Here is a 72,089-nt window from a genome sequence, read left to right on the forward strand (position 1 = left end):
AACTCTGTGAAACATGGTATCCTTCCCATTATGCCTAGGGGCCTCAAAATCAGCTTTCTATTTCTATTATTCTACATACAGGCACTGTGAGGGTTGCCATATATTCTATCCAACATACAGGGTTGATTTAAAGAACACATATACAGCTTGACATAGTCTCTTCATCAAATCTTCTCAGAGCATTTCTCATGTTCAAGCAATACTAATTCTTTCTAGCTTGGACTCCAAGACTTTTTGCTTCAAGACAAGTCAAGTTCTTCATAATCAATTCAAAGTTCGGGAATTGCCTTCTAGTCTTGGTGATTTTCTCTTTTTTTGAGGAAGGCATATGGATGTGAATATATGTAATGGGGATGCAGAAAACCTACCTACATTACTCAAGATGGATTTGCCCAAACAGCTGATTTGGGTTCCCTTTGAAATTTTCCTATAGTGTGTTGTTCTTAACAGCCATTTCACTCTTTCAGAGCATGAATAAGCCAGCACATGAACAGTCTTCTCTTACTTCATCATATACTCTGGTTTATGGAACCCTACTTTATTTGTCAGTAAAACAGTGTAAAATCCACAAACAGCGGCAAAGTTTATAATCAGCCCATCCCTACATATCATGTAGCATACATAATCTCCATAAACTTAAATGAACTACCACAAATAGTTGTAGCCCAATTACAATGCCAATATCTAAAAGATAGCAATCCTTACTTTTCTACAACACAGAATGCTCTCTACCTTTAACAGTTACAGTAATCAATGATGCCCAGATCAATAATGATAAAATAATACATTTTAATTGTCAGTAGAAGAGACCTGTATCTAATGATAAGTAACTATAATGTGACACCACTCTTTATCTGTTCAACATTCTACCAGAACAAGGTCACCTTTGAAACTATCTTTGTCTCTCAGACATTAAGATTGAATTGTGTTTGGGAGTCCAGATAACATTAATGTGTTTGGACATTAAAGAGATAAAATACAGTTCAAACATTCAACCATCATAGGCTTTGTCATCCTACTAAGGCTATCACAATTCCAGAAGATAACTTGCATAGGCAGCCAGAGCCTTTTAAATCTCAACATTTGTGCAGGCTGGAGACACCAATGAAATTAATGATAATTCTGTTACAGAATCTAATCTCTCCCACTTATTCTACCAAAGTTATTCTGTAGTTATAAAGCAACTAATCCAACTGTCTGGACATGCTATTCCTACTTTGGATGCATGTACTGAACCTCGTTAGAGGAAGTTAAATCTTATAACTTCATAAATAAATCATTAGTATTCACTGCATGGTACATATAGGATGTGCCTTATTTTATATATACATATACATATACATGATTTCGTAGATTTTCACGGGTACAGGTATGCAGGTCTTGGCGTGTTCGGGTCTTTTCCCATGTAGGATTGAGAGCATCTTGGCACCCAGGTCGTTACAACATAGGAGGCTGATAGACACACAGCCAATACCTCAGCCACACATGTTCTTAAGAAAAAGCCAGCCAATCTGCAAACATCAACTCCATCAACCAATCAAAAAATGTCAACACAGCCAACCTCCCCACCAGTATATCTAGGGAGACGGCAGCTCTGATCACACTTTGCTCGCACAAGCACGAAGCCAAAAGCACCAGCCTGAAGAAGCCTGATGATGGCAGATGAGATATAATCACGTGGGAAAATACCCGAACAAAGCTGAATAATACACACACACACACACACACACAAACAAACACACACACACACACACACACAGAGAGAGAGAGAAAGAGTAAATACCCGCGATTTCAGTTTTAATCTGACTAGATATAACCAGATTAGAACTGGCATGTCCACACATATCCACCCAGAGAGATATAATATAAAAGTATATTGCTTCATTTAATTTTTTTTTCATTATTAATCATAAAAATGGGAAAAGATTGTGGCAATAAAAGACACAACCACTTCTAATTGCCAAAATACTGTCTTTCTATCCTATTCTAAATTATGACAAAGTGTCTTAGATGACATTGTTATTTTTACATATTGTTTAGTAAGATAAATTAAAAACGAGCAAGGCTGAAATCCAAACAGGCAAAGGGGTATCAAATTTGACATGAACATATATCCTATACCTCTTGGCAACTCCTGCAAGGAACTGTCCCTTGTCTCTGGTAGTTACATGTGGGTATATTTTGCTGTCACCTATGCAGGGCCTACTGAAATCAAATGAGTGCTTACTTTTCCTTGAGACCATGTGACCAAAATGCAGGTCTGAGGAAGGGAATGGCTGCTTAAGTTGCTGCTGATAAATCAGAAACCATGCCTGTGGTACACCTGAAGTGTATTTATCCCTTTAAATCTAAATATGTCATTCTTCTAGAAAAGCAAAACCACGACATCCAGTTTTTAGAGAGAGAAGTTGAAGTCATTATAAGCTTTATAAGATTTATAAAAGTTAGTGGAGAAAGACTGCATGAGCATTCCTTCTTTTTATAACTTTAAATCAGACATTATTTTATAATCTGCTTTCTCTTTTTCAGCCTCCATTGGATCTTTAAACAGCCTTTTCCAAGCATAACCAGTTCTATCTTTAACAAAAGTAAGTACATAAATAAATACATTTATTTTATGTATGCAGGAAACAGATAGTCTATATATTGCTTTCTGACAATAGAAAATCCATTACAGCTACTTATTGCATATTTTAAAAACATAAGAGCAAAGGAATTCGAGGACTTGAAGAGACTGGCTGCTCCACTGATATCTTTGGCCCAAAAGTGAAAGTCCTTTTTGCCTTAAAAAAGGAAAAGAACAATAGTCCAGTAATGCTTCCATCTTTACAACAATTTAAAAAATTCACACTCTGAGAAAATGAACAATGGAACGCGATTTGTAATTAATTGCTTCTTGTTCCATAAATTTAACTTTCTCCTTCAAAAAATAAAAAGAGCTTTAACACCACAGGAGCACAATAAAAACTTTTTCAAGCAGTCAAGACATTAAAGGAAACAAGGGGGTGTGTAAAAAAAAGAGCATCCAATAACTCTTTAAGGAATTTCTTAGGGAAGCTCACCAAAGTGTGTTCCCATACTCACTTAAGAGCAGCATCTGTCCTTTATCAACTATTTGAAACATTTTGGTCTTCTTGGGGAAAAAAAAGTCTTAGAAACCAAGCTAAATAAAGTCACAGTTTTCACAACAAATATTTGCCCTCACATATGGTTTTAACTAAACCACTTGCATGTCTCCATCAGCTTCAGAAGAAATAGCTGCAGCATACCAAGTAGAAGCTAGCTCTTCAAAATATCAGGACAAGCACATACCTTCCATAATCTGCTTTCTATAATTAGATAACAACTATACCTAAAGCCCAGAAGGTCAACATTGAAACAGTCAAGCATGTTTCAGCTGCCTTCTCTTCCAGCTTCTGCTGCCCATGTCACTACTCTCCTGGATTGGAAATGCATGCTATACTTTATACCACAGAATGAGGATAGAGCTATGCCAGCTGAAAATAGATTAGACCAAGTGTTCTTACTTCAATAATCTGGTCATGAATCTGGAGTCCTCCTTCCTTGGCAGCAGGCCCACTGTCAGCTATTTTAGAGACAAAGATCCCTTCGCTGGTTGGACCATCTTGATTGTCCTTTAAGCAAAGCAAAGAAAAAGAATGCAAACAGCACTTAAGAAGAGCGAAGGAAACCAAATTCATAGCAATGTTCACTATTTAAACATGGAATGCCATGTGGATGCTATAGGACATTGTTGGACTGCACCATAAGAATGCTCTAGGTAAATGCTAAAAGCAGCAACAACAATTGGTGTCTAATTTGGAGAAGCTACATTGGATGTTCCTAGTAAGCACCAGAGGAAGAAATACAATAGGTTAGTTCCCAAGATGACTCTGACCCTGCCCACACCTACACATATAACAGATGAATTTGCAAAGCAGAACCTATGCAGCCTAGCTGAAATACCCATTCCTAAAGTGGAAACCTTTTTACATGAGTAACAGTTAAAAGTAAATTAACTTTTATATTTTTAAAAGTTCTACTTCCAGGATTCATCTGTAAACATTTTGCTGATTGTTAAGAGGTTTTCCAATATGTATCATTGTAATATGAGGGGAGGAAATGATAATACTATGCTCATTTAACTCACTGTACTAATTAATGGAAACATTGCCTTTTATTTCAACAAAGCTCATTTGCTTCAATGATGTTGGCAAATGAATATTACTTCATAAACAGAAACATTCTATTCCAGGAATGTCAAACTCACAGCGTCATGGCGGCATCACGTGACGTATTGGAACTTTTTCCCCCCTTCGCTAAACTGGGCAGGGGTGGGGCCAGCACATGATGCATCTGGCCTGCAGGCTGCAAGTTTGACACCCCTGTTCTAGTCGTTACTGAACGGAATTTGCTGGAATTTGCTTAGCCTCATTACTTTTACAGTAGCAAGTTTATTTTAAGCTTTTATGCATCCCATTTTTAATGCAAGCGGAGTAGCTTTCCATGTTTTTAAAACCTAAAATTGTTAACAGAACTTTATATAAATGTTGTTTGTAATATCCAATTTAATTTTTTTAAAGATAGAAGATTTGTAGCTCAGGGTTGAACAGTACAGTCCTTGATGCTCTCTGAGCTTGGTTGTTTTCTTGCAGAGGTTTTATTAACAAACTAGGTAAGCACTGATGATGTTCCCAGTTTGGTAATGAAATGTTTGCAAGAAAACAACCAAGCTCAAACAGCAACAAGAATCCAACAATATTGTAAAGTGTTGGTACAAGCTATATCAATATTTTTCATTTATTTATTTATTAAATGTATATTCCACCCATCTCACTGTCAAGCTATACTTTCACTTAGTTGAAAAATAGAAATTTAAACAGGTAACAAATCTCCTAATAACATTGTTTTGTAAGATGTCCAGGAACACTTTGAATAGGGAAATGGATGGCACATAAATTTAATAACAACCAAATAAAAATATTTACAGTTCAGGATGTAATGCTGTATTTGAACCCTTGACAGGAAGTGAGGAAATATTTGCATCAAATTTGTTAACAAAGTTGGTGTTTTTACAAGCAAAATCATCTCTGTACTTAAACATATTATCAGATAATATGGAATCTGAAAAGTTTGTTACAATATAGCAGTTCATAAATATAAAATATTTTGCTGATATTCAAAAATTATAATTATTAATTACAAGCAAAAATAGTGAAAAGCAAGTATCATTTGATCAATAGTCTTCTTAAGAATATATATATATATATATATATATATATATATATATATATATATATATATATATATATATATATATATATATATTCAGCATATATAAAGGCCGACGGAATTTACTAGTTACTTGGCTTGGGCAAAAAGCAATGCTACTTTAGGGCATTGAGTAAGAATGAAAGAACAATACAATAAAAGGCAATGCCTCCGTTCAAAAAAAAGTGAGACATCTCAGTGCTTCACATTAGGTCATTTTGTTCTGTCTGGCTGCTTTAAGTTGCTAGAAATATATACCCAAAATATCAATGAAGAGCACTGGAGAAGTTTTCAATCAATCCAGGTGAAGTGCCTTTTAAGCCTCACACAGCTATATCTATTATTTTTACTTCTACAATATTTGAAAGTCCACTTTTTAAGCCTACTTTTGAAGAAACTGTTCAAGTCATACAGCAGTCTTTGCCAACCTGCTGTTTTCCAGATGTAAAAGACTTCAACTCCCAGAATTCTCAATGGGCATGGGAAGTTCAGCATATGGATAAAATCAGGTTAGGAGACATTGTTCCAAAGAATTCATTTATTTATTAGATGTACTGTCTGTCTTTTCTCTAGGAGCAAAAACGCAATATATATATACAGCAGTCATTTCTCTAATTTTTCTCTCAACAAGTAAGTTGAATTGAGAGATAGTCATTCAGAGAATATCCAAGGCAAAAGGTAGACATGCATTTGGCTCTTCCCATTTTAAACATACTATGCTAGTAGGAAATTAAAGGAATTTATATCTTATTTTTTTAACTAAGAAAGGTATTCAAATTGGATATCAAAAGTGACTTTTAGATAGAAATAAATTAAAACATAATAAAAAACCCATTAGGAACGTATCAATAAAAAGTACACTATTTGCATAAACAAAGCACATTTCTGAGGTAACGAAAATAATAGGATAGGTTGATATGACAGGTTGAATCTGTATCAGTGCTGTCTCATATTAATTCCTCTATGATCAAGCATTCCTAAGGTATCACCAAACATCATAACAAAAAAAACATACCACAACCATAAGAAAACAGCATTTTTTTTCAATGAAATATAGGTAGTCCTCAGCTTACAACCATAATTCAGCCCAAAATTTCTGTTGCTAAGCAAGACAGTTGTTAAGTGGCATTTGCCCCATTTTACAAAGTTTCTTGACGTAGCTGTTATCACTGCAATAAAGTTAGTAACACAGTTATTAAATGAATCTGGCTTCCCCATTGATTTTGCTTGCCAGAAGGTCGCAAAAAGTGGATTATATGACCTCAGGACACTGCAACCACCACAAATATGAGACATTTGCCAAGCATCCAAATTTTGATCACGTGGCTATGGGGATGCTACAATAGTCATGTGAAAAATGGTAATGTTACTTTTTGCAGGCTGTTGTAACTTTGAACTGCTTTTAAACAAATGGTTCTAAGTTGAGGTCTACCTGTATATGTATGGGGATACTATTTTTCAGGGCAAAATATACATGTTCCATTACACATCATATGTTTCTTTAGAGTAAATCCTACAGGCCGCCATTTTTTGTGACTGCCTCTTACAGTGATGTTTGTAGTTACAGAATTTATGAAAAAGTAACTTTATGACTTTTTCAGGTCTGGAAAGCAAAGGAAAGCTGAAGTAAGATCATAAACACATTCAAAGTTTCACCTAGCAACAGCTTTGAGAATGACCAAGGAGTCCCATTGTAGTCACTAAGTGAGAACTAAATACACTTTGTTATGTTGAATCAGGCTTGATCTTCAATTGGCATTTTTTCCTATGTTTAGAATTATAGTTTTATATATTTCATTCTTTTTTCTAAACATATATTTCACATCAAATATTCATGAAAAATATCAGTTCACTATCAACATACCATACATGGACGACCTCCAATTATATTAAATCCAAGAGATCCTGAATCACGATGAAGAATAAGATTCAATGTTTTTGTCTCTTCACCCTGGAAAGAAGCAAGGAAAATTAACACTGGTAAGTGTGAGACAAATTTTGTTTCATAAAAATGATTTGAAAAACTACTAGGACTTGGTTGACGATTAGGTTTCTACAAGTATAAAAAAATGAACTTTTATTACCTTGTATTTTTTGTTTTTGTTCTAAGACAAAATTTTAGTGTTTGTATAGGGACCTCTGATGTTTCATGTGTCATTTACAGAAGGCATCTTCATATGCATGACTATGTATTTAGCATAAAAAACCCACAAAGACAAATACTGGAATATTAATTAGCTAGAAGCCTTTGATGGTAGTAGTTAATGCAGTTGCAAAAACAGCTTACCTTCTGAGATAAAAAGGAACATAGTTCTAGGAATGTAGTATATACAGTCCATAGCTTACATAAATATTCATGATGCTATGTTTTTAATCTTTCTCCTTTTCCTCAAGCATTTTACTGAGATTTATTACAATCTAATTATTAATAAATTTGTAGGGAGTTATCAAACGAATGTGGCTCTTCACAATTGTGTTATAAACATGACATCAGAGTAAAGGAAAAGGATCAAAATTAGAGTATTTATTCTGAAGAAAGAATTCCCTTTTCCATATGATGCTACCTCTTACCAAAACATAGCAATCTTTTGAAATCAAACCTGGAGATAATGATTCCACTTTCTTATGCCCTATCAACATACAATATTCACAACATTAATCATTTTGACAGAAGTAAACCTAAATGGTTTGACCACACAATTCTCATCTTTGTAAATTGTCTATTGTGCTATTTTCTGACCAGGAAACAATGCCTCAGGGGAAAATGTCTGTCATATATACATATATACTTATTTAATTTGACTGAAGTGCTACTTGACACTAATCAATTTCAGTGGCAGTTTCCCCACTCCACCCCCATTTTACAAAATATTTTGTAATTGTTTGTATGCAGACTTTTCTAAATGTAATGCATACAATTTTTTTGTCTGACAGGAAACAATGGTTAGAGAAAATTGCCATATCTAAAATATGTACCATTGGTTTAGTTATGAAAAAAGCAAGTACATATACAATAACAAATTGACCATGAAAATGATCACATCCAGTCCGCTGCTGATCCTATTCCTAAATATAGGAAGGACATTTGCCGGCCTTATATCCTTTATCACTGCTGAAATGGGGAGACCCAGCACTTGAAGGAGAAAGCACCCTTTCATGTATGTGGATTCAGCTCTAAGCACTTGCAATTCCATTTGATAAAATATCAAGTATCAGGGATGGAAATAATTTCTACTTGAGACCTAGACCTTGGAGAGCAGAGTTCAAGATGCACTCTACTCAGAGGTAGTATTACTATGCTATAAAAGATTCTATGAAGGGTCAGTATTGTATTTCTTGGGAAAATAGGAGAATTTTAAGTTTCTTTTAATCTCCCATCAGTAATACTGGAGAATGTGGAATAATAAAAATGAAATCAAGCTATATATGTGAAGGTGATACAAATTTCCATAAAATAAAAACAGATACAATATAACTAACATTAACACCTTTCATTTTTCAATACCTTTTAAAATTGAATTGTTGGTTCCATTGAAGCAAGGCACTTCTTAATAGAATGAATCTAAAGGTGCCTCCAAGTTGATAAAGCATACTGGTTAGTTCATATGTTTTTCAGCTGTATATATTACTAAATCTAATTTAAAAACACATCAAATTAAAGGAACAATCTCTCAAAATATTTAAAACCACCATTAAAAATCAACTGATTTAAAGTATTTCTATAGCCACGTATCTTCCCACTAATTTCAGATTTGAATTGTACCAAAACATCAACTTCTATGATTGAGGATCAAATTACAACCTACTGATAATAATTTAATACCCCTAGCAGCTTTCAAAATAAGAAACAAAGATTGCAATTTAATATACCTGGTTGCTTACATCTGCTATGATTTCAAAGGTGTATACATTTGCTTTCCAAATGGTCCAGAGAATTGACAAATTATAAAAATATAGATGTATAGACTGAACTGTGGAAGCGCAGTGGTTAAAGTGAAGTACTGCAGGCTACTTCTGCAGACTGCTGGCTGCCTGCAATTTGGCAGTTCAAATCCCACCAGGCTCAAGGTTGACTCAGCTTTCCATCCTTCTGAGGTTGGTAAAATAAAAAGACCCAGATTGTTGGGGGCAATATGCTGACTTTGTAAACCGCTTAGAGAGGGATGTAAAGAACTGTAAAGCAGTATATAAGTCTAAGTGCTATTGCTATTGCCATGTCAACATAAAATTTTTGCTCCACCATTAACATCCTGTAAAAATATTAGCTGATATGTAAGTGGCTTGAAATTAATGTATTTTACAGAGTCACAAGTAACAATTCCTTTTCTCTTCCCAAAGCCATCTGAATCAAGGTTTTCATCTCTATGCCACAATTCCTCCTGAAAAACTAAGCTGTGCCACAGAAGAGCCAAGAGATTAAATGATAGTAATTTTAAAAATCTATTGTTCATTATACAAATTTTAAAAATCTATTGTTCATTATACAAATAACGGAGCAAGTCTTGTCAAAAAGTTTATTGAAATTGGGAAGAATGCTTACATCCATTTTGATAGGGTTACTTTTCAGTTTCAGTTGCTTGAATATTTGGAAATATATATCCTAGTTACAGTATTACAAAATCAATCTTCCTGTTTATGATTTAGCCACAACAGAAATAACAGAACTGTCTGGAATTTAAGGCTTGATTCAAGTCCTTTAGGCCAGGGGTGTCAAACTCAAGGCCCCTGGGCTGAATCCGGCCTGCGGGATGCTGAAATCCAGCCTGCTGGGCCGGCTTGGAAATATCAAAAGACCAGCCCGCAGTGCATCTGGCGGCTAAAATGGGTCAAAAATGGGGCCAAAAATGGCCAGCACAATGCTGCAGGAGGCTATTTAGAGTGAAAATGAGGTGCATAGACCCCTGATGCCCCGTTTTGTCTGTCCTGTCCCTCTGTCCCCCCAGGCCACGAAGGAGAACTACAATGCTGATCCGGCCCTTGAAGAAATCCAGTTTAATAACCCTGCTTTAGGCAGTTAGTCTAATGAAAGCAGACTGGAGATATCCATACTAGTTCCCAATCCTCAGTCATCAAAATGATAAGCACTTCAGTACACTCTAAAAATATATGAGTATGCAAAATGTGTGCATGATAATTCATGGATCTTTATTACTAGCTTCAGACCATCACATTCTCACATGCCTTCTTTGTGAATATGGTTCCCACAAAACATTTCAATCTAGACATTCTAATTTTAGCCTCAATCAAATTATTAGCTGAAATGGTTAAACCCATTTAAAACCCATTAATTAAATTTCAAAGCCACATTTATCAAACCCATAGTGTCTACAATATGCATGTAATAGAAAATAATCACACAGGGAAATAGTAAAAAAGTTATGATTCTTCATAGAATTTAATCAAACATTTTCCATGCTTTCATAATCAATTAATGCCATAAATTACAATTTTCTGTGATAATGTGACAAAGATGTTTTAGACTTTAAGAGACCCAATTTCAACAAAGTAAGAGAGAATAAGAAGAATTCCATGGGTGAAAATCTTAAAAGGGAAAAATTGTATAGGATGCTTGGGATTCTCTGAAAATGAGATAATAAAGGTCCAAACAAAAACAATACCACTGAAAAGTGGCAAGAGACTCCAGATGAGACCAGCTCTGTGACCAACTGGGGGATAAAGTAAAAAAAAATGGAAACAGGGACATAAAACTAGAGCAGAATATCAGCAAATAGCCTGAGTCTGCAAAGACAGTCAGGAAGGCTCAGAATGAACTAAGAGTTGCAACAAATGCCAAAAATAACAACAATAAAAGTTTTCTTTCAATAAAAATGAGCAAAAAGAAAATCAAGGGTTGGTCCACCAATGGGAGAAAATGGCAAGAAGATGACAGGCAGCAGAGAGAAAACAGAACTGCTGAATAATTTCTTCTTTGAATCTGTCTTTACACAAAAGAAAAAAATATAGCCCAATCTATCAAAAGCAGCACCGTGGGAGACAGAACAAGAATGCAGGTGGTCAAAGTAGGCAAGGGATTGACAAGAGAATATCTATTTCAGGGGTGTCAACTCAAGACCCACAGGCTGGAAATATCAAGGGACCGGTCCACGGTGCCTCTGGCAGCTAAAAGGGGCTGTATTGGGACCCCGCACCTCATTTTCACCTTCCATCGCCTCCTGCAGCACTCTGCTAGGCAAAAATGGCCCCAAAACAGGATGAAAACAACCAAAATTAGGCCCAAAATAGGCCAAAACTGGGCCACAAACCAGACTGAAAAACAGCAAGCTGAGTGCTGCAGGAGGCCACGGAGGGCAAAAATGAGGTGCAAGGAGGCCACCCGTGGACCACCCACACCTTATTTTGGACTGCTCCCCCACTTCCCCCCCATCGGCCCACAGGGGAGAAGTAAAATGCTGATCCGTCCATTTTGTTTTCAGAAACAAACACACTCATAAACTGAGGCAAGGTGGCTTGCTTGGCTGCTCAGGCTTTATTTAAGCTTCGCACGCTATCAACGCTGGTTCAGCTCAGCCGTGAGGTAACAGCTGTTGGTCCAGTTGACAGCTCTTTTTATACTGAGCTGTCAAACTGGTGACCAATCAGGTTGCGGCTGGGTGCCCCCTGCTGGATCAGACCAGAGGGAGAACTGAAGACATAGCACTCCTTCCCATCTCGATGGCACATGCGTATTCCATGAGGTATGCTGGGCAGCAGAGGATCCTTGCTGATCTGCGCAGTGCTGGCTCTCTGGAAATGGCCGGATCTGCTGGCACCGGAGTCGTTGATGCAGGAGCTTCAGGAGTCAGCACCAGGACCTCTGCTGGGACCTGCTCAACTGGTGGTATTGCTGGAGCCTCTGGTAGGTTTGCCTGGCATGTTACTGGTGCGGTAGGCCCTGCTTTGGTTTGCAAGGGATTCTCATCTTCCCTTGGGGCAGGGACCTCAGACCTATAATTCCCCTGCCCCCTTAACTGATTAAGGTGGTATCTCCATGCCTGGCCATCCTCCAGCTCGATGATATATGATCAAGGCCCTGTTACCTTTGTAACGGTGACTGATAGCCATAGGGGGTTGCCTGAACAATTCCTGGAATAAACTGGGTCCCCTTCCTCAAACCCCCTAGGGTTGCTGGATGAGTCCAGAGGCTTCTCAGGCATGTAAGTGGGGTGAAGCCTGTCTAGGACTGATCTCAGTCTTCAGCCCATTAATAGTACAGCCAGGCTGCAATTGGTGGCAGGGCATGGGATTGTATGCTGGCAGAACAGGTATTGGGCTATTTTTGCTGGCCATGGGCCTGGGCCCATTCTTGCCAGGGCCTCCTTTTCTGACCTTACCCCTCGTTCTGCCAAGCCATTACTAGAAGGATTGAAGGGAGCAATTAGGGCAAGCCTTATCCCCAATCCTATAAGGAATACCTCAAAGCTTCTGGACGTAAATTGAAGGCCATTATCTGAGACAATTAGGTCTGGCAGTCCATGGGTAGCAAATATCTTCTGTAATGCAATGCTAGTGGCCTCAGCTGTGGTGGAGGCCATCAGAACTATTTCCATCCATTTGGAGAAGGCATCTATCAAAATTAAAAAGCTTTGACCCTGGAAGGGGCCAGCAAAATCAATATGCAGGCGGGACCAGGGGCATCTGGGAGTTTCCCATTCCCTGACTGGTGCCCTGGGAGGTGAAGGTCTTGATTCTTGATATTGCTGGCATCCTGACACCCATTCTGCAATGGCCTGGTCCATCCCTGGCCACTATACGTAACTGCGGCCCAATGCCTTCATACGTACTATACCTGAGTGACCCTTATGAAGTGCTTCCAGGATTGGCTTGTGTAAAGTGGAGGGAACTACCACCCTGCTCCCCCATAACAAACACCCTCTGCTGGTAGCCCGTTCGTGCTGTTGTATCTTGAATGGACGTAAATCAGCATTTACAGGCCCTTGCGGCCACCCCCTTTTTACCTAGTCCAGCACTTGCAACAATTGTTTGTCCTTTGCTGAATGTGCAACAATGTCTTCAGCAGTCATTGGGAACTGGTGATGGTGGTCTATCAGGAAGATAGACTACTTGGTGTCAGGTTCCTCTGCAGGTTCCTGATGCCCTGATAGAGGACATCTGCTCAGTGCATCTGGGTGCCTGGGGTGCTTGCCAGGGCAATAGGATAAAGTTAGGAGTATGCAGCTAAGAAAACTGCCCATCTTGTCATGCATGGGGAAAGAATTTGTGGAGTTGGTTTGTCCCCAGCGAAAATACCTAGGAGGGATTTGTGGTCTGTTACCAGTTCAAAGTTATGTCCACACAGGTATTCATGGAAAGGTTTAATACCTGCAATGGCTGCAAGAGCTTCCCTGTCAATTTGATTGTAATTACGTTCTGCTGGCGTGAGAGTCCTTGAGAAAAATGCTATAGGGGCCTTAGAACCATTAGGTATTTAATGGCTCAAAACTGCCCCTACTCCATAGGGAGATGCATCACAAGCCAGGACCAAGGGTAAACATTCATTGAATTGGATCAGCACGCAGTCTGAAGTTAGCAAGTCTTTAACAATTCTAAATGTGTTTGCCTCTTTTTTCTCCCAAATCCAGGGAGACTTTTTTATCTAAGAGTCTGTGTAGAGGCTCAGCTATTGAAGCTTTGTGGGGGATGAATATGGCGTAAAAGTTCAGTAGGCCCAGGAAAGCTTGCAGTTCGGTTTTGTTGGCTGGTGTGGGTGCGTTCTTGATTGCCTGAACCTTAGCTGTCTTAGGATGTAATCCAGCAGTATCAATCAGGAATCCTAGAAACTCTATCTTAGGGACCCCTAAATGGCACTTGCTTTTCTTAAGCTTGAGGCCTGTGACTTGGAATCTTTTAAATACTTCTCTCAGGCTATTTACAAAGGTGGTTTCATTGCTTGCTGACACTATTACATCATCAAAGTATGGAACGACTCCAGGAATACCTTTTAAGAGTCGTTCCATCAAGCTTTGAAAGATAACAGATAACAGATAATCAGAGTTGGAAGGGACCTTATAGGTCATCTAGTCAACCGCCCACCCAAGCGGGAGACCCTGCCCCATTTCTGACAAATGGCAGTCTAATCTCTTCTTGAAAGTCTCAAGTGATGGCGCTCCCACAACTTCTGAGGGAAAGCTGTTCCATTGGTTGATTGTTCTCACTGTCAGAAAGTTTCTCCTTATTTCCAGGTTAAATCTCTCCTTGTTCAGCTTCCATCCATTATTCCTTGTCTGGCCTACAGGCGCTTTAGAAAATAACTTGACCCTTTCCTCTCTGTGGCAGCCCCTCAAATATTGGACGACCGCTATCCTCACTTTCCCCCTCCTCCCAGAAAAAACGTAATTTAAGTTTAAAAAAAAAGAGAAAATATATACATGTATATATATATATATATAAAAGTAACCAAAGGGAGCCACTAGTCTAAAAAAAATTAAGAAATCAAGAAGGAGAATAAGAAAGTAAATATATATATAAAAGAAAATTCAGTCCGGTTAACTGCAAAGTTACGATAAAGTCCAGTAAGAAAAAAAAAAGTAAGGAAAAAAAACACCAAGCCTCACTTTAAAAGTCGCCGCTTATTCAATTTTGTCAAAAATCTCACAGGTTTCTTCTTATATTCAGAGTGTCCTTTCAAGTCTCAGAAAGTTAGTAAAAAAAAAAAAAAAAAGATTCTCACCCAGCCGACACACTTTCTCTTTCAGCTTCTTCCTTTCCGGAGCTGTCCCGACTTCAGCAGCTATCATGTCTCCCCTGGTCCTTCTCTTTAGGAGACTAGCCAAGCCCAGTTTCTGCAACCGTTCATTGTATGTTTTAGCCTCCAGTCCCCTAATCATCCTGGTTGCTCTTCTCTGTACTTTTTCTAGAGTCTCAACATCTTTTTTATAATGTGGTGAACAAAACTGGATGCAGTACTCTAGGTGTGGTCTTACTAAGGCTTTATAAGTAGTATTAGTACTTGTCTTGATCATGATTGTATCCCTCTGTTAATACAATTTAGGACTGCATTAGCTTTTTTGGCTGCTGCAGCACACTGCTGGCTCATATTTAGCTGGTTGTCCACTAAGACTCCAAGATCCCTCTCACAGTTACTGCTATTGAGCCTGGTTTCACCCAGTCTATATGTGTACTTTTGGTTTTTCTTGCCTAGTGTAGGACTTTACTTTTCTTTACATTGAATTTCATTTTGTTAGATATGGCCCAGTGTTCTAGTCTGTCAAGATCCATCTCGATCTTAAGCCTATCTTCTTGGGTGTTAGCTATTCCTGCCAGCTTAGTATCATCTGCAAATTTGGTAAGTTCCCCTTCTATTCCCTCATCTAGGTCGTTAATGAAGATATTGAAGAGTACTGGGCCTAAGACGGAACCTTGTGGCACCCTACTGCTTACTTCCCTCCATGTAGACTTAGACCCATTAAGGACTACTCGTTGAGTGCGGTTTGTCAGCCAGTTGCGAGTCCATCTAGTGGTGGTGCTATCTATTCCACTTTTTTCTAGCTTATTAAGAAGTAGGTTGTGGTCTACTTTGTCGAATGCCTTGCTGAACTCTAAATATATTATGTCCACAGTATTTCGCTGGTCTAATTTAGGCACTATGTTGAAGAATGAAATAAGATTGGTTTGGCATGATCTGTTTTTAACAAACCCGTGCTGACTGCTAGTTACTACTTTATTTGTTCCTAGATGTTGGCAGATCTGGTTTTTTATTATCTTTTCCAGTATCTTCCCAGGTATTGATGTTAGGCTGATTGGTCTATAGTTTCCTGGGTCTGTTTTTTTTCCCCTTTTTGAAGATGGGAACCACATCAACTCTTTTCCAGTCCTCTGGTAGTTTTTGGGCGGAGTGCGAAGGGCGCTCGCCATGCTTTTAGTCATCTTGGGGTGACTTTTGGATCTAAATTTAATGAAATTGGTTTCCCAGTGTATTTGCCCAATTCATTATTGAAGACACTAGCAGTATCACCACCAGATGGATTTGGAGTTGGATGACCAGTGGGCATCAATTTATTTTCCATAGCACCTGAAGGAAGGACAAGAAGAAATGTGTGGAAGCTTGTCAAAGGGAGACTTGGAAATAAGGAGGAATTTCCTAAAGTGAGAAAAATTAATCAGTGGAAAAGCTTTCCTTCCTGATTGTTGGATGTTTTTTTAAAAAAAATGATTGGACATCCATTTGTCTGGGATGCTATAGAGACCCCTGTCCTGAATAGGGGGGTTGGACTAAAAGAGCTCCAGGTCCTATGATATTTCTTTTTTCTTTTTGCAGGTTAATAATGAAACTGTCAATCAAGTTATATTAATCCTCAGAAATATTCTGTAAGCTGAAGGGTCACATATTTTCCTGTCACTGCTTTGAAAGAAAAGGGAATAGAGCTAAAATCAACTAGTAAATATTACAGACTCTTAGAAATTCCTACTAACCTGTAAAATTGGACAACAAAGTAATCTTTGGAAAATATTACTAAGTTAGACTTCAAAGAACAATGTATCACAATGCCTCAAGTTTAATTATATGTAAATACCACTGATTTTACCAAGATTCTTTTTCATATAAGCTAAACATGTTTATTATCTCAATCTCTGAATGTCTGATACTGTGTATCATCAAAATCCAATCTGCAGAGTCAAAATCCAGTCTGCTCACTATAATTTATTGCATACTTACCTCTTCCAGAAGAAACAAAAGTAGGGAAAAAAAACCAAAAATATCCAGTCCTAGGAGACAGTTTCTATGATCTAGTAAGTACAGAAAACATAAGGATGTCATTGTCACAAAATTCTACCCTATTTTCCATTGCTTGATGGAGGAAAAAATAATTATATTAACCAAGAAACCGATTCTAGATTTCATTTAGAATTGAAGCCATGATTAAAGCAGGGGGGAAAGCTTTCCATTGCTACTTCTAATTCCAATGATGCTATAAGAAAAGAACAAAATGGCAGTGTTATATAGTAACCAATTAAGTTTGGGAGTTAAGTTAGCAAAGTTTTGTATACATTGTTCGCATCAACTTTGCTATGCATCCTAGTTTCATAACTGTTTGCATTTTAGCAGAATAATTAGAAAGGGGAGGAGGAAAACCCATATTGATAATTCTACCAGATGTGCTTTCAAAGCTGTGGCAACTTTCTTGCCCCTCCAGAAATGAACATTTTTAAAGAATGCAGAAAGTGCTCCCCTCTCCTAGACTGACTAAATATCTTCTCTGTCAATCACACTGATTGTTAAGAGAAGAAGAGATTTTGCTGCAAAATGTCATGGTCACCCCACCCCCAACTCAAATCATCTGATCCTAAAACAAATACAATGTTTTTGGTACGTGGTCTTCCCACAGCGGAGTCAAGCTCTTACAAAATAACTCTGTATTCCAAGCTGGTAATAATGGTTGTTTGGGAAAATAAAAGTAAAAGAACAAACATCAAAATATGAACAGTTGTTTCCATGGAATCACCATTACCAAATAAACTGGTGGTAGAAGGTAAGTTCTAAAGGCTGCAGCCTCCTAAGTGAGACAAGTAGCAGTGGGGGTTTTTTTTGCCTCCTGGCTTACTTGTTTGCTTCCATTTTTAGAGTTGTGAGATTTTAAGACACCAAATGGGAAATGTTGGCCTTGTACAGGCTGAAGTCACCCATTCTACCCCTTAAAACCCTCAAACCCCTCTTCCCAAAACTTCTGTTATTTGAGGTTTTACCTTAAATAATTTGTGGTGTATACCAGATAAACTCTAAAAAGCCTTCTAGATCGCTAGGTAAGAGAAGTTGTATGCCCTTTAGAGTTTATTATTATTTGACATTTATTTATTAAATGTATAAGACCACCTTATCAAAAGCAAAGAACGGATATCCTTCGTATTGAATAAACGGTGTGTAAAGCAGAGAACAATGAAAAGTAATAAGCAAAAGAAACTTAAAGTTAAAAAAGTTTAAAAACCTACAAAAAGTTTAAAGTTAATAAAATAAAAACTTAAAAAGAAAAAGAAAAAGAAAAAAAGAAAGAATAAAGACAATCCATGTATGTCCAGCCAACACCAACATTATTTATCACACCTCTCATATCTCCTACACTCGTGAACAAACTATAATTCCTTCCATTGTCAATACACCTTTTCAGACACTGACATTTGTTCTTTATATTTGTAATCGGTTTTTTTTTCCAGGAGCAGATCAATGTCTTCCAACAATAACACTCAAGTTTCTCCCTTCCTTTGAGCCCATTCACTCTTCCTTCTGGGGTCCAATTCAAACTTCTGGTTATCACCCTATAAGGATCAGCTAACAAGAACTTTCAAGACAGTCTCACCTCAGTTATTTTGACCTGTCTTACGAGTTCTCTGAGACAAATATGCTGAGAGCACCTTCTCCAAATAAATTGAGGGCTTGATGATGCCTCTTCTCTTGTGCTGCCCACATTCTGGAATACATCATCTCCCAGTAGAGGATACTCTAAACCAGTGGTTCTCAACCTGTGGGTCGCGACTCCTTTGGGAGTCGAACGACCCTTTCACATATTTTCGATGGTCTTAGGAACCGAGCCATAAGTTTATGGTTGGGGGTCACCACAACATGAGGAACTGTATTAAAGGGTCACGGCATTAGGAAGGTTGAGAACCACTGCTCTAAACAGTATTCAAGAAGGCACTTAAATATCTGCATTTTTACAATATGTTTGTGCATTGACTATGCCACCTTAGCCAGGTGCCATATATTGGGAAGTCGCTAATGTAATAGAATGTCTAATAGTCCCCTACTGCAGCTGCATCACTACCTGCTTCAAACCCCTCCGACCCATACATGAAGTGAACAGACGCCCACCATGAAGATGTGGCGCGACCACGAATGCGAAGCCAAACAATAGGATCACAGCTCACCAGCTCATATTCCCCGGCAACTAAGACTAACCTGAGCACAACCAAGCCCCCACCTGAACAGAACACACCCCCCGCCAATCAGAACACAGCCAAACCCCCAACCAATGAGAACACACCCCCACCCAATCAGAACACAGTCACGCCCCCACCCAATCAAGTCACGCCCCCACTAGCAGTTAAAAGGAAGAAGCAGCTGCAAGCTCACATTACTCTGAGAAGCACAAAGCCGAAGACACAAGCCTGAAGGTGATGAATGACACTTCATCGAAAGGTCGCCTAGATACTTCCAATTTTACGTGGGAGAAAACTCGAATAACTAGATGATAGATAGATAGATAGATAGATAGATAGATAGATAGATAGATAGATAGACAGACAGACAGACATACGTATATATATTTATAGTCCAATTGTACATTGAATGTTTTAATACTAATAAACACAGCAAAAAATACAGCTGCTCTTGGGACAATTAGTATTTTATATAAGCTTATTTTGACATGGTGCAACATAGTGGGCATATGAATGAAACCGTTTTACATTAACTGTTGCAGAATATCTTAGTATCACTCTAATCCCTGAGCTAGTATTCCCGCCTGCCATTTGTTTATAACTTTGCCCTTTGCTGCACATAACTATGTTGACATCGCGGTCTGATTAAATAATCCAGGGATCAAAATACTGGAAACCTGCCATCCTTTCACTCCCCACATAGGCGAGAAAGTAGAACAAATCTATAACCATGCAGTGGTTTGACTCTGTATTTCTTCAGTATTTAAAGATGTATATTTTCTAATTGCACTTCTTTTGGCCGAAATTGTTAACCTTGGAAGGTTGCCCAAAAGGCTGTGAAAGACATGTAATTGATTGAAGACTGTGCCACACTTTTATGGTGACTTGACACCTTTGGGCTTTCTGCAGATTACATGCTGCCTTTTTTCTGAAAACTGCATAACAGCCTTTTTATGGGCAGGCTGAAAACAAACAGTCATATTATCCAGCTGTGTCCATAAATCTGATGAAAACATTGCTGCACGCTATCAAAGACTTTAAACAAGAAAATAGCAAGTGTCCAGTTGGGTAATTTAATAATGCCCCAGCCCTGTTACAAGACCAAAAGTCAATTCAGACATTACATGTTCCAGTGATGAGATCATTCCCTGTCTGCACACTTATGAAAACAGACTGAGAAATGCATATAGCATTTTTCTCACAATTGCACATTTCAGAATGAGATCTCAAAGATTTAATTCTATTATTCCAATATGCTAATAAATAACTTATAAGAAACTACAAAAGTTATCTGCATTTTACAACCTTAACAGGTATCCAAATTCTAGATCCAGATATTCAGACACTGATTTCATGGCAAGAGAAACTGCAAGAGAAATTAAAGAAACTGCAAATCACCCAGAGTCATTGATTGAGATGGGTGGCCATAGAAATAAATAAAATAGAAGGCTGACCCCAAAGCAAATCATCAATTAACATTCATACTGAGGGACAGAGCAAAAATATAAATTTAAAAAGGGGAAAGATACTAATATATATTCAGTGTATAGATAGTAATAGCATCATATTTGGTAAGGACGTTTGGTTTTCATTTAGGCATCCAGGACAGGGAGCACAGTACAGCTATGTACCTAGCTTGGATTAAAGAAACATCAGGAAACAAAAAGTTTCATTTCAACATCAAAGTCATCAGATTAGTACCGTACCAGCAGTATACAAATGAAGGTATGGAATTCCACAGAATAGGAAATTTAAAAAAAATGAACATAAAGTTGTACATTGAAAATGAATGCAGATCCTGAATGTTACAGCTCACTGAATTTTCCTCAGGAATTTAGTTTTACAAGGAGACCACAATGATGATTGAGGTTTGCTGGATTACCATCAAGTCACATTGGCATAGTCTTAGCTATCCCGGTCCACAATGTGAATGAGCAATATGGGACAATTACTTCTTGAACTCTTACAATATTGACTCTTTCTAGTAAGAATGATTGGATTGAAAGTTTATTTAAAACAGTCAATTTTAAGAACTGTCAATTTTACCGGGGGGAAGCAAGTTGAAGAAACTTCAAATTTCTGGCCATTGGTTTCCTTTTGCTCTCAGATAAGAACTGAACAGTTACTTTGATCTGAAACCACAGTTCTTTATATAGTCTAAAATTAGTATGAACCAAAATAATGGATAAATGAAAATCTAACCCAGATATGGAGAACCACATCCTACCCTATCTTCTACCGGTATAATAGAGGTAGTTACCTGAAGAAAGCTTATCATATCTCCCCACAGTCTTCTCCATGCACTCAACATTTCCAATCATTCCTTCTGTTTTCTTACAAACCTTTTAGCAAACCTAGTTGTTCTCCTAGGACAAGGGTATCAAACTCACATCTTCACAGCAGCATCATGTGACCTAGCGGGACTTTTTTCCTCTGCACTAAACCGGGTGTGGGTGTGGCCAGCATGTGACGCATCCCTGGGAGTTTGGTAGCCCTGTCCTTGGACATGCTCCAGTTTGTCACCATCTCTCCTAAAATATGGGGCCAAATATACATAATATACTCAGTGTTAGGCAAAGCTGTTTTTCTTTTCCCTGGAATGTCACATTTTGTACCCAGTAGACTAGAATGAGAAGTCAAAGAAACATATTAGAAGGCAATACTGAGCCATGTCTGTCCTGCTGCATTGACTCCTCCATTGCTGTGTTGTATTCCACTGCATCTTCCTTGGTTGTTTTTTTTTTAGTGTGTTTACAAATATTTAATGATATTTTCCATCAAGTCAGAGAATGTTAGGCAACTTTAAAAAGTTAAATAATTAAAAACCAATGTTCAGTTATAAGATGCTCATTAAAAGTTACACTTTCTTTCCCTAGCCATTTTGGAGTAAAAAAATAGATCATTCATTAGGGTAGCACTGAATCAAGAGATTTTTACAAACTACAAAGGACAAACTCCATTTTATCATTCTGCTTTCTCAAGATCCTAAAAGAGATTTCACATGTGCCTTTGGTAATAGATGAACTTAGATATGTTAATGGACAGCCACACTCTGTAACATAATGAGAAACAGCTGTTACCAAAGCTACATGGTGATCTTTCTACATAATTACCAATTCCTGCTATCACCCTGAGTGATATCATCCCAACTGTGGTATCAACATTTCCTTTTGGAGAGAAGCAAGAAAGAAACGCTGATCTGGTTTATCTTTTATTTTCCTTAAGTGAGCCACCATTTATGATTTCGCTTTTATTTATTTACTATTTATATACACTGTAATCTGCATGAACTCCGGTTGTTTTACAGCAATAAATGCTGATGGCTTTAAGGATTATCCAGAGAACTGTAGTATTTTTTTTAAATTTAAGAGAAAATGTATGGCTTGCCATTGTAACTCGTCCAAATGATCATAAATGAATAAAAAAGCAAGCCTCTTGAATATCCATGCCTTTGTTTCAAAAAATGGCATTAAGGTTTTTTTTTCCTTCTATGATCAAAACATTAAATTATTTCAAACTCTCTACTAACTCTCTTCACCAATCCAGGATCTCTGGATGAGTAAACTTTGATTTTTATAATTCCCAGCCACTGCTCAACTTTGCTAGAATTGGGGGAAACTGCAAAACCCCTCAAAATCAGTCATGATTGAAGAAACTATTGTTTGGGGGGAGGGTAAACACATGTTCAATAAGAAGTGTCTATAATAAAACCTAATTGTGTAAAGGAAAGAAGTCCACAAAAGCAACTTTTTGTGGATATGAGATAAGTTGCACTTGCATTCTCCCCTTCCCAGAAAGCACCAGAAAGAGCAAAAGAACTTGGTAGAGGTTCTTAAACTCTGATTACATATCCACCACCCACCAAATCTCTGTTTTGCAGGTCCTGTTTCTCCTAAGTTAGTGGAGAGCAGCTTAGCTGTAAATATTTGCCCTTCACGCTGAGCCCACCAGCTGGCTGAAACTGCAGCTGACAGATATGTCTGTAAAGAAGAGAGAGAGTTAGAGGGAGACTGGAGGGGGCTAAACAGATTTCAAAGAAAAAAGAGGAGAGAGAACTCTTTCCCTCCAACTCTCAGTAATAAGGAAAAGAGAAGAAAATAAACAACAAATATCCTGTCTCCTCACTCTTCCTTCTGCCTTGATTTGTTTGCTGATTCCCAAGGTACAGATACAAGATGCCAAATGTCTGGTACTCATATGACAACCTCAGGGTCTTATTTTGTCCCGCCCCCCAAGAGGGATGTTTCCTCTCACCAAAACATTTGTGCCAAACTATTCTTGACCTCACTCAAATGCAAAGGCCTGGCACATTTGGAGGTTACCACATTCAAAAGAACATTCAAAAGAATTTATCCTGCAGGGATGAATATGGGAGGTGCATAAAAGGGGCCAGAACATTTGGGATGTAATGTTTGGAAAGAAAGAGGGGGGGGAGGGAAGGGGAGAGAGGGAGGGAGAGGGAGGAGAAAGAGCTGGAAAGGAAGGATTTAAAAAAAAAAAACTGGGTTGTGTAACCTAGCTTTCAATAACTAGGGCATCCCACAGATATGAATTGCAAAAGAGATTTTGAGAAAGCTACGCACACATCCGAGAGGCCTTCAGGTAAGTCAAAGCTCACACATCTGCAGAGCAATCCTATCCATGAATGCTCAAAAGTGAATGCAACTTTAGGATTAGGGTTAAGGTTAGGATTCCAAAGGCGAACGGTCCAAAGACATTGGTGGCAGTCTTTAAGACACCATAGGGCTCCCCCCCACCGGGGGCGTCCCGTGAGAGGACAAGTGACTTCAGGAAAAAAAAGGGGTGAAGGGCGAGAGGCAGCGGGGGAGGCGGTCATAGTGCCTCCCGCTCGGGGGGCGGGGGGGCGTCGCACTCACCTTGCTGGGTGAAAAGGCAGCCAGGCTACGTCCGAGCGAGTCGAGGCGGGTGCTGTATTCGGTGAACTTCTTCTGGTAACGCAGCGCTGTCATCTGGAGCTCTAGCTGCACGGCCGATAGCTGCGAGAGGAGCGACTTCTCCCTCTTGCCCGCCCGCAGCGCCTCTTTCTTCAGCTCCTTCTCCAGGCCGGCCAGTTTGGCTTGGAGGGCGCCGTTGTGCGCCTTAAGCGCCTGCAGGCAACAGTGGGAGCCGGTCTTGCGCTCGCGATGGGTGAGCACCAAGCCGCAGCCTTGCTCGCAGATGCCCACCGGCCGGGCCTCGCAGCTCTCGCGCATATGTCGCGTCCACGTCGCGCAAGTTGAGCACTTCGGCGCAGCCCTTATGGCGGCACTTCGCCGGCGAGTAGTCGCACATCTCGGCGTGCTCGGCCAAATGCTGCAGCTTGACCACCTTCTCGCAACCCCGCTCGCGGTTGGCGCACTTGATGTCCAGCTTGAGGATGAGGCTCTTCAAGGGCAGGACGTGGTTCAGCTCCTTGGTGGACATCCGCTGGCACTTCACCGGGCAACTGCCTTGTTGCACGACCCACGGCAGGACGCAGCCGGCGCAGAACACATGACCGCAAGGGGTGGTGAGAGGGTCCTCTAAAACTTTGTTGCACAGATTGCATTTGAAGTCGGGATCCACCTCCCCGTTGAAGCGATCCAACTCAAACCCCATCGCTCCCCGCCTTCAGCGACCGCAAGGCGAACGCCTCCGTCCCGTCCGTCCGTACGTTCCCCCGACCGCACGGACCCACCCAAACTCCCCCACTTCTCTGGGGTGAGAAATAAGATTAAGCCGCGGTTTTAATCAGCTAGTTTTATGTATATATATAGGTGTATATTTAAAAAAAAAGCGTTCCAAATCACACGGTGTCCGATGAGAAAAAGAAAAGGGGGGGAAAAGGAAAAAGAAAATCTTCCTTCGAGAGAAGAAGCCCCAACAGCAGAGGTCACCGGACATTTATTCTCACCGCTCTCCTCTCTCATTCCTTGCGAGGCACGAAGAGCAGCCCAGACTGGCTGACTGCAGGCTGTCTACTGACTGAACTAATTGCCTCAGACTTCCTTGCAAAGGCTGGAGAGGAATCCTCTACCGCATTGATCCGAGTTAAAGCGCAGGCCTTCCTTCGCCCACCTCCCTTCCCTCCTTCCCCTCACGCACGGCCTTTCCCAAACCCCTCCTGCTCTCGCCTTTTTTGGCTCTCTTTAGCTTCTTTAGCTTCTTCTTGTTTTTTTTTTTTTTAGGGAGGAGGCCTGATTCCCTGAAGCTGAGAATGCTGTTTATTCATGAGCATAATCAGCAGTATGGCTCGCCGGATATATGAAGAAAAAGAAAAGGGGGGGGGGGAGTCTCGGTTGAAGCATTCAGGAGTTTGCACAGGGAAGGGTAGACGGCAGTTGCTTGAAACTTTCTTTGTTTGATGGGTTGTGAAGTCTTGTGCTGAGAGGCTCTTGGAGCAATTTGTGGCTTTCGGGGGATCCCTTCGGATTATGTGCAAGAAGGTTGTCTCTATCATCTCAAATAAACCTATTTGGCTTTTTTCCTTCTCCTTGAAGAAATAGCTGGGGCAATGGAGCTGGAGAGTACCCTGTTTACTTGAAATGTGCTATGCAGAAAGAGGACATTTCTTTTGGTGCGGTTAGTTTCCCACAGCATTTTGTCAAACTTGCAGGTGACAGAACTTAACAGGAAATGCTAATCCCTTGGAAATGCAATTCAATACAACTTTCATAGAATAAGGACCCATAATCAAAGGGAAAGAAATTCTTGGCTTGACTCTTGTATATGTGGAAACAGCAGTCTGATGATGCTTTAAAGAAAGAAAAAAGAGACCAATGTTGATATAATTGTAGGCTTTTTTTTTTTTTTTTTTTAGCAGCGGTGGGTTTCAAAATTTTCTACTACTGGTTCTGTGGGCATGGCATGGTGGCTGTGGCAGGGGAAGGATACTGCAAAATCCCCATTCCCTCCCCACCCCACTAACCTGATTTCCAGTTCCGTTCTCCTGTGGTGGGCAACAAAAGAAGATCAGCTGGGACTCGGGAGGCAGAGAATAGATGGGGTGGGGCCAGTCAAAGGTGATATTTGCCAGTTCTCTGAACAACTCAAAATTTCCACTACCGGTTCTCCAGAACTGATTAGAACCTGTTTAAATAACCACCTCTGTTTTTTTAGTCATAAGTAATATTTCTATATTTTGTGTTCATCACTTTTCATCTGGAATACAAGACTATCTCAGTTTCTGGGAACCTTTAAAAATCACATAAATGAAGGCAATGAAGAATGTCAGTGATTCAGAAAACAATTCTCACACACAAAAAAGAAAGAAATCTGAAGGAACTGGATATCTTTAGCCTAGAACTGTGATGGTGAACCTATGCCATGCGTGTTGGAAGTGACACGCAGAGCCATCTCTCCAGGCACACCAGCCGTCACCCGTTGCTATTCCACCTGATCTTCGTGTATGTGGGAGCACTGGACGCTGGAAGAGCAGTTCCCGGCGTGTGCATGCATGCCAGCCACCTGATCTTTTGGTTTCTAATGTGCACGCGCGCAAGAAGACCAGCTGGCCGGCATGCACGTGCACTCCCATTTCGGCACTCGGTGCTAAAAAGGTTAACCACCACTGGCCTAGAAAGAGATGGGGCACAATCACACTCATCAGATAATCTTTTTTTTAAAAAAAAACCTATCACGTGGAAGAGAACAAAAAAACTTGCTCTTTGCTACCCAAAGGAGCATATCTAAATGTAATGGGTTTAAATTACAGGATGCTTTGTCAGTGGAACAAATCCCCAAGACGGGTGGTGTAATTGCTGCAGGACTTCAACTAGAGATTGCCTAACTTTCTGTGGTGACATATTCACTGAGTAGAGGTTTGTGGCTGATGTATAAAATTCCTTCCAACTCTCTGAAATGTAAGAGGTGTGCTTGATAGGGTTTTCCCAAGCATTAAATGAACAAACTACTTTATCAAGACCACGTACCACCTCCTCCCTCCCACTGAGGAACTGTGTCCTAGATGTTCACTAGAAGTTCTCTAGGTACAGAAATGTGTGCTTGAAAGTCTCAGAGGGCAAAAATAATAAATGGGGGAGGGAGTTTTTGCTAATCAAAATAGTTTTCCAAGAGTCAGAGTAAAGAACTTCCAACCCTGTTTGAATATACCAGAGATTGGACCTAGGATTTTCTTTGTAGAAAGACCAGAGTTATTGCTGTCATGACTATCCAATGGTACCCAATTTTATGCAGGATGACAAAAAGGATCTTTGTGCACTTCGTAAGTCTTGAGCAGACTGGAGATGGGGAATCAGCAGATGAGGCTGAAAAGATAATGTCTATAGGCATTTTTAAAATAGTCAGGAGGCAGGTAATGCAGGCTAAGCTCAAAAATTTCATAAAAGTAACTCTAACCATTTCATATCACATCTGCACCTTCGTTTGTTCTAAATTGAAGAAATGTCCATCGGAAAGGAGATTATTGCAGACAAGGTCATGGGGAAAAGAAGAGAGAAACTGCAAAGGTAACAGGATGAAAACTGACCCAGGAAAGTATTTGGATCAAGCTTAAATTTAAACACAATTTAGGACAGGGGCATCAAACTCAAGGCCCATGGGGTGCTTAAATTCAGCCTGCAGGGCCGGCCTGGAACTATCAAAGGACTGGCCCAAGGTGCTTTTGGCGACAAAAACAGGCCACCTGTGGCCCCTCGTGCCTCGTTTTCACTCTCCATAGCACTCTGCCGGCAGAAACGGGGCTGAAAACTGATCTGAAAAATGGGCCAAAAAAGGGCCATACGGCCCATTTTCGGCCGGCATGGTGCTGCAGGAGGCATCCATTCTGTCCCCCGCTGATTGCCGCTCTCCCCCACCGGCCCACAGAGAAGAGTGTGTCAGGGGTGTGAAACCGGTTTTCTTCAAGGCTCTGGTTTAGGATATTCTACTTCCCACTACAGAATTTATCGGTTAAAGAATATTAGTTGCAGAAATAAAATTTTGTAAGCTTGTCTTCCTGGCTTCTAAACTTAGAATTACTGACTCAGACTTAATATAAGTATAAGTCACTAAATGGGTTATATATCCCCTACTCACTCTGTGTCACCAAAATGTATAATACACACAATGTTGAAAATGTAACAAAATGCCATGACATGTTCCTGTAAGATACTGAAAAATAGCATCTTTAAACCTTTGCTTTATTTTTGGAGTCACACACCAAAGTAAGACAGAAAGCAAAAGACAACCATTCTAGGGAAAATCCATACACACATACACACACATGACAGCCATCACCGTCATCTTTCCTCCTTGCAACAAACAGAAAGGAGTTAGGGAGATAAATTATTTGGCAGGGTAAGAAAGGAAGGAAAAAGATTCAGCAATTCAGCGCCCAAGCAATTATATCCAAGTAATGGCTGAGCTTCAGAGCCATCTTCAGAAATACCCTTGCTTTACAGCAGAGAGATATGCAACCATTTGTCCTCTTTTCCTTTGCTGTCTTTTTTATGATGCCTCATAATGGTTGTGTAATTGTGTGTAAGTGTTCCTGGGAGGGATGAATAAAGGATGGCAAGAGGTGCATGCCATGCCAAGATTATTTATTCCCAGCAGGATCATCCAAAATGTGAAGGTTATCCTAGCCAACAGGAGTTACCTGTATCAAGGGAGCAATGATACCGGAAGATGTATCCTAGGAGGCAGATATTACTTTATTGACAATGGCAAAGGCATTTCATGTTGCATGGAGAAAGCAGTGGTAAATCATGCTTGCATTTTAGCAATAGCTATAAGAATAGCACTTAGACTTATAGTGCTTTACAGCCCTCTCTAAGTGGTTTACAGAATCAGCATATTGTTCCCAGCAATCTGAGTCCTCATTTCATTAATCTTGGAAGAATGGAAGGCCAAGTCAACCTTAAGGTGGCAGTGAGCTGAATTAGCCTGCAATATTGCATTCTAACCACTGTGTCACCATGACTCCTCCCAAAAAAACGACATGGATAGACATGAGAAAGTCAAAGAAATAGTGCTGGATGAAGGTCCCCAAATCAGATGGTATGATAAAAAGTTGAGGATCTTCCAGAGTGCTATAGTTGTTTATAATGTTTATGACATGACTAAATTAGAACTTTTGAAACATTTAGTTGCTGATTTTCCATATAAGAAATCTGAAACTGCAAGGACAAAATTTCAGTGGGAACAAGGAATGTACAGGAAGAAGGATGAACATGGCCAAGATCAACAGTGAAAGTATATAAATCAACAATGCATTGACAGTTTCTATAATCTGCTGTTTGGATAAACATTCCCTCCAATTCCTCATGCAGGTAATTAATAAAAAAAAATGAACAGCAAAGATGAGTATTCTTTCTGAGTGCTATTTCGCTAATATTTTTGAATTAAAGTTTTATAAAATCATCTAACCCAGGGCTGTCAAGCTCAATTTCACTGAGGGCCATATCAGGGGAGCAGGGGGGGCATGGCCAGGGTGTGTGTGGCCAGCTCAACATCACTCATGTCAGGGGCACTTGTGGTGGCCTGAGTGCTCACGGTCCTCCTGAGCTCCATTTTCACTGTCAGAGGGTTGCAGGAGGCCATTGCAGCTTAAAACGGAGCTTGGGAGGGCTGTGCGTGCCACTCCCAAGCTCCGTTTTCACTGGCAGTGGCACCACAGGCTTGTCCTTTGCTTGTCCAGGGCAGCCTCACAGGTCAGATATAAACACCCTGCAGGATGGATCTGACCCCCAGGCCTTGAGTTTGATACCCCTGATTTAACTTTTACAGAATATTACTCAAAATGAAGAATATTCTGCTTTATTTAAAAACTGAGCTCTTTTGGCTTCCATGTTCAGTACATGCTCTATTTTTCCTTTATGGTTTTCCCTCTTTCTTCTATATAGTATTAAAATGTAAGATTTATTTATTTGTTAAACATGCTTGAAATATAGGCCTGTAACTTTTCCGCATCGTGGGGTAATTTAAAAGTATTAAATAATAAATTTGCCCCCTACAAAACCTATGAAGAGGCTAAATAAATAAAATAGCACATCTATTATCTTAAAATTCTAGATATTATGAAATGTTTTAAGTATCCAATATGCTACCCATATTGTGTCCATCTATACAATTTGATTTCCTTTGTTTAACATTGAACAGTCTGCATCCAATTCACTGTGCATTCAGCATCTTTCCCCATATTGCCATAGTCACAGTTGGTTTATGCAACCAAGATGTTTCTGTGACATGGCCACTAATGTTGTGGAGTGAACACTTGCTTTGCCATGTCAAAGATCCCATTTGTTGCAGGCATTCTATAAACGTTCCCAGGCATTTAGATTTGAGATCAGGCTGACACCTTTGAGAGCTACAGCTAGTCCAATACCCAGTATTGGATTACATGAGTCTGACACATTTGGTTTACAGTAATAGAAGAATGAAACGCTGTGGAAGTATCCAGGAAAGGGACTTTAATGACAATTGTTTTCTGAGACCAGAACATTTTTAATTTGGGAATTAAAATTTCAAAGTGTTCATTACTTCTACAATAAATAAATATTATTATCCCCTGAAGGCCCTTTGGTTAGAACCAGTGGGACTTATATGTAAAGAGCTTGTGGACAAAGGAAGCAGTTCACTATTTCAACCCATGGAGATGGTTCCATTTACAAAGACTTCATTTTGCCAGCTGGATTATAAATTGTTGCAAAGAAGCAATGGAATTTCCACATGCTGCCTGGGTTTCCTTATGGAAAATATGTTTTGTGCGTTGTGTGGTCTATTACTGTCCCATTACTGTCACTGAGAATTATGTGTGCAAGTCATACGGCCAGGAAAGCTTCATTCTCAGAAAATCTGTTTCCATACCAATATAATCTTCATTCATTCTGAAGGTATAATGAAGTGCAACTAAGCAAGACCACACCAGAAGAATATTGAAGGTCTGGAAAATAATTTTCTTCCTAAGTGAAGAAGTTATAATATATAGGATGGACTCATACTTCACTGATCAAATGCAATATATTTGTTTTGTTTGTTTGTTTAAAGGCTTGTCTGGAATTAGGGTGGTTACTTAACTGTAACCTTGGATCCAGTCCCTTTTGCTGCAGCTTATAGACATCACCAAGAAGATTGTGATGACAATGCAATATTGACCAATAGTTGACTTAACTTGCCAAAGATAACAGTCAGTCAGCTTTCTAAACAACTTTAAATAACCAGAACAAAGCTATTCAAAATGCCTTGTAAATGAGGAAGACTTCAGAATACAATGGATGATTATCAGCCAGGAAACAGAACTGATTTATTAAAGAGATCAAGCATTAAGCTTAATCAGGCCCACATGAGAAATACATATTGTAGGTGTAAAATGCTACAGAAAGACATCCAGTATCACATACATTGAGATTAATTATGCTTATTGGAACAACTATCCTAAAATTCAGAAGCTATACAGGGCTGATTGTCTTTTCACTCAAAGATGCTTGCTGGCCGGTCCTCATGATTTTGCATTCATTTCATCCTTAGCTCACATCATGGGTAGCCTGGGTTAATTTTTTAGCTATTGCAGTTCATTTTTTTTCTTCTTCTCCTAAAATGTCTTATTGCAGTGGACATCTGTGCCTCTCCAGTCACTCAGTGTAGCCCTCCATGGCTATTTTGGCTTGGTTTGCAGAAGAGATTGTATAGTGGAAGCCAAGGAATGCACACCAAACAGATGGTCAATGCACACCAAAGCCAGATAAGCTCTTGGGTTTCAGAAACAAAGAAAGGAACCCCTCCCCTCCATGACATGCCTTGACACATTTCACCTACAGGGAGAAAGGAGAACTGGAATTAAAGAACAAGGAGAGATGGGATTGACTCCAAAGAGGGTGTGTAGTTTCCCAAAGCAACTTTTGGAGGGGGGGTGTCTCTTTATAGGGATATTGTTTCCCTCTTCAGCCAAATTAATTGTTTAGCCTAGAAGAACTAAGCTATTCTAAGAGATCCATCATACCTTGTGGAATCTACCTATACCATCCTTCCCATAAGCAAGTTTAAGAGGAAGGAGTCCCCGGTGGACGATTATGCCTAAAAGGAATGAAGCACCATTTCATAGACTATAGCTTCTATACAAATGGGAAGGGCATATAAAATGTTGACATCAAATCCTTCATACATATACTCTCATATTCTTACCTCTTCTCCCATCCCCATTTCACATTAGGGAGAATATTTAACACTAGGAGAAACAAGCCAGAGGAATTCATTGATCATTTTTATTAGCATGTTTATTGGCATCTGTAAAAACAGCACTGCTCTCATTACTGAAGCAGAATAGCATTTGGCAATGAAGCTAGTATGAAATATACCAGAACTGGAGTGTTTTCCCCCTATCTGAAGGATTAGAGGAAAGCATTCTCATAGCATTTATCAGAGATCTCATGTGAATGAGCCTCCAGTGACAGGACATGAGGACTTTAAGCCAAAGCTTAAGAGATGTCCAAGCCTCCATTATCAAACTATAGTATAGAAGTACAAACTTAGGAAAGAGATTCCTGTTGATATCTTTCTATAGTTAGACAGAAGAAGATCAAGAACAATACATGTACCTTGATCTAACTTCTACCATTATAGAATTATGGAGCTGAAGCAGACTGCTGTGATGCAGCAGTTAAAGTATTATATAGAGACTAGGGTGATTTGAGGTCAATTCAGGGTCAGCCATGGAAATTCTTTGGATCGCTTTGGGCCAGTTGTTCTCTGTAACCCAAACTTTCTCACAAAGATGTTGTGTTAGAAAAGGGGAGGAAGGAGAACTAGGCATGAGACCTGAACTCCTGAATGAAAGATGGGATGCAAATCAAATTAACAAATAGAAATAAATGTTCAATATGCTCATGAAACACTGACATTGATTAATTAAAACCAGAAAATCCAACCCAAAAGTTACTTGGTTCTGCATGAAGAAAATGGAATCTTGAGAGAAAAGGGCATATGTACAGTAAAGTTAGAAAACTGAGCTATGCTGAGGACACCTGGTATGCTTAGTCTAAACTACCTAAAACATATTTGAAGGATGAACTGTGGGGTATGTCAAAGGTAAACAAAGAGATGGGATTTATACATAAATAAACATTGCCAAATACCAATCCAGCTGTCAATGGGATTCTAGCCAAAAGGATTCCTTAAGAAAAAAGGAGATATCAAGATTCCAACATTTGCAAAAGTACTAAATACATTCTAATATTAGGCCTGTCCCGAATCCTTCACAATAAGCCAAACATCTCCAAAAATTGAAGGCAGATGAAATTCTTAGAAAAGTTGCAAAGAAGTTAGCTTTTTTAAAAAAAATAGAAATCTCTCTCTCATTTTTAAAAATGCCCCAGACTGCCAATCATGTTTCCTGAGCCAAATAAAAATGGTAAAGGTTTTAATTTACTTTCTTCACAATATAAATATGCTTAGACAATGTATTATGTTTCTCCACAGGCAGCTATTCAAGACCAAGGATTATAGGATTCCTCAACATTTTGCTTCAAGAAAGAAGATATCAGAGTTTTTTATGCTTTGGGACTAGATTTCCACAACATTGGAAATGAGAAAAGTCTAAAAGAGGGAATGAAATGATCTGGCTGTATGCAGGCCAAGAGGATATGTGACTCTTAAATCTTCCCAGGAACTTCACCAAGCCATTGATTTGGACTACCTTAATTCTGTTACACTAGCTGCAGTAGATGTTCTTCCTGATCCCAATTGATATCTTAAATGGCAAAAATAAAGACAAACAATGCTTTCCTTATATTTCTGCTGGGAGTTCTATTACCAATAAGGTGTTAGATTCATTGGCGAATTTCAGTTGAGCCCATCCATTATTTTTTTCCCCAGGTTAAAAAGCCACATTTATTTTAGAGGTGGGGTGAGGTTCCAAACATTTACTCAACATTGCTACCTCACCTTTTTTTCTGCACCTTTCCTAACTCTGTTGAGTTTTAGAGATGGAACAGCCTGAAGAATCATCACTATGTTATATTTCATGCATCTTGGTATGGAAACATGAAAATTGTTTCAATTCTTTTCTTAATAATCCCAAGCATGAAATTTACATTTTTCACAGCTGTCACACATGGGTCTTGACATACAATCCTTACCTTCATCATGGTTGAAATATGCCTGAGAGTGGAGACTTTGGGCTCCTATTTTCCTGGTTTCCCTCTTTTTAACGTCTTTTCTTCTCAGTCACTGCAAAATAAAGCAGTTGCTCTTTGTTTTTGTTTTTGCTTTTATTTTTTTACCCTGTGCTAAGGAGAAAAATTATCATATTCTGAGCACTGAGAGAGCATTTAATGCCAGGGAAGTAAGGTTCAAGCTAAGTGTATATGCTAGCAAAAACTCCTTGATACCGAATCTCTTTTGCTTGCTTATTTAGCATAGCATCAAGTTTGTCCCAGATAACTAAGGCCTCTCAAAGTTATTCTATCATGATGGAAAAATACAGGTAATCATTGCAAAAAAAAAAGATGTGTTTTCTTTCAGAGATGCTCCCCAGGGAGCTCATGCAGATGTTGCTAAAAAGTATTGTTCTCTTGAATATCGTTAGCTCAGCAAGAGCCCAGCTTTTGTTTATGAATGAGTGAAAAAGGCTAATTTAAAAATCTGATCTCCAATCATGTGCCCTGTATTAGCTGGAGCATTGCTTTGAAAGGTTTTCATAGTTCAGATCCTTTCTTAAAAGCCGTTATAGCAGGGCGGGGTGAACAGGGAGAAAAGCAGAGCCCATGAAAGAAACTCTTCTCAGTTGGAACACTATGCCTTAGTTCTTCCGTGAAGGAGGAGGCCCCATTCGTGGCTTTCTAGAAGGTTTTTCCCCCCCCCCTTCCAGCCTGAGGTTTGAAGTAAGCAGGAGACCTGCTTTCTACCACAACTGCCATCCAAGGTGGACCTTTGCTTGGAAGAAAGAGTGAGGGGAGCTTATTCAATTCCTCTGAAGCCTTTCTTGAGTGCAGGCATTGTAGAGGAGTGAAATCATTCCTTAAACCATTGGGGCATACTCATTTCAAGGCTGATTTCCTATCTCAACCAGGATCTGAGAGTGCCTGGTCTATGCTAGAGGGATTCAGCACGGGCACAAGGCCAACTTGAGTTTTGTTGTTTGCAGCAGGCAATTTTCAACACTAGTTTTTTTGTAGGGATGTGTGTATGTTTGTTTGTGTATGTATGTATGTTTCAGACAGTTTTTGCTCTTCTACCACCAAAAATTCCTCTTGCAGCAAAATCTGTTCAGCAAATCCCATACAGCCAGCTTTTCAGTATTTTATGTTCTGGAGGACAGCCCAATTTACAATCCTGAAACAAATCCTGAAATAATCCTGAAACAAAACTGTTGCATCTTGGGGGAAAGCAGGCTTGCTGATTATTTTCTTTTTGCAATAATTTAAAGGCACCTAAGAAAAAAACTTCTGATAGACCCAAGAAATAAATTATTTTCAGTAAAGTAAAGGTTTTACACACTCTCTTCCTTCTTTCTTCACTTCAGTCTTATCCTTTCTTCAGAGGAGAAAACTGGAGGAAAATTATGAATAAAGCTCTTTATGCTCATGAAAGAATACAGGTCACATTTAAAGTGTTGCCTGCCATAAAGTTATTAGGAGCTCTTATTCCTGCACATTCTCTATTGATACTCAGTTTTACCTCAAATTTTTGCAGAATTTTACATGCATACATGTATTCTAATTTTTTTTACCTCTGGGAGTCAGTGTTCATCCAGGATACAACATGGAAGCTTCATTTATCTTGCTACTGGATGACTTTTGGAGACACCAGGAATGGGGGAAATGCAAACTTCCTGAGCTTCCACAACTTGGTGTTATCTCCAAGGGATTGGAGTCAGGGGCACTGCTGTGGTTCTTCTCCTTTGAAAAGAGCATAAGAGCAGCTGCCAGAAAAACGGCTAGCAAGTTAGGAAGGAGGGCACTGATTGGCACAATTACAGCTTGAGTACCAATTGTGACTTTGCCTGATTTGAGAAACCATGTACACTGTTATGAACTAAGTAAATGCATTTAATAAAGCTTGACAACCTTACTAGAAAAGCAGGCTCGTAATCCTGCACTTCTGATTGGCCCATAAATAGCGAATCATGATTGGTCTCTTCTGGGCAATCTGATTGGCTAATAGCGGGTCGTCTCCCATTGGGCACAGTTTAAACGCTCCAACGCAATTCATTGGTTAATGGGACAGCAGCCATCTCTATAAAAGAACTGCTGCTGCCCAAGGGTTTTGCTCTGTTCCTGATCGTTAATAAAGAGTTGAAGTTCACCGTTCACTGCCTCGTCTCCGTTCCTTGTGCCCATGCCCAGAACATAATATACACAATCACTCATGCCTAGTGACATCCTGTTTTAACTATTGTAATATGCTGTATATTGGGCAGCCATTGAAGAACACTGGGAAGCCAAAAATGGTCTAGAATGCAGGAGCCCTGACAGTTATGGGTTTATGGATTTACTTAATTATTTAGTTAACCAATATATATAAAACTGCCCATTTCAACAAATGACTCTGGACTGCAAACAGTAACATAGTAGTTCCCCCTGTTTTGGATGTTACCAGATGATTGTTGTCATGTTAATTTTAATTTTATTCATTAAATTTATATGCCATCCATCTCACTGTCAAGTGACTTTGGGTGGCTTACAACAATATAATTGTTAAGGCTCTATATAAGCCCTGGAACTGAAGGACTGCCTTCTTTTGTATTTATCTAACTTTCCAACCAGTTCTAGTAGGACAAACTTCAGGTGCCATACATATATACAAGATTGTCACTTGACAGAAGCAGACATTCTTTGTGCCCAACTTCCATTCTTTGGACCCCTTCCCTATAGCAGTTCAATTAGCCTCATCATACCAAGGAAAATTTCAAAGACCAATCAATTCTGTCTTGCACGGAAAGAGGATGTTCTGTGAGACTTGGTGGTGCAGTGGTTAGAATGCAGTACTGCAGGCTACTTTTGCTGACTGCCAGCTGCCAGAGTTTCACCGGCTCAAGGTTGATTCAGCATCCCATCCTTCCAAGGTCGGTAAAATGACCCAGATTGTTGAGGGCAATATGCTGACTTTGTAAATCACTCAGGCTGTAAAGCACTGTGAAGCGGTATATAAATCTTAAGTGCTATTTCTATTTTAAAATGGGGTTGTGGGCACCTGGCTTTTATATCTTAATTTTTATTTGATTTTTACAATGTTTCTATGTATCCAAAGAGTTTAAGAATAAAAGCAAAACATGTCAAGTCGATATAGGTTTGTTAAAAACAATTTTAAAAGGAGACAATTACTCAGCTCCTTGCTATCAATAAAAATTAATGTTTAGTCATGATGATTCTTTTATCATCTTTATTTTAGCCAGTGGAAATTCCCCAAGGGTGTTTCAGCTCAGTCCCTGGTGTCCCCAGCTATGTATTCTGTGAATTATGGGAATTGAAGGAGTTCAAATCTAGAGCACAATTAGTTGGAGAAGGTAAAGAGTACCTTATAATCATGTGGGAAATATTTATTATTTCTGTGTTCTGAATTGAGAAGCACAGAAACCGAGGAACACAGAGTTTACTGTTTCCTTTATGGCTGTAGAAGAATTTGCATTGCTCATCCTTTATCTAGGATAGGAATAGGGTGGGTTGATTTTTGTTTTTATTTTGTTTTTGGGTGACAGAAATAAAAAGAGGAACTACAAATCAATTGTCAACCCATGCTATTGTAGACAATGCTTAAGGCTAAATCACATTAAGGTCAACCCATGCGCTATTGTGAAAAGGCCGATGCTTTTTAAGCCTGGGGGGCCGGGGGGGGGGGGGGGGGGGGGGGCCCCCCGGGGGCCGGGCGGGCCCCCCCCCCCCCCCCCCCGGGGGCGCCCCCCCCTGATGCTTGCTGGGGGGTCGAAAAAAGCTAAGGATCACATAAAACACAGGGGGCCATTTGGATTATGTTGCATAATTTTTATTTTCTTATATTATACAATTATAGCTTCTTTTCCCAGTCTCATTTTCTATACACTTAAATATAATGGCAGTTAAGCAAGGAGAGGTAAAATGGAGAAAACTAGGTTTTCTATACCTTCACTATTAGAACCATTCTAAACTAAATGAAAACACAACAAATCTGTTAAAATGTTGTGAATGTCTTCTTGGACTGATTGCTGCAGGAAGTAAAATTTACAAAACTATAACTGTGGAAAATGGTTTAACTTAGAAGGGTTGTATCTGCTCTGGATTTTGTAGTTGTTTGGTTTAGAAAGCTGAATACAAAACTAAAGGAAAGCTTTGCAAAGGAAGCAGAATTTAGAGGAAAATCCTTAGGCTGTATAATCAACAATACATGGTAGTGACAGACAATCTGTGTGGACATCGAGTTATGGTTCAGAAGTCAGATTTTTTTGCATATTTTAATAAATCCCTGATGGGCAGCCTTTCAGTACCTGATACTGACCTTCACAGTGCTCAGAGACCTGAAACCCAGAGGATTAAAAAAATGGGTAAGTCCATACCAAATTGATAGGGTAAGATTTTTAGTTTTTGAGTTTTTGCTTTGTGGGGAAGCTTGTGGTATTGGGCTCTTAGTTTTTAAAACTATATTGTGCCTGTTTTGGGCTTCAGCTTCATGTTAGTGCATTTCTTTAAAAAAATTAAATAAGTATTTTCAAGATAACACAACACAAATATTAGAAAAGAAACAAAGAAAATAAGGAAAATAGTGAATCAATTAAAAAAATAGAAAATAACTATCTATGGTTACATCATAATTTCCCTTTTTTTAATCAGCTACCTTTTCTAATCTTCACACTGATAATTTAGAGGTACATTTTTCTCTTTTTTTCAGCAAAAGAGGTTTCCAGTCACAAATAAATGTAGTTGCTGTTTTTTCTATAATGAACCAAGTTACTTTTGCCATCTCTGCTAGTTCTGTATTCTTCATCAACTGTCCATTGTGGGTTTTTGAATTTTGGCACATATAATAATCTCACCAACTCACCAACATACCAATAATGTTCCCTGATTCTTTTCTAATTGACTGTCCATCAATCAGCCAGAAAAAGTTCTGGTTTCAGTTGAATGTTGCTTTTAAAAATTCTTTATAACGTTATATGTATTTGAACACTAAAAAAATCTGATCTTTTAAAAAAATCTATCAGGACTGATAAATTGATCCTTGTTGTTTATGTTGTTCATATTTCCAAAATAAATTTTAAGTATTTTTATACATTCTGAACATTTTTTTCCAGAGTCATATACCAATAGTACATCATAAAAATTCTCTTTTAAGTTAAAACATAGTGTAAATTTCAATTCTTTTAACCACATTTTTAACTTTATTGCACAAATATATTGTGTCCAATGTTCTTACCCCTTTTTATAATACAGTTTTCCACTTCTTCTGCTTAACATTTTAATAAAAGTTTGTACATTTTAGCAATTATATATTCATAATTTGTATGTAGGTCAACTTTAAATGTTCAATTCCAAAGTCCTATTATTTACATTAAGTCTTTCTCTTAGCTGTGCATTCAGAAGCCATTGAAATTAAATCCCTCTGCAGCCAATTGCTCTCTTGATTTCATCTTATATTCTCCATGTTCCTCTTCTAACAACTCTCATTAAGTTAAACTTTTGTCTTTACCTACTGTTTCTTTCCTGTAAAATTTTTCTTGTGCTGAGAGTAATTTTTCTGGCACAGTTTGGGTTTATACCTGTTCCGTATACTCAATATTCCACTTATAATGAAATGATTCTTAAATGATACTTAAAACTACTTTAATTTTATTGTACCATAGAAAACAATCTGACCCTTAGTTGATTTCCTTCTAATTCTACAATTCTTTTATTTCTCAGTAAAATATACTCTCTCATCCACACTAAGTAGCAGGCTACAAAATACAATTTCAAATCAGGCAATCCCGATCCTTCTCATTCCTTCTGCATCTTGAAGTATTTTGTATTTAACTGATGGTTCCCCCACCTTTTTTGCCATACGAACTTAGATATATTTTTCTGCCATTGTTTAAATGGTGCATCAGTTGTCATAATAAGTAAGTTTAAAACAAAACCATCAAGCAAAACATTCATTTTTATCACAGAAATTCTTTCCAATAATTATAATGGTAATTTCTCCCATAACACCCTTCTTGATATCATTTCATGTCTTAACATAATTATTCTGCTATAACATTCAATTGATGTTAGTCTAGTGCTACCCAAGAATTTGATTTCCTTCTCCATCTGAAAACTATTTTTTCCTATCAATTTCATTTCCCCCCCATTTTTATATTCCTTTTTAAAGTTCTTTGTGTTTTGCTTGTTTATTTTAAGACTAGCTATCCCCAAAATCTTTTACGTTTTCCATTATTATTTCTATCATTGCCAGAGGATTTTCCAAAATTATCACCCAATACCTATGATTTATATGTTTCCCTTTTAATCTTTACTCCAACTATTGTTTCATCTCATATATATCTAGTCAATACTTTCAAAGCTAAAATAAATGGCAACTGGTGCATCCTTATCTAGTCCCTTTTCTCTAATTCTTTCTCTAATTCCCCATTTATGGCTTTGTGATATATAAAACAATTTTACCCATTTAATAAAATTCCTGCCAGTGTCCATATTTCCCAAAATTGTAAGCAAAAAAATTCAATTCAAATGGTCAAAGGGAATGTGTATTACTTGCTTTAAAATAATATAAACATCTCTTCAGGATTTATCAAACGCAAAGGTCCTGTCGGCTGCATCTCAGCAAATAAAAATGAGAATAAAATTTGCATTTTTGTATCTTATTTTGTATTTTCCCCATGCGGGCAATAGGGGATAAATTCTTTAAATTAGCCTCCATGTTTCTTCTTCTACCATGTTAAAAACTTTCCATTGTTTTTGTCTAAAATTATGCTAATTAATACATGCAGAATAATCCTTAGAGAAATCTGTCAAAGAAGTCAATATTTTCATGCCGTTTGCAGAGTAAGGTTTTGCATCTGGTATTAACATGTATTGCAAATCTCAGTATTGACTGGTAAACTGCTGATAATTTTGGAAGCTCCATACCATTCCACTGGCTTTAGGGGAACCAACCTTTCAAATATCCTAAAGATGAAGAGTTGGAAAATTTAGTCATCTTATAACTTACAGACTCAAAGATGTAACTAATTAGTTTCCCTTTGTGGACAGTGGTCAGTGTGTAATAATTTTGAAGTGAAGTAAACTAGATATAATTGGTAAATGAGTCATCATTGGCACAGGAAGAAGTTTCCTGAAACTGATGAATGTGGAAAATAAATAAACAAAATTTTATATTTTCATTATGCAGAAACTGCATTGGGAGTATTTACTGTACTTTGAAACATGTCCTTATCAACTAATCAATATATTTTAGTTCTTTCTGCATAATATGCTGTAACTGATCTATTTGAATTATATTGTTAAATGTTGATATCCATCATTTTCCCCCCATACTCTATAATTGGAAACATTCCTTGTGGCATTTTTTAATATTCCAGTTCTGTTTTTTTCTCTCCTCCACCCCCTTTCTAAATGTAAATTTAGTCATATTCAAGACATTTTCTTTCCCTGACGCAAAATTATTTTGGGGGAAACTAAACAAGCAATTTAACTAAGATAAGAAAGAAATATATATGGGATAACAGCAATTAGAACTTGTGCCTTTTAAAGAAAAGCAACTATTTTGTTGGAATTGCTCAGATAATTACAAAGCATCTGGTTGCCTTTTATATTTTTGAAGCTTGCACTGTGCATTGCTGATCATTTTATATCATTCTGGTAGTGGTTGTATGTAAATTATCTTTTGTTCCTATAATTTAGACATTATAGATTCCTAAATGAGTATTGGTATCGATGAATTGACTAACAACACATGCTAAAAAAGAGAACAAAGCCAGAACAAATTTAAACATTTGTTTGTTCAGAGTTTTGGGTTTTGGGTTTTTTTTTTTGACAGAAGACTACATTTGATTGTGAAATGCGGTGAAGTAAAATGTTTATTTTCACAGTGTTTCCAGGCTGTGTAAAGAGAAATCTGGCACTATATGCTTAGAATTTAAAATAAATATGTATTATATTTTTGCACATTAGAATCAGTTTTGATTCCTGGTGATTGCCTAAACAAGTTCCCGCAGTTTCCCTGGCAAGGTTTTTTAGAAATGGTTTGCCGTTGCCTCCTTCTGAAGGGGGAGAGAGAGAATGACTAGCCATTCAGTCAATCAAACTCTAGATAACTTTAGAAAATTATGTCCTGGGCATCTTGTTTGGACCTCTGTCTCCACTTCAAGGCAATTGAAGTGGTTTAATCTGCCAGATAGCATGGCATTCTCCTCATTGTGTCCCTGTAGGTGCTTCTGGGGCCTGTCCCTCCTCACTAAGGAATGGATCAGTCTAAACTGGACCACTATTTGGACACACACTGTAAAGATAGAGACATCATAACACTTCACTGTACTTATCACCACAATGTAGGTGTCAGGCCTTCCCCAGTCTGATCCCTTAGGGAAGTAAAACTCTCGACTCCATTTGATCGAAGCAAAAAAGCTCTTTTACTAAGACATGCTGATTGCAGTAGAGTCAAGCAGAATGTAAAATTCCCACGTGCCAATACAGAACTAAGTCCCTGGTTTCCTGCTGCCCTTCCCCCATGGTCTGTCTGAATAGCCAATCCAGCACCGCCGAGATGTTATGAGAAACACTGAGGTGTTTGGGCTGGTGAAATTCCACGCTCAGGGCAAATGGCCTTGAAGATGCCAGCACCAGTATGAACCGGATTCCAAACCGCCCTGTTCTTCTTCAACTGACAATTCCCTCCTCCCACTTCCCTATCAAAAAGGTATACACATTCCCGAATTGATGACAGAATGCCAGCAAGGTGCTGAAGCTGGTGAATCTGACAGTAGCTCTGAATATGGACTCCTACATGTGTTTGGTCTGATTTGCCCTTTGATTTGCTTGACTGGGTAAGACACCTTGAGCTTTTCAGATGAAGACTAATGATGGCAATGTATCATGTTGTAATGGAATGTGAGACTGACCTTGCGGAAAAGGGTAAGAGACATTGCCTAGGAAACATTTAGATAAGAGAGGCAGGAACCATCAATGGCTTAAGAAAGAAACTTAGAAAGGACCTACCCTAATGGATCAAGCACTTAAAAATGGAGACAGGAAGTGTTATATTTTCAGACTCAAAGATCCTGTTAAAGCAGCCATACAATAAACTAGATTTTGCTCATCTTGTTTGGTTTAACTGGGAGGGCTACCACAGATGGATTTCTATGCATTGTAGTTATCTTTCCTTCCTATGTTATCTTTTCTATAACATGAATAAGCTGCTTCATGGTTGCTAATAAAATAATTTAAAGGACATAACCCAAAAGAAAAAAGGTTTAGGAAATGAGGAGGAAATCACCCTGATGCAGTTCTCAAGTTGTAGCTTTTTTCAATGGTTCTTGGAGAGGTAGACTGCTGGAATTGGTGAGAAGTAATCCAGATGTTTGGCTGAACTTTATTTCTGTTTCCATTTGCATCTGAGAGAATTCACGTAGCTGAAACCTGCCAGACTAAGTTAAAAGAACAGCTACCTACATTTTACAGGGGATAGTCAACTTCCTGAAAAAACCTGCAGAAAACCATTATTCCTGGTCCTGAACAACTATTTTCCAAATGTGTACTTTTCTATATATTTGTCTGCTGGTACCTCCTTCTGTGATGGGATTGTCACTTCTGCTGAAAAAGGCTGAACTCCCATCTTTGAAAATAAATTATTCCCTTTCAAGCTTCCTTTAAAACCATATTTATACAGTAAGTATCCATGACTGTAACCAGTGACTGATAACTTAAACCATTGTGGACCTGAGCTAGATGTTCTGTCAGAAGCTTTTCATATTACAACAATAATGACTCTGAAACACAGCTAGCAGGTCTCAATAGATAGCTATATCATTTTGGAGATCAATGGTATTCTACTGGTTTGGCCTGGTTCTGCCGAGCCAGTAGTTCCGATAGGCAGCGGAGACCGAACTGATTCTCTCTGACACTCTGCTGTTTGGCACACCCACCTGCCTGGGCTCCCATACTAACCTTTATGTCCTGCTTTTGAAGTGCAGCTGCTTTGAGCAGCACAACAGATTGCTACACAGCAGCTGCTGAAGCGACAGGGAGAGTGCAGGCTTGCAGAAAGACTCTGTGCCTGGGCAAAGTGCACATTTGGAGGGCGCGTGCAAAGCTCACCCACCAAACCATGCCCCACTGAACCAGTGGTAAAAATATTTGAAATGCACCACTGTTGGAGATATACTGTACAAATAATATATTAATATAAAATTATAGCTTACTTTGAAAAAATACAGAAATGAGCATAATTTTGAAAAAAGGTTACAGTTAGGGTTTTATTTTCCCTAGCATCATTTTTTTTTACTAAATAGAATACCACTTAGGAGGGTGTAAGTAAGTAAGTACTTAAATAAGAATGGCAGAAAGAGAACTAAGGAGTGTTGGGGAACCTGGTTGTTCCTTTAGAAATCTGATAGAGGAGCAGTCAACATTTGGACATTTGTTATAGTATTTCATGCTTCATTTCCATTTTTTGCCCAAGTGACTTAGCTGTTGCAAAAGATGAGGAAGCTTCCAAATGGCTCACTTCAAAGGACATATTCCCTGTGGATTTTCAAGATTTAGAGAGAAACGAAAGACCTATGGCTGAGGCAATATTGTCATCCATATTTCTGGAGCATCAAAAGGGAAAGAATAACACTGAAATGGAAGTTTGGGAAGCAATGGAGCTTATCAAACCATTCAATGGGGAAAAAACCCAAGCAACACTAGAAAAAATATTGTGCCATAAAATCCATGACTTTTGTGTCTTGAATATAGAAAGTATAGAGTATAGAAAAGAGTATAGAAAGCAAAACATTTTTTTAATTTTTAGTGAAGGAGAAAAATTATGTATTAATAAGAATAAAAAATAATTGGTAGAATGAATATAATATAGAAATTGAAAGATAAAAGGGAAGAAAAAGAAGTGCAGGATAAAAGGGGGAAAGAAAAAGAAAAACATTGACTTCTGACTCTGTTTAGCATGGTAGAATAAAATAACAACATTAGAGCCTCAACTTTTTATTTTTATATACTTAAATATATACTAGCCATTTCTATAACAACAAATGTAACTAATCAACAAAACCCAAAGTCAAATTTTCACTGTTCCTATTTTCTCCACCTCAACTCCAAAATCCAGAAGTGCTTTCCAAATAGCATGCTTCCTTACTTAACCACTTTAGGAAATTACTTGTTAATGGCTTTTTCGTTGTTAAAAACTTTTAGAAGGGCATGGTTTTTGGTTTTTTTAAATGGAGTGAGTTTCATTCTATCCTTGATGAAAGATGTTTTATGCAACTTTAAAAACTTTATTTTTTTTTAAATAAACAACAGAAAGGTGACTAGAAAGTTAATTTTAGAAAACTATAAATGGATTAAGGGATGATCTGGAAATAAGAATAGAAATTAATTAATGTAATACTTCCTGTGGTTTTTTTTTTTTTTACAATTTTACAAATAAATATTTAAGATTTTGAAACTAATTTAAGAAATCTTCCCATGTGAAAGTGTTGTTAATTAGAAATAAAAACATGATAAGAGGGGAATTTGAAGGTTGACAAGAGGGAACCAGAAAAAACTAAAGTTTATAATTAAAAGGGGGGAAATCCATTAATATAGAATGGAGCAATATTATTTGACATGGAAGAATTTAAGGATATTTGGGAACAATGTACTCAGAAATTACTCTTAAGAATGCCTACTACTATAAAAATGGATTCAAAAGGAGTTATGAAAGAAGAACAGATTTTATTGGATAAAACAAAGACTGTGGTTGACTTGAATGTGGATCTGAATACGAATTTTAAAATGTCAATTTACAAGAATGATATGGAAAATATTGTTACTTTGTACTTACAAATGAAACCAGATGACCTCTTAATAATTAAAAGGGAACATATAAATAATAAACCTGAAGAATGACTTAGACAGCCTTTTTATCTTGGATTTACAAAAGCGATGTGTTAAACTTTTGAAATAATTTCTGAGAGTCCAAAAAGATAAAATAGCAACAGCACTTAGACTTATATACCACTTTATAGTGCTTTACAGCCCTCTCTAAGTGGTTTACAGAGTCAGCATATTGCCCCCAACAATTTGGGTCCTCATTTTACCCACCTCAGAAGGATGGAAGGCTGAGTTAACTTTGAGCCTGATGGGATTTGAACTGCCAAATTGTAGGCAGCTGGCTGTAGAAGTAGCTTGCAATACTGCATTCTAACCACTGCACAATCGGCTTGTAGGACACTATTTCAAGGGATTAAAGATCAAGAAGTAAAAATCTTTTAGAAGTGGGTTTATTGGATCAAGTTTACAATATATATGTTACTGTTTCTGATAGTTGTTACAGAATTTTTCTTGATTAGGTTTGAATGATGGGGCTCATAGTACTTGCTTATGTATAAAATATAGATTTATGGGAGGAAGAGATTTTTTGCTGTATGTTAGATATAGTTATTCATTTACTTTTTTGATAAGATTATATGCCACTTTAGTAAAAAATAAAACTCTGAGCTGCTTGCACACCCCTCCAGTAAATCATAACAATAAAACTTTTATACCAGAGCAATAACAAAACATACAGGGCATTCCAAAATGGGGGCTGAGTGAAAAGTGGTGAGTATTTCCACACAGAGCAGATATATTTTCCAGGTCCTCTGATATAGAAAAGTTTTAATGTGTTTTGGAAAAATCAACAAGGTGGAGGCCAGCCTGTTCTTAGGGAAAATGTTGTTCCATAGAAGGATAGCTACAACTGAGAAGGCTTATCTTTGTGGTTATTGAGGAGTACTAGAGAGTTTCACCTAGAAAGAGCCCACTCTCCAGATCCTAGTAGATGGGCAAAGGCACTGGAAACAGGTAGTCTGATTGATTGATTTATTGATCAAGTCATTTTGACACCTAGCTAGCACATAAATAGATTTTCCCCATGAGGATTTACCCCTGTTCTTTTCAAGTCTCTTAATGGTGGACTCATTGCCACTGTAACTGAATCCATCCATCTTGCTGTCAGTCATTATGTTCTTCCTTTTTCTTCTATTTTTCCTATCATTAGATCCTTTTCCAGAGAGTAGTGAGTAGGATAATTTGAGCCTGGTCATTTGTGTGCTCACATGAGAACTCTAGCTTGATTTGTTTAATGATCCATCAGCTTGTTCTCTTGGTTGTCTAAGGTACTTTCAGGAGATTTCTCCAATTCCAAATTTCAAAGATATCAGTACTCTTTCTATTTTGCTTCTTAAAGTCCAGCTTTTGTTTCCATAGAGTTTCATGGGAATACCTGTCAGGGTTCCAATAATAAACCCATTGCAAGCAAAACTCTGAAGCAGGTTAATTCTTCAAAGAATAGCTTTATTTGAAATATCATATTGGCACAGATCTGGTGCAAACCAACTCTGAAGGGCCCCTTGTTTCACCAAAATAAAAGTACAAATTTTTCCCTCAATCCCAAACAGTCACTTTATACTATTCCAGATTGGAATAAAGTGGTCCATATGTTTCATACTCCCTGTTCTGAAGATGAAGCATATAAATCAAAAGTTGGTTTCCAGTCTTCCCAAAGTAAGTATTGCCTGGACATGTCCAAACAAATGTAAAATTATTATAAGATAGATGCTACATGGGTACAATTATCTTCAATACTGATATCACATATTGTTCTTCCTTATTATGTTATCTATAAAAGAATGTATTCATGAAATGCCCCCCAAATAGCATCCTTTTTTTGATTTTGAATTTTACTTAAAATGGTTTTTGAAAGTTTATTTAAATTATTTGCTCTTTCTATTTTTTGTCTTCTACAGTCACAGTATAGGAGGAATAGACAAATAGATGTGTTTACTTTCATTTTTATAATTTGCAAAGAAGAGTGATGGAGAATAGTAGCTGACTGAATAGTAAGCTAAGTTTCATGAGATTATATGAAAGACTTGAAAACTGTCAGGTTAGAGCCTATGTGTCTGATGAACAGGCATCAGACTGATGAAAAAACCAAAGGCAACAGGGTCAAAATTAAAGTTGAGTTATTTATTGAGTTAGACTTTTCTCCAAGGCAAAGGTTACATGTTGGGTGTGGTCAGAAGAAATTACTTTCCAACAGCTTCAAAGATTCCCATATGGATAGATATACATAGCTGCCCATGCTTTTTGCAGTTACAAACCCAATTTTCTTTGCAAGCCACTATTATGATATATGAATCTGATGTTTGGCTTTTGTCGGTAGGGTGTTATAATTACGGGATATGTAGATCTATTTCTGAAATGTATTGTGGGCATTGGGAAATCAAAAACTTTCAGAAATGGGAATGTTCCTCCTCCAATATTTAATGTCCATTAAATATTTTATGGCTCCGTCATTTTATTATAGATGTTTCTACTTCTCAGTGTTGAGAAAGTTTGGAAGTTGTTGCTGTTGTTTTGTAAAGTTATCCAGTTGTAATGTTTCTTGAATGTCAGATTATTTAATTTACATAAAAGTAGCTGAAACCTATCTAGACAATGTTTTTTCGTTAGTTTCACTACTTTTCAATTTATTTCAACCATGATCTTTATATCTGGATAATGTCCACACTTAAGTTTTATTAATACAATCCAACTCTCCTTATTTTTGCCAGAACAGCTTCTAAAATATCTTTAAATGCGGCATTATTTCTTCAGCTCCCTTTCCTTTGCCTTATCCATCCTGCACAACCCCAGCACACAGCATCTGGTTTTACTTGGCTGTCCTTGGCAAACAATCTGCACCGCTCAGAAGCCTGGCTTTCGACCAAGCTGGGATCCACGTCTTTCAAGATTGCTGCAGAGCCTTTAATGGTAAAAAGTTGATGTTGCTTTTCTCTGTGCTGTGTCCTAAAAACTAGCAGCGGTTAAGAGAAACTTTCTGAAGTCTGGAGGAGAGAGTTTTTTCATGACAGTGAAAAAAAAAATCAGTCTCAAAACTGTGAGCTGCTCTAACTATTCTTGTACCTGCCTTTTCTTGCTCGGTGACCAGCATTTTGGCTGGTAGGTATTGCTCTGAAGTGTATATATTTTATAATTTTACTATAAAATTGGACTGTCAGCAATCTTAAAACTTGAAATCTCTCTCTCTCTCTCTCTCTCTCTCTCTCTCTCTCTCTCTCTCTCTCCTCTCTCCCTCTCCCTCTCCCTCTCCCTCTCCCTCTCTCCATCCATCCATCCATCCATCCATCCATCCATCCATCCATCCATCCATCCATCTTTAAGGATGAGTGAGCATTTCAAAATTGCTAGCAAATACTTTGTGATGACATGACAAGGATTTGTAGAAAACTGAAAGCTGCAACATGCCTGGTATAAATAAAAATGCATACTCGATGCATTTAAAGATGCGTTTAAAAAGGATTAAAATAAAATAAAAGGTCTGGCCCTTTTATTAGGCAGAGTGAATTGTTGGTCTTAGGCTGTGGAGATCATATTCTGGAAAGGAGGAAGAGCAGCTGGGGTTTTTCCATGACTCTTAATACAGAAGCAACCAAAGAAGGAAGTTTTGGGGAGGGCAATGCCCACTATGGCAAACTGCATTTAATCTTCATTGTTTTTTCGTCTGTTTATTGCAAATTGAGCTTCAAATATTTTCTGAACTATACGGTCACTAGGGGGCTTCAGGCAAGTGATAGATATCAGTTTAAGTCCTCCCATTTTCATTGCCAGAACCAAACCAAGGAAACTAAGCATAAATAAATGGCTCTGTCTACCCCTTCATTATTTTCCCCCCACTACAAATCAGCCTTTTCAACATTTTTGTATTAAAACATGTTTCATATTTCCATCTACGTCAAGGAACACATGGAGGCATTTCAAGTGCCTTTCCAGTTATTTCCAAATTCTTCAAACTATTGCTGATATAGTTACAGCATATACTTGTGTGATGACTGGTTTCTCATCTCTCTGGGAATGTGAACCCAATGAACTTACTTACTCTCTCTCTCTCTTTTCCTCCCTCCCTCCCTCCCTCCCTTCTGTACAACTTAATCTAATAACAGTGTTACAGACAGCCTGGAAGAAACATTGAACATTTACTTGTAAATAGACATTTCCAGTAGAAGCAAACAGGATTGTTATGCTTTGGATTTATTGTGTTTATAAGGATTTACAAGTTCTTCTAATATTAGAATATTCTCTTGTCCTTCTTCATGCAGATTATATAACCTGAGAATTCAGGACCTCTTGTGTATTCCCAGATTCTGAAGAACAGACTACAAAATCCTTCCAGAAGGTCCCATTGACTGTCATGTTTAAAGATGATAGAAATTAGTGGTACGTACATCTTTCATATGCCATTCAAAGACCAAATATGTCTCTTAGGTTATAAACATCATTTTTATGTGGATGTACATTAAGACATAAATCTTTTTCACAAATAATCAGAATAAGTTATGCTGCTCCTAGGATATCCCCTCTGGAGGAGAACCTTCTATCGTATTGGCACATATCAGTGGTGGGATACAAATGTATTTACTACTGGTTCTGTGGGCGTGACTTAGCGGGTGTGGCAAGGAAAGTATACTGTAAAATCTCCAGTCAGAGGTGGTATTTGCCAGTTCTTCAAACTACTCAAAATTTCTGCTACTGGTTCTCCAGAACTGGTCAGAACCTGCTGAATACCACCTCTGGCACATATTGGGTGAAAACTGACTCTGAAGGGTCCCTCGGTTTTCACCTAATTAAAAGTGAAAGTTTTTCCCCTCAATCACATGGCCCAATCAAGACAGCATCTGCTGGTCTGGTGACAATACTCCTCCTTCCTCCAGCCAGGTGTGAGAACGTCCTTGGTTCCCAAGAGAAAGTATTTTATTTTGACTACACATCTCCAGCTATCTCTAATTCCCCCCTTCCTATCCCTCAGCTCCAATGTGGTAGCACTGAAGCTCCAAGATGGCTTCGGCCAGGCCAGCTTCAGGGTCAACACCTTCTCTGGAGGAATTTATATTCTTTCAGTGGAAGAGGAAACCAAACCAAGAAACCATTATAAAATGCAAAAAAATAATTTTGATGAAAAGATATTGCCCTACCCCCAAAATAGGTGGTAAAGATGATGGACAGTGACTACATTGATTTCTTTGATCAGAGAAAAGACAATATCCATATTTATTGCTAACTGGAACCCCTTTATGGACTTTTTATATAAAACAGAAAAAAACATAGTTATGATTTATGCTTTTGATGATTAGACAGGATGGGGTATAAAAAGAAGAAAGTTATGATGTAACCAGAGGTGGCATTCAGCAGGTTCTGACCAGTTCTGGAGAACTGGTAGGGGAAATTTTGAGTAGTTCGGAGAACCGGCAAATACCACCTCTGACTGGAGATTTTACAGTATCCTTCCCCTGCCATGCCCACCAAGCCACGCCCACAGAACCGGTAGTAAAAAATTTTGAATCCTACCACTGGATGTAACTATAGAGTAAGAGGTAAATTTACAATTGTGCCATAAAAATTGGAAGCCACTTTGTATCTTGCTTCTTTCTTTTCTGTTTTACTTTTTTTCTTCTTCCATGCTTAGCTTTCCATTTGATTTCTTTCTTTTTTTTCCCTTTTTCTTCATGAATATTAATTTATATTTGTTTGGATTTCCCTTTTTAATATGTATATGTATGTATTGAATTGTGTATACACACACACACACATTCAAAGCAAATGCATTGAGAAGAAATTGAAGTAATATGGGATTTTATCTCCCCACAATGAAAATTTAAAGATAACTCCTACTTGCAAAACAGATAAAGAAAACCTAGACAAAATATTAAAATGCGCAGACATCACATTAATAAAAAGGTAGGTATCATCCGTTTCTAGATCTTTCTGATCTATGGCTCTGAAATCTGAAGGCTGCCTCAAGAAAAAAAATGAATTATGACACTGGAGAAAAATGTTGGAGGTCCTTAGACCTAACTTCCCCAACCTCCATCTGCCGTCCTTCACTACTGGATGGAGTAAAATCAGGTTGCTGACTAATAATGGTGCACTAATAATGGAGCTAAAGTTTGAATATATTGGATGCATACTGTAAAGGCAGAAGATTCAGGTACTTCAAAAAAATCATAGACAATCCCAATAGGCCAATGAAAACAAAATGACTCAATGATGCCATAAGCAGGAGCTTATAAAAGGCCAAAGAAGCAATTTATTGGTCATCTTAATGAAATGATGTCCATTAGATCATGAACAATAAAAGGTAAGGTAGCTAGGTCTCTTCCACATGAGATGGAAGATTGATTGTAACTGTTCCTTGCTTCCAGTGCTGGGACAGCCTTTAATGAAGTTTCTAAAGCTCTTCTTTTCCATTTTCTTTTACTTAGGTCCATAATTGGAAGCCGGAGCTCTCTTTTTAGCCTTTGTTTTACTCTTAGGTTATTTCCAATTTATTTATCTTATACTTTTAATTCATTGGCTTCTGCTCTTGCTGTTGTTTGATTGAAGTAAATTTTTAAAACTATATTGCAAACAGTTTTACAATGTAAACTATATTGTGGGAACTTGGATTGAAGACCGGCATTCCATCAATTATATTTTTCAAAAATATAATTAGACAAAATAAAATTGAAAGCCTGACTTAAATTATTGAGTACTTTCAAATTAATTGTGAGACTGCTTGCCAACAAGCATTCCTCTGTATATGCAGTTGGGGATGTAATTTTGTTTCTGCCTTTATTTCTTTGGAGCACTGAAAAGCAATGGATAAATATATGCTGAAAACAACCTTATATGCTACAGTCACATAAAATCTGTAGGCTTTCTCAAGGCTAAAATAGGTGTAACAATTCCTAGAATAATTTGAATACTTGCCTTGAAAGCCTTTTCCATCTGTACTGTACATGTCCAATTACATGCTTTTGTTTATAATAAACTTGTACAGGTGTTCAAGCATATCTGAAGACTCTAAGCTCCAATATTATAGATAATTCTCCTTCCACAGATAGTCTTGCACAGTTTGGTGCTCTAGACAATATGCTAAAGCAATGTCATTTTTAAAAGTACAGTCTTTGAATGAAACTCAGTTCCAAGAGACTTCATGTATTTTTCTTCTTCTCAGATAGTCTATGGCAGGGGTGTCAAATTCAAGGCCCGGGGGCCAGCTCCGGCCTAAGGATGCTTAGATCTGACCTGCAGGGCCACCCTGGAAATGGTGGCCCGCGGTGCCTCTGCCAGCAAACAATGAAGGAAGGGGCATGTAGAGCTCCATTTTCATTGGCAGAGGGTTGCAAGAGGCTGTGGCAGCTGAAAATGGAGCTCGGGAGCCCATTTTCACTGGCAGAGAGCTCGGACCACCATAGGCACCTGCAACATGAATGACATTGAGCTGGCCACACCCACCCTGGCTCCCAAGATCAAACACAACCCCAATGTGGCCCTCAATGAAATCGAGTTTGACACCTCTGGTCTATGGTCACAATATTACTTTGCGGTCAACTTTTTAAGAGACTTTGGGAGATACATATAATCTGGAACCTTAGAATTGGACATCAGCACTCCAGTAAACCAAGTTAAGCACACCCATGCAGTTAAGTCATAGTTAAGCATATTGAAATGTGTTCTCAGGGTAATGCTGTGTTTCTCTTTACAAAAGCCTGGCTAATAAGAACTCATTCTGCAGTCTGGCAGGTAAAAATAAAAGAAGCATTTGTGGAAACAGTGCCAATAGAAAGTAAGAAATGCCAGATAACAAAACACAGGAGTCATACCATCTAAATATATGATTAGGGAATCAGTATTGGTATATATCTTATGAAATGTTTAGAGGCATCTCAAGATTTCCAACATTAGAACTGGGGGCAGGGGGGAAATGACTTGCATTTTAATATGTATGTATCCAATTTTCATGTTCTGCACTTGTATCTGAGCCAAGATGCAATTTTATGCCCAAACCCATATTTTCCCAAATCTTGCTGTGCTGTGTGTAACAAAAAATGTCTGTACAAAATAAGGGGGCATTCATTTTAATTAAGATGAATATTAAAATTGCTTGCAAAGAAGCAAGTATTAGCGAAAAGAAAAGAAAAGAAAAGAAAAGAAAAGAAAAGAAAAGAAAAGAAAAGGAAGGAAAAACATGTCAAGGAATCATGTCAACAGACATATCGATGTACTTAAAACAAACATACTCACTTATTGCAACTGATACAGAAATATGACAGTGTAAAAAATAAAAATAAAAAACTAAACAGAAATTAACTTGATGATTAAGTCCATCCCTCATTAGAAATTCTCCCTATCCTAGCATGTTAAATCTGATAGAGTCTTCAACTGTTTTCAATAATAGCTGATGTCATTTTGGCTTTCTTAGTAGCCTACAGTGAATAATGGTGATAAATTTCTCAAGATTCAGGCCACAAAAGTCGTGCTGCATCAGTTTTGTTCATTATTATCTATTACAAGGAACCCTTCTAATCTTTCTTATAATCAAACTAAGCAAAGTAGGACAATTTCGTTTGAATTTTGGTTTTTTTCAGTGAATCACATGTTTTTGTTTCAAAACTTGATATCCACTTTGAATATGCAGAGGATACACAACTTTACATTCCAAATTCTGTATCTAGCTTCACATTTTTATCCATTCAGGTAAATTTATGAAGCTTTTCTGTGATTGAAGCTTTTTATGAAGCTTTTCTGTGGTTGAAGCTTTTTTTTGGCTCTGAATTTCTCACTTTTCATTTCATTTCATTTCCAGGACACCTTTTTTCTGAGCAAGGTCATTTTGACATTAAAAATATTAGATTAGAATAGGCCATGACCTAGTCAGTAGGATGATAATATTTTTAAAACAGTGTCTGCTTCTTGGATGCCTCCCTGATTATTTTCACTTCAAGTTCAACCTGATCATTTTGTCAATCCTGAGTGTAATACATCCCCAGGATTAAATTACTGGGGGTGAACTGCCACTCACAGTGCTTTTCTGAAAAAAATCTGCCCCTTTATAGCCTGTTTAACTCTGTTCTGTTTGATCTAGAATCAGAGTGTCCCTTGTCCAACTTGAAATCTTTTATCTAAAGAATGTATGTATTTAATTTATATGCTGCCTATATGACTGTCAGGAGACTAGTAAGTATCATTCAGAATTCCCCTTTTTTTTGGTCATGCTTGGATATACCTTGACTCAGCAGTTGCTTTGAGTTAAAGTTCTGTATAATAACGAATTACCTGTCTTTTTTTTTTTACTCAGGCTGTTTGGAAGTTTATCAGAGACATCAAGTCATTAAGATAAAAATCTGCAGAGTGAAATTAAGGGTCCTCAATGGATTTCAGTTCAAATAATGGTCTTCCTTGATTCCAGCCTCTGCTTTAGCCACCTGGTCCCAATATGTCTATGCTTATACAATTTCTCTTTAAATAAATACTGTTGCTACAATGATGCTTGGAATTCTCTTTAAGTTGCCAACAGTGCTGCTTTATTTTCAGCCTATCATATGGCACAGAAAAACCGACACTGCAGATCAGTGAATTCTCTGGCAGCAGTGTATGAATTTCAGAATCCCATTTCAAAGAAATACTGTTCAACAGATTCATGGAGGATATGAAAAAGAAAAAGAAATGGCTTCCTGAAAAGCTGATGTATAAAGAATGAACCTCAGGTGAACTTCAGCAGAGCTTTAGCTAGAAAGATGATTTTTTGAGCCCCACTTGGAGGTTTTGTCCACCCAATCTATTCCCTTGGTGAGAACACAGATATCACAGCTTGAGCATCCAAATATCTATGGTAGATTTATACCAGAAGTTGATATGTGTCAGCTATTTTCACTTATTGCTCTGCAATTTATGGGGGAGAAAAGCTATGTTGTCAGGATTAGGAATCACTGGTTTCTTTTTATCTCCCACATGAGTTCAAGAAGCTATTGTAGATCAGGAAGGGTCTACTCATCTTTACACTGCTTTTCAGAGTTTCTTTCCACACAAACATTAAGGAATAGATGATCAGAATCTGATCCCTTGCTTTGCCTGTTTTCTTTGGTAAATATTAAGGAGATCAATATATGAATGGCAGCTCTGATTGTGGTGAGGTATCTAGAGAGCACCACTGAGAATGTCTGAGAACAAACATTTCCCCCCCTGCACCTGGAAGTAGGATTTCATTATAGAGTTTCTCCCCCCACCCCCAAGAAAGATGAGCACCAACATTTTAACAAGGAAATACTGAAACTTAATACTGAAGTCTAATGTGGTTATTATGGTTTTTGCCTATATAAATGTTAGACCTGTTCTCTTTGCCTTCAATCTATAACAGAATTGAAGATGGGGGGAAAAAAGCTTCCCAACTCCATACATTATTTGCTTATATTATGACCAGGGGTGGGATTCAAAATTTTTAAAAACCGGTTCTGTGGGCGTGGCTTAGATGGTGGGCATGGCTTGGCGGTCATGTGACTGGGTGGATGTGACTTGGTGGTCATGTTGTTGGCTGGGTGTGGCCAACTCAGTACCACTCACATCGAGGCATGCATCTCCTTACCTGGCCTCTCATGATTGTGGGGATGCTGCAACAATCATAAGTGTGAAAAATGGTCATAAGTTACTTTTTTCAGTGCCAGTGTAACTTTGAATGGTCACTCCACACAAGCAAAGTACCAGCAAAGGAGGGGAAAAAACTCCAGAGAAGCTCCAGAGACAGGAAGTCTAGTCCAGAGGTGGTATTCAACCGGTTCATACCTACTTGGGCAAACCAGTAGCGGTTATTTGGCATGGGTTGTCGAACTGGTGGCGACCCCTGGCTGGCCATGCCCCCAACCTGGTCGCCCGGTCGCTCACTTGCGATCGCTCTCCTAGCTTTCCATTCCCCACATCCTCTTTCTCCCCGGGGGAAAGGAAGAAAGGCATGGATGCTGCAAGTATCGCTTTCCCCATGTGAGTTAAAGTTCTGGAGTGAAAAAGAGTGCTGTCTGACAGAGGGGGTGGGGGAATCCACTCCAGCCTTGGAGAAATTTAAAGGAGCTGTTTCCAAAATGCTTGTCTGTTAAGTGCTCTGTGTGTGTGTGTGTGTGTGTGTGCGTATGAGAGAGAGAGGGGGGGAGAAAGTGGTATTATTTTTAATTGTTCCATTATTTATTATGTGTTAATATTTTACACTGTCCCTACACCTAGAGTGATTTTTCTGCCTTTCTTTTGCCCAGGGCTACCACATATTTTTCAGGGTTTACATGCATTCAATGTCAATAGTCCAGAGCATAAAATACAGATGCGTTTCACAAGAGATAAAAGGGAACTTGGAGGTCTTCTAGTCCAACCCCCAGCTCAAGCAAGAAAACTGAGAATGCCAAACTCTGAGTAGAAATCCTGGGAAAGGTGTCAGAATAATACTTAGAAGGGACCTTGGGGTGAAGAGAAATGGCTGTCCAGTCTTTTCTGAAAAACTTCCAGTGATTGAGCACCCAGAACTTCTGGAGACAGGCAGTTCCACTGGTTAATTGTTCTCACTCACAGGAAGTTTCTCCTTAGTTTTAAGTTGCTTCTCTCTGTTCAGTTTCCATCCATTGCTTCTTGTTTGGATTCTGCTTCTTTGGAAAATACATTGTCCCCCTTTCTTTGTGGCAGCCCCTTAAAACCCTGTTGCCTATCACACTCTTGAGTAAAGCATGTCAGCCATTTCCTCTTTTCAATGGTCCATGAAAGTACATCTATAGTATGCAGATAATAAAGTCAAAAAAGGTGAACAACATTTTTATAGAACTATAGATAACTTGAGGCTGGGTGACAAGAAATGGCTGGGAGGGGAGGGGCCAGGTGAGGCTTCCCTTGATATGAGTGACATTGAGTTGGCCATGCCCACCCAGTCACATGACCACCAAGCCATGCCCACCCAGTCACATGACCACCAAGCACGCCCACAGAACCAGTAGTAAAAAAATTTTATTCCACCACTGGTTTAGTCCTGCCAAGAATGTAATAAGGGTTAACGGAGAGGCTGTTTCTGTAAGCAACACCAGAATGTTTCCTTCCTGCCTTCCTTACAGGATTAGGCCAATAATTTCTTCTAACAACTGGTTCTCCAAACTGTTTAGAATGTTAACAACCGGTTCTAGAGAATAGGTGCGAACTGGTAGAATCCCACCCCTGATTATGGCCCAGATATGGAACTTGTCTCAGGAGTCTACTAATTGTTTTTAAATTGCTGCTAACAACATATTTAAATCAGCATACATTGCCCACCTCTTTACACATACATCATCCTTTTTTATTTTTTATTATTTTATCAGGAAGCCAACCCTCTCCCAACAAGCTCATTTGATTTTGACAAGGATCTAAACGTAGACCGTAACTGGGTACAGATGAATACTGTTATAAAACTTGTGCAAGCAGCTTATGTAATTTAACCATTCAGGATTCACAATCTCATTAAATGTTATTATTATATTCAGCTGAGCACATTTACTTGTGCATGTCAAATTATCTTTGTCACTGCAAGCCAGTTGAGGTTGAGTGTCAGCCATATAGCCATCTTATGTGAGTCTACAGGGCTGCCACAGCAATGGTTCAGCAAGCTGTGGGAACGAAAGTGGGGAGGTATAGATAGTGTGGGGTGTATAATCATAACAACATTCTTTCTCCTGGGAGCCAAGGATGTCCAGCTTGAACCTGGCAAGGCGTGATAGAAGTTGGCTGAAGTTGGGATGTTGATTTGATTGGACCATGTGATGCAGAGGTGGATGCAGGGGAAGGAACTTTGGTTTTACTTTGGGTGGGGAAAACATGGGATTTTAGATTCGGGTTTTTCCCAGATGTGCCAATATGACATCTACAATAAATGTATACTTTGAGGAAGAATCTTGCTTTGGAGTTTTGATTCTTTAGGGGTGTTATTTGGAACCCTCACATTAAGATTGATTGGCTGGTTGGGAGTTCACTCAATTGTCAAAATTTTAAAACAGTACAAGAGGGCTCCAAGGATTTTCAGAACTGTTGAAAAGACCACCATACTCCATCTGTTAAAAAAATAAAATCCCTGTCACGTCACTTTGAAAGGTTAGGATGTATACAGAGATATGTGCTATAGAAGTCAATTTGGACTCAGTTTGCATATCATAAATAAGTTGACAAATTGTCCTTACACAAGATGCCACTAAATAAAATCAGTATGTTGGTTAGGGAAAATGAATCCTCTTTGTATATGCTAAGTTGATTAATAAAAGCCAGATATAGGAAAATTCATAAAACTGAAGAATATGCATATGTCTAAGCAAGGAAGGAACCTGAGCATATGCATTTAAGCTAGTGTATTCATTACTTAAGGCAGAATGGTTATTTTCATGACAAAAAGTTGGAATGGTAATGTGAATGTTTTTGCTGCAGTTGCATGCATTAATTTATGCCTTTTGCTATACTAATTCTTTTTTGTAAAACAAAAGTTTTTATTTTTTTAAGACAAACATAAACAAACAAAACATAAAAACATAAAAACTATCCTCCATCTTACATACATACAGTGTGTCAGTTGGTTACAAATCTTTTGTGCTATCCTTTTGTAGTCATTTCTCAATTTATATAAATTTGCACATTATCAAGCTAACATATGCTTATATGCTTATCAATTATTAATAACCCATGACCAAACTATTTATTCTATCACTTTATTCGAGCTATTTCAAATTTTATTTTAAAATTTATGTTATACTTTCATCCAATTGTTATATATGTCTATATTATATTTTATATCTATCTATTAAACCTATTACAAAATCAACAAATCTATTACATTACCATGTCTTTTTGTCCAACCATTGATAAAAGAAATTCCATATCATATAAAATTGTTTATCTTCTTGTTCTCTAATTTCAAATGTCAATTTACTCATTTCAGCGCAGTCCATAATTTTCTTAATAACTTCCTCCTGCATAGGTATTTTATCATTTTTCCAATTCTTAGCAAACACAATTTTAGCTGCTTTTAAAACATTTACAATCAAATACTTCAATTCTTTATTGTATATTTCCAGTATACTTCCCAATAAAAAAAAAATCTCTGGTTTAAAGTCTATGTGTTGTTTTTATCATTTTTTCCAACCATGTGTGGATTTTAATTCAATATTTTTTTGCATCCAAGCATGTCCACCACATATGATAATATGAGCCAGGTATCTGATGACATTTCCAACATTTATCCAATTTATTCTTAAACATTCTCGCAATTCTCGTCGGGGTAGATGCCACCTGTAAAACATCTTATACAAATTTTCTTTATATGCAGTTGACATTCTCATTTTATAATTTTGAGACCAAAATTTTTGCCACTTTTCTAAATCAATCCCATATCCAAAATTTTTCCCCCAAGCAATCATATTTCTTTAACTTGTTCTTCTTCCAGTTTAAATTCTAATAGATGTCCATAAAGTTTTTTAATTACCTTTTCATCAGTACCCATCAAAATTTTATCTAAATCAGTCAACTTATCATAAATACCTTCTGTTTTAAAATCTTTATCAAATCTAGATTGTACTTGCAAATATGAAAACCAATTCATTTTTACACCTTGTTCTTCCAATGCTTGCATAGATTTAAGTTTACCCTTTTCATTCAATATCTCACCATATCTAACTGTTTGTTCCTTTTTATATATTGCTGGATAGGAAAAAGCTTCAATAGTAGATATCCATAATGGAATTTTAAAATAATAATGTCTTTTTGTCTTCTCCCAGTTCAAAAACAGTGCCTCTCGAATATAATGTCTTCTAAAGTACCCCTGTGTTTTAGTTCCCTTATACCAAAGGAAAGCATGCCATCCTAGCAGCAAGTCATGCCCTTCTAAAGTCAATAGTCTAGTGTTTCTTAATGTTATCCATACCTTTACCCACATCAAACTTGTCGCCTGGTAGTATAGCTCCCAGTTGGGCAAGGCAAACCCTCTTATTCTTGCATCTTGTAGAACTTAAAAATTTAAGTTTTATTCTTGCTTGCTTTCCCTGCCAAATATATTTCAACACAATTCTGTTTAAATCTTAAAAAAACTCTTTCCCTAGTCGGACTAGAATTGTCTGGAATAAATACAGAATTCTAGGCAATACATTCATCTTAAGCGTAGATATTCTCCCAATCAATGATATTTATAAATTTTCCCATTTTGTCAAATCTGTTGCAATCTGCTGTTTGGGTTTAACATAATTGTCCTCCTTCAGTGTACTACATCTTGGTGTAATGTGTATCCCTAAATACCCTGTTTCTCCAACAATATGGCCTCCCCCAATAGGAAGTCCCATCATGTTTTATAGGCATGAAATGAAATTAAGCCCCTCCCCCCAAATTAAGGCCTATAGTAAAATGTGCGAAATGGGGGAATGGTGGGGGACTTGCTGTTAGGAAGTACTTTTGTTGCACACACGGATATGGTGCTGCCTGCATTGACCCCAATACGAAGTGCCCCACCAATGCTGAGGTCAACATCCAAGCCATCGCTGCCCACCCGCCCGAAGATGCAAGGGGGAAAAAAATTAAGTCACCCCGAAAAGATGGCCTAGCCATTTTTTCGGGCTCAAAAAAAATAAGACCGGCCTTATTATATGAGAAACACGGTACTTAACCTTATTTGTGACCTGTATTTCTAAAACTTCTTCCAACTCTTTCTTTCGTCTTGCTAACATATTTTTTGTTAATATCTTTGTTTTATTTTTATTTATTTTCAAACCTGCTACTTTTTCATATTCTTCTATCTTTTCTACTAATTTAGGTGCTGTTTCCAATGGATCATCTAGTATAAATACCAGATCATCTGCAAAAGCTTGCAATTTATACTCTTCCTTTTTAATTTTCATTCCTTTTATTTCTTTATCTTCTCTAATATTCCTGTTCAACACTTTCAAAGTGACAGTGGACAACCTTGTCTTGTCCCTTTTCTTATATCTATGGATTCTGTTAATTCTCCATTTACCATGATCTTTGCAGTTTGTTCATAATATATCGTTTCAATGGCTTGAATAAATTTTTTACCAAAGCCCATTTGTTCCAATTACAATAACATAAATCGCCAACTCACATTGTCAAAGGCTTTTTGTGCATCTAGAAACATCAAAGCCATTTGCTTTTGCAGATGTGCCTCATAATATTCCAAAGTGTCCAGAATTATTCTCACATTATTTTTAATTTGTCTCTTTGGCAGAAATCCTTTTTGGTCAACAAGTATAAAGTTATTTAAATATCTTTTCAGTCTTTCTGCCAAAACTGAAGCAAAGATTTTATAATCTGAATTTAATAGGGATATAGGTCTATAATTTTTAACTTGTTGCAAGTTTGTATCCTCCTTCGGTATAAGTGTAATATATGCTTCTGACCATGTTTTGGGTATTCTTTTCTTTAACATAACTTCATTTATAACTTCTAACAGATGGAGATTCAGTATTTCCTGAAAAGTCTTGTAAAATTCCACTGGCAGTCCATCTGGACCTGGTGCTTTTCCAACATTCTGTTTCTTTAAGGCTTCTGTTAGTTCCATCATCGTTATGTTCCCTTCTAGCATTATTTCAATATCTTTAGGTATCTGAGGTAAATTCGCTTTTTGTAAGTATTGCTTAACTTTTCCTTCTTGAATATTTTCTTGAAAATACAATTTTCCATAGCAATCTTGTATAATTTTTTCTTCTCCTCTTTTCCATAGCAAACGTGTCCTTCTTCGTGTATTAATTGATTAATCCTTCTTGATTCTCTTTCCTTTGTAGGCTAGACATCTGCCTGGTTTGTTTGCATCTTCAAAGTAATTATGTTTAATTTTTTGTGCTAGTTCCTCTTTTTCCATTAATTCCATTTTATGTTTAATTATATCCATTTTATTCTTAATGTGTTTTTTGCGGGAACTTCTGTAACTCTTTTTCCAGTCTTTTATAGTCATCCTCCAAAGTTTTAAAAATCTTTTTCTGTTTTATATTTCTTTTCCTTGTATAGTCAATTATCAAACCTCTTGTGTAGGCCTTCATTGTATCCCAGAGATTCTGTAAAGAAGTATCCTCTTTTCTATTTTCTTTAAAAAAGAAAACCAACTCTTTCTCTATTTTCTGTTTAAAGTCTTTTTCCTTTAATATTATGTTATTTAAAGTCCATCTAGATCTCTTATATCCTTTCCAAATAACTGTCATTGGATTGTGATCTGCCCAAGTGCTTGGTTCTATTTCAATTTCTTGTATATTGGTAGGTAGTTTTGCTGACATCCATATCATATCTATTCTAGACCATGATGCATGTCTGTTTGAGTAAAAAGTATATTGCTTACTTTCCACATTTCTCTCTCTCCATGCATCTTTTAAGTTTAATTCTTCTAGCATTCGAAAGAAAGATTTTGGTAATATCTTTCTAGCTTTCTTTGTTGATTTCTGCGTTTTATAGTCCAACTGATCATTAATTATTCCATTAAGGTCTCCCATCATACAAATATTAATGTAGTTCAATTCAATTATTTTCATATGTAATTTCCTGTAGAATTCTTCTTGATTATCATTTGGGGCATAAATTGCAATTAAAAGTGTTTTAATGTTATTGTCCATTATTTCCACCATCAAAATCCTTCTGTTGTCATCTGTATAAATTAATTCTGCCACAATTGTATCTCTAATATATGACCACACCTCTTTTTGGGGGGATTGTGTCAGCGATGTGAATATTTTCCTAATTTTTTTTGTTTCAGTATATATTCATGTTGTTTTTTAATATGTATTTCTTGTAGACAAATTATATCAAATTTTAATTTCTCTAATTTATGGAATACTTTTCTTCTTTTAGCAGCCAAATTAAGTACATTTATGTTAATCGTAATCAATTTCCTTTCATCCATGTTAAGCTTTATAAGAGGGTTTTATTACTCTAGTAGATCTTAATTTTTGTTGCTCTCTGGGTACACCACCTACTGTACCTTCTTCTTTTTCTTTTTCAATTACTGCTATACACTCCTCTTGAAATTCAATTAGTGACTCTTCTTTTCTTTCTTCTTCCTCCTTTTCTCTAAAAAATTCTAAGTAGAATAACTCTGCTTTTCCAACTGTATCAATTCTGTGTCTTTGTTCCTGCCAAGTGAACAAGAGGCCTTCTGGCATCAACCATCTATAGTTTATTCCTCTTTTAAGTAACACTTTAGTCAAAAATGTATATTCTCTTCTCATCTCTCCTACTCTTCTTGGTACTAGTTTCAGCACCACAATTTCTTTGTCTTTATACTTTAATGTTTTCTCTCTTGCCACCTGTAGTATCTGTGATTGTATCTATCTTTTGATTATCTTCTTGGTAAATCTAATATGTACTTCTCTTGGTAACTTGTTTTTCATTGCATATCTTTTTTTTTTCCCAAGTTTTATTAAAAATTTCAACAACAAACAAATCATTACATATTTAAATCTTTTCCTGTCTTTCTACAGAAATTTCCCCAATATTCTCATAAAACACAAACAAACACAAACAAACATAAAAAAAAATCTTTTAGTAAAGTACCTTGGCCCCAGTTACCTCTCTTTGCATGGGCAGCGCATATCCTCTTCACAATTCTATCTTATTTAATCCATCTTAATTAAATCATTATATTTATATCTTTTGCCCATTCATTATCCCTCTATCTCTTCTTACAATAAAAAGAATTTCTCCTGAAATCACTAATCAGAGTATGATGCCTTTCTATCCTCCCCTAAGTTAGTAAAATTAATATTCAACATAACAAATACCCAATTCGGTTCTGCTTGGTACATTCTATCCACCAAAAATGTTTAAATACATTGTATCCTCCTTTCCTTCAATATTTTATTACATTTTAAAAATCAATCATTATTAAAGACTTCAACATTTTAATTTCTTATTAAATCTTAAACCATTCTAATTTACTATTTCAAATATAAATGTTACAATACCATCTTCTGTACCTAGCAGAATCTTTCTTACAGAAGTTTATATTTCATCCTTTGTCCCTAAAAAAATTCCTCTTCTCCCATCCAATTTTAAAACTTTGAGGCTTTTCTCCGCCTTTCCCCTTTCTTTCTTCCCCCACCAAATCTTCCTACCCCCACTTCTTCTTCTAACCTCTGCCTTGCTGGGATCCCTTCTCTGTTGTGTTCCCTTTTTCTCTTGTTTGCTATCATTATATTTACTTTGCATCATATTTTTCTCTTTCTCAAATGTTTTTTAGATCTTAAGTCCTTCATTTTCCTTGCTCTCTTCCTTCCTTCTTCCTTAGATAAGTTTTGGGATTCAATAAAGATGGCGTCTTCGTCTTTTCCTTGTTGTTGTTCTTCTGTTTCCATCTGTTTCATTGTCTGTTGGTAATTGACCAGCGCCATTTCTAGAAATAGAAAAGCTTTTTCCATACCATCTTTGCAGGCTGCTTTTGTTTGCTCATATTCATCCCTCAGGTCTTCAAAAGGGAAAGCCATTATAAATAAATCTTTTCTTTTCTTTATTCCTCTTTCTTCTTACACCAACCAAATATTCCGAGAGAAAGGTAAAACAATCCCAAAATCCACAATCCTCAATAAATCCAAGCAAGCCAAAATTCCCCCTTCCTCTTCCAGGGTGGTATCAAACAAATAAAAAGAGAGTCCAAATCTATATTTTAAAGCCTTATTAAAATTATGTTTCTGTCCTCAAATCTTCAAGGCATCTCCTCCAACAAGATCCAGATTTATATATTTTCTTTGTCCTCTCCCTTCCGGCTTAATTCCGTCAGGAGGGAGAGTAAACTTTCCTTTCAGCACCTCAAAATTGCCGCTTTTTTTCTCTTGTGGAAAAAATCATCAAAAAACCATCTTTTCCAGGAATTAAATTAGATAAATCTCAAAGCCCTGGGTCGACCAAGAAGAACTTTCACTTTCAATAACTTTCTCTTCTTCCTCCTGCGCATACTTGCCTGGCTGCCGACTTCTTTGTGGCGGCCATTACGGACCGCCGCTGCACCGTCCTGGTAAAAGGGGGTTCTGCCGGCCAGGAGGGGGTCTGCAACACCCCCAGACCCTTCCTCTGGATCCCCTTACCTTCAGCTACCCCTGCAGGGCAGCCTTGCTCCGCACCCGTCCGGATCGGAGCCCCAAAACGGCTAGCGTGGCAGGGATCGCGCAGCTTCGCGAATCCCTACCGCTCGCGAAGCCGACAAACCGGAAACCCTCACTGCATATCTTGTATAGACACAGAACACTTCATCCATTCCATCCATCATCTTCTCTTTGGTTATCTCTAATGCTTCTGCCAGTATTTCTGTCATTATTTCAGCAAGATTTTCACCTTTTCCTTCTTCCACATTTTGAAATCTCAAATAAAATTCTGATCTATCAATTTCCCATCCCAATGGTTCACTCCTGTCCTTCTCGACATCGCTCAATTGAGTATCAATATCTCCAATTTTCTTATCTCTTTGTATATCTTCTTCTTCAATTTTTTAAAATCTGTCTTCATATTTCATCATCATCTGTTGAATATTTTCCACTTTCTCATCTGTCTTTTCAATTTTTTGCTCAATCTTCTGGATTCCTTGCATGATCATCTGCAATGTCACTTCCTTCTCTTTCTCCTGTTGTAACATTGTCTGTATAGATCGTTGTCCTCCAGATGGTGAGGAGGTTGGTATCAAGGAAGCTGGGGCTGTTATCTTTCTACTCATCTTGTAATGCTTATCAGTGAAGAAAGAGAGAGAAAAAAGAAAAAAAGAAAAAAAAAGAACAAAGGCAAACAGTTGCTACTCTAAAAAGAAAAAGGGGGGAAAATCTTCAGGCACTTGTATACCTTAATCCAATAGTTACAATAGTATATACAAAAATAAAAATAAATAAAGCAAGAGAAAATATGGAAAAAGGGATAAAAAGGATTTTTCTTTTAAAGAAAAAGAGGACAGGGGAAGGGAAAATAAAAATCAAAAAGAAAAAAAAGAGAAAAAATAGTCTATGTATTTCTCTTAATAAAAAGAAACAAAAAAAGGCAAAAATAAAAAGTTTACATTCTAGTTCCTGGTTTGAAAAATCAAAATCCAAAAAACAAAAAACAAAAAAAACAAACAAACAAACCTAGAGGGGAAGTAGAAAAGAAGGCAAAAAATAACAAAGAATTCTAATGTAAAGCAAGTCTCTGCCACTAAATATCCAAGGGTCTTTAATAAATCAGCAAAGTTTCCAGTTCAGTATCTTCAAGATCACTTCAATCTTCTTTCTTTCAACTTCAACTCTGGTCTCCTGCTATCTATAGTTCACAGATGGGCATCTGTGTAAGCAAACTGCTGTGCTCATCCCACTATCTTTTCCAGTGCAAAGCTCAGAGTCCTTGTGTATAACACGAATACATAAACAAGTAAAGTAAAAAAGAAAACAATGTACCCAAGCCTCTAGATGGCAGTGCTACTTATTTTCCTTCACTTTCACTTCCCTCTCTCATATCCAAAACCAGGAACATAAAGAAAAAGTAAAATATTTTCTTTTAAAAAGAAATAAATCTCAAGTCAGAAAGAAGAGTCTTAATCAAAAACAAACTTTTAAGAGGATTATTAAAAAAAGAAATACAAACAGGAATAGGAAATTTAAAAAGGACCAGTCCAGTTTAGAATTAGGAAGCTTCACCAAGTTCAAAATTCCAATACAAAGGGGAAAGAAAAAAACATTTCACTTTAACTAGCTTAATCTTGCCGCTTAAACTCTTTTCTCTTCACTTTTAATTCCACTTTAATTTTTTCAGGGTGTTCTCTTCAAGAAATAATAAGTAAAAGTTCATCTCACCAAACTGACACACTTTCTTTCAATCTCTTCCATTCCGGAGCTGTCCCAGCTTCAGCAGCTTGAATGGCTGCCTCTCTGCTGCCAGTAAAAAGGGCTTTTCCTGGATCAACCAGGGACTTTGCGATGTCCCTGGGATCAGCAGGACATGCTCTTATCGATCACCGTCTCTATGGGACGGTTTAGGCCGTTGGGACCATCCAGCAGCTGAGATATTGACGGCAATCTTGGAGGATCAAGATCGCGTGTCGTACCTTCGCGACGCCAGCTCTGCCCTCCCGCTATACTAATTCTTGATCTAAGGATATTTGCTGTAATCACAAACAAGTTATTTCAGAAGCACTGCACACTTTATCCTAAGTTTCAAACAGAGATATGCTTTACTTTCTGGGCCATAGCTGAATTTGGCCTTTGAGTGTTGAATATGAAGATGTTGGCAAGATCAAGCCAAAATAACAGTAACACCATCAGCATTGATAAATTCACCACCCATTAATTGCAAAAGGCAGCTTTACTCGGAACAGCTTACATCCTGTGACGATACCTCTAACACCATCAAACATCAACATGTGCCTATCCCAGGGCCTTGGGAAAAAGTTGATAAGTGGATAAAAATGTCAAATCCAACCTAAACATCTGTCTGATTGTGCACCAAACCATAATAATAATCAGAACTATTTACAATTGCAGTCAATGTGATTATTCCCCATCTATTTCATAATTTTATCCTTTGAATAAAATATCCAGGTATATCTACAGTTTGGGACTTGAGATAGAAACAAAAGATGTTTTATGTAAGCCTCCTTTGGTACAATTTTTGGATAGCCTCATTGCCTATTTTGCTTTCCCCTACTGAATAAAGAATGAATGATAGCAAGCTTCTCACTTTACTATGTGCAGAGTATGGTATGAAAGGAGCTTCTATGTGCACAGAGATGAATGGGCCTAGGAATTTTGTTCACACTGACTGCACCAGAGGTCTGCATGCTGTTTGCGGTGCTGGGATAGATCTTGAGTTAAATCTTACTCCTAATCAAGGACTAGGGTGGAGGGGGGGAGAAACATGTAATAGAACTGTTGTCTGATTGTCATCAACACATGGTGATGAATACACTTCATCTTCTTTTCTACTTCTCAACATCTGACCAAAGCTTTGGTCTTCCCAGCATTTGCATCACATTTTTTTTTTAATATTGCAGAGAACCCATATGAAAAGTATTAAAGGTTGCTTGCAATATGATAGCAGGAGCTTAATGGGCAAATCTGTAATTACCATATTCATTTCTCATGCAACAACACAGAAATCAAGTTTTCAGTTAATAACGCAATAACCATAAGACTTTTCTGGAGAAGAGATTTGATTATACCTTTGCAAAATAATTGGATAGGGTTTGGACTTTGGGGAGAGGCAGGGAGAGAAACCTTAATACATTGCAGATCTTTTCTTTTCTGTTTGCTTTGATTCATTCATCAAAATGTTTTTAATCTTAGCATGTTGTAAAGCTTTGGAGTTGCATAAATTAAGATTCCCCTGGCTTCATCAGCAATGTCATTGGAAAAAACTTTTGGTTGTTCTGAAAATATACAAAGTCTAAACCACAGACAGAATTTGCTGAACACTGTAAACATTCTCACAGTGTGGGTATAAATATCTCCTCTTTGATTCATTGCATACCAGATTTTCTAGTCAAGAGGTAGAATAGGAGGTAAAGAACCAAGGAACATTTACAGTTTGCAAAGAAGCTGACAATCAGGAGAAGCCAAGGGAAAGAGATAATTTCAAAACCCCAGTGTCTTTCTTTTCGGGGCAAACTCTACATTTATATTTGTGACAACAGTGATAAAAAATAACATAATATTTTGGCTATCCGATATTTTTATTCAAAAATGCTCACAGAGATTTTGCAAATAAAAATATCTTCTTCTAAATTTGCTCAGAAATACATGGAAACCTTCTCAAGTGACAAGGAACGCTTGCCAAGGAAAGAAAAAGATGTCAAACTAGATGTTTGGGAAAATCCAGTCATTATTATGAGGAAAGAAATACTTTCCTGTAGATGCTCTTAATTCAGAGCTACAATTGTTCTAATTCTAATCTAGGACATTCTAGAAGCATCCAAAGTACTTTGAATGGAGGAGAAAAATAGCAAGGCATTTATCTGAAGTTTAGGATCTAAAGTATTGGATTAGGATTATAAACCAAAATTATAAACCAATTTATAGCAGGATGTAGTTCAGATTCTAACCACTGTATGAGTTGGGACTCATCTCTTTCTTTCAGTCTATCTTACAGGGTTATTGTAGAGAAAAACTAAAGGAAGAAACATTGTGTATTATGCATGCTGCCTTGAGCTCTCAGAGGAAAGGAAGTAGGCATTCTTTTGCTTCCATGTGGGAAAAACAAGACACAGCTTGCTCCAAAGAGAAATGAGGTCTTCTCATTTGGTTTCACATTTCATATGCAAGACTTGAGTAGGAAATATGAAAGAATTCCTTCATATATCTGTCACAAAGTGATGGGTATAACCGGCAGGGTGGAAGACCACTTGCCCTAAGTACATGGAAGCAGTTGCTTTGAGTGGTAGATTGGGGGTATAGCATATATGGGCTGGTCCCAATTTCCCCCACTGCTTGGGTCCAGCTGGTTTCATATTTAATTTCATAACAGGTGTGAACACAGCAGCTTTCCTCTGCTCAGTTTGGTGTGTGTAGTTTTTTTTTTAAATGATCTGGAAGAGCTTCATTATTAACTGTCTCCTATGTCCCAGAATAGCTCATCCAAAACAGGCCTGTTAAAGAAGATTTTGGAATTTCATCTTATATGTAACTTGGATCCCAATTTATTTTCTTCATCAGAATGTGTTAGTCCTCCAGTGGCTGGTATACAGGACATGTTCTGTTAATGTCTTAGGGCTACTGAAGATCTTTTGTTTTAGTTTTAGTTTAGTCCTTCTGTCTTCTTTATGCATTTTGAACAGGTAAAGATTTTGCTATCATTACATCCCTATGCCAGGAAAAGAGCACTTGTTAAAATTCTGTCTTGTGAGCAGTGATTGTAGCCACAAGGGCTCTTGTATGGGGCCTTGAGGGGGAGGGAAGAAACTGTCAGTCTTGCTCTCTGTTGATCTTGTAATTAGAAAAAGCTACAGGAAACCAGTTTTTTTTAGCTCTGTCCCTTCATGCTAGCAATCATTCTCAATTGGCTCTGAATTTAAGGGAGGCAGGTCAGCATACATTGAACACTAATTGGAGCAAAAATCTGTCAATAAATAGGGATTTAAACAAACAGACCTGCACTATGATGAACACTGAGAGAAATTATAATTTAACACATTTCAGTATCTAATAGATCTTACCATTATATGTTTCAGTGAATTTTATCCATGCATGGCTGAGAAATGAAGACATATGGAGAACATTAGATGGTACCATAAGATGTCCTTTTTAGTCTCTTCTTGCAGAATACACTCTGCTTACAACTTTCTTCCAAGTAGGTTGTGCAGGAATAGAAGGGATCCTCCTCATTTGGGGACAATCACATTGTGAAGCTTGTGTCTACCTCAAATTCCACATAAGTTGATGAACATTATCTCCTCATTGGTTTTGGACCTGAAGAATCATCCCAAATTCCCTCTGCTTTTTTCTTGCCATTCTGGCTTTACTATTTCTTTTTTTTCTTAATGAGGCTTACTATGAAGAAGCAGAGAAAATAAAGCCATTCCTTTTTTATTGCTCATGGAAACATTCAAAGCTGCTCTAACAAAGTTTTCCAGCAAGCATCCAAAATATTCCCATGCCTTCGGCAGCCAAATTAGAAAAACACAAGAAAATCAGAGTAAAGATTATAATGTGCGCTTTCATTCAGATGACATTGCTCAAGTATGCTGGAGTAATTATTTCAGACTTACTAGGGCAGTGATGATGGGGAATCATTCCAAAGCCCAAACAAAGGATTATTTTTTCCTTAGAAATGTGTTTGCAGCAGGCGTTTAGGCTGCAATTGAAATGAGGAGACTTGATTTTAAAGATGGGACCTTTATACGATGCAAACAGAAAATAAATTTTTGCACTAGCATCAGAACAGGCTGGTGTTTCCTGCTCTGAATAATTATTTTTTTTTATTTATTTTTTTTTTTTTTTTTGTTGTGCACCTTTTTTTTCTTTTTTTACACCTGCCCCTTTTTTTGCTTTTGCCCTTTTTTTGTTGTCTATAACCATGATTTGAAACATTTTTTTTTGTCAAAACTCTTCTAGG

The 72,089-nt window shown here is 37.7% G+C and overlaps 1 long non-coding RNA gene and 1 pseudogene across 4 annotated transcripts; one reads left to right on the plus strand and one right to left on the minus strand.

Annotated features, from left to right (window-relative positions):
• The first annotated feature begins 23,626 nt into the window (after positions 1 to 23,626).
• Positions 23,627 to 55,537, plus strand: LOC148132001 (uncharacterized). Of its 3 annotated transcripts, none has more exons than XR_015747485.1 (4): positions 23,627 to 23,742; positions 48,840 to 48,995; positions 50,342 to 50,459; positions 55,360 to 55,537. It is a non-coding gene; the product is annotated as an uncharacterized LOC148132001 (long non-coding RNA). The 3 variants fall into 3 exon arrangements; XR_015747484.1 differs by having other exon boundaries at positions 23,633 to 23,742; positions 48,802 to 48,995; XR_015747486.1 differs by lacking the exon at positions 48,840 to 48,995 and having other exon boundaries at positions 23,633 to 23,742.
• Positions 24,061 to 26,532, minus strand: LOC148132002 (E3 ubiquitin-protein ligase PDZRN3-B pseudogene; annotated as a pseudogene). Its single transcript, XR_015747483.1, has one exon. The product of XR_015747483.1 is annotated as an E3 ubiquitin-protein ligase PDZRN3-B pseudogene (transcript).
• Positions 55,538 to 72,089: the final 16,552 nt, after the last annotated feature.

The sequence above is a fragment of the Notechis scutatus genome, chromosome 2, assembly GCF_049901735.1.
Source record: "Notechis scutatus isolate UNSWTSFEM ecotype Mainland chromosome 2, rNotScu1.2, whole genome shotgun sequence".
Lineage (NCBI taxonomy): Eukaryota > Metazoa > Chordata > Lepidosauria > Squamata > Elapidae > Notechis > Notechis scutatus.